General features: G+C 38.1%; 1 protein-coding gene across 2 annotated transcripts; it reads left to right on the top strand.

Moving 5' to 3' along the window:
* Positions 1-15,919: 15,919 nt before the first annotated feature.
* Positions 15,920-59,886, top strand: PKIA (cAMP-dependent protein kinase inhibitor alpha). 2 transcript variants are annotated; one of them, XM_037380450.1, is made up of 3 exons: positions 15,920-16,045; positions 52,093-52,270; positions 57,355-59,886. In XM_037380450.1, exons 2-3 carry the CDS (start codon positions 52,120-52,122, stop codon positions 57,432-57,434), a joined length of 231 nt encoding a protein of 76 aa, XP_037236347.1. In that variant the 5' UTR covers positions 15,920-16,045; positions 52,093-52,119; the 3' UTR covers positions 57,435-59,886. The 2 variants fall into 2 exon arrangements, with proteins under 2 accessions (XP_037236347.1, XP_037236345.1); XM_037380448.1 differs by lacking the exon at positions 15,920-16,045 and adding an exon at positions 16,183-16,408.
* The last annotated feature ends 12,203 nt before the right edge of the window (positions 59,887-72,089 follow it).

Here is a 72,089-nt window from a genome sequence, read left to right as displayed (position 1 = left end):
ATTTATTTTACTTCTCATGAAACTATTAGGATTATTATAGGGCTGAAGCCTGACAAAAGGACTTACTATGGATTTTTTGTGTAAGGAATATTTTAACTGTGATTCAGAAGAGTATGAAAATCAGGAAATGAATAATTGTCTATCTTTAAATAAGATTTTCTCAAGTTCTTAAAAAGTTTAAAATTTACATCTATTCCTACCTCAAATGCAGGGCCAAAAATATTTATTTTCCTAGTCAATAGTCCTGGAAAAATTGCAGAAACTTGCTAAATATTAATTGTGTTAAAGCTGAACATCAAACTGATTTCCACTACATGTGAGTTATTAACTATTTTGAGTTTTTAAAGGTTTGAAATATATTACAACTGGAAACCATTTTAAATAGCAATTTGAGAAGTGTGACTTGTATATATAGGAGGAAGAAAAAAATAGATATAAGATAAAAAGTCTTAATACCCTGGAGGAAATGGTGGATTTTCCATAAGGACCTTTTAAACATAATCTAGTCTTCAAATTTCTTTGTATCTTTTCACTTTTTTCTCATCTCCCTGGAAGTCTCCCTGGGACCTCAGCAAGACCTCAGTATCTCTGACAGCAATTCCTAATCACACAGACACTGATTTTCAGTGTTCTGTGAATTAAGAATCAGTCAATGACTCTTCGTTACTGCTATATTGTAACTTAGCAACATTAATTATAGATCAGGAATCTGATTTTACACCTTTTTTTCTCTTTAATACCAATGTCCATCTGCTTACTTGGTTATAGGTAATAGGGATGAGCGTTTTACCTCAAAGGACATGTTCATTGCTCCTTTCAGCCAATACAAACCAACCAATTCAAGTCCAATTTTTCTCAAAGTGCCATCAGTATCAGCTCCTGACTTTGTCTCAGTTTTTGGCATATGCATAGGCATACATGTTTTAGTACCGCCATTCATTTGATGTCACAACAGAAATACTATGAATATTATATTTTTCAATCTTCAAGAAAGTTACAGGAATAAAATCTCATATACCTCCCTGCAACAGTGTAGGGATCTCCAGGCTTGCTCTTTTCAGTAAAGTTGCGGATAATATAAGGAGCTTAAAATGTCAATATGGGCTGAGACCATGCTGAGTGCTTTTGGGTTTATACCTAAATAGACAGCTTTGTCCTCTTTCTGACATTACCTAGGGAGTGTACTGATTCTTTCATTTTTTCACACTTTCTTTGAATACCAAAGGCAGCAGACATCTATCCATTAGTTTCTGCATTACAAAAAAGGAAAACCTCCTGAGAACATGAACTGAGAAATTGGAGGATTTCATCGGCTACACTCTGGGGAAGCAACATTTTCACAGCAAGTCCACTACTCTGCTCTTGCTGTCCTTTTGCAAAAATTGTAATCAAATAGTAACTAAGGTTTTGAGAGTCCAGCTAAATGTTACTTCCTATTACAGCCATACAAGCATATGGACTATGAACACAATAGCAAACTTACTATGTAAGTATATATTTTACCATTAAAAAAAAAATAATCTTGTTAATGAGCAAATAAAACTAATCAAAGCTATGGTGTATTAGGTTTATAACATTTATAAATGTTTATTCAGCACATTTGTAAGCTAACCACTAAGAAAGTTTTCAAATCAATTTTCCATATTAATGAGGTTTGGCTGTATTTTCTATAATTTTCACAAAGGTATATGTTTGAAAATACCACATGCATATTGACAAAGGAGACATAAAACTGAAGTTTAAGGATTACTAAACATGATGCAAGATATATAACCAGTGACTTTAATTTACAAATATATACATCAATTAATTGCCTTGGAATAAATAGATATTTCAAGGCCTTAGTCAGAGAAGAAGGTGGTTTAAAAAGAGGCATTTCAGGCTACACCTAACCCACCAGAGAAAAATCTTGTGATAGAAGAACCACAAAGGCTTTTGCTTTGTTAGAAAGTTAATTTTAGTATACTAGTAAAATATGTAGTATTTTACAACTTACTTCCTAGAATAACTTAGCAAATTTCCTGAAGCAGTGAATGTTATTAAGAAGCAGCTGGCCTGTTTCTATGCTGTCTTTATATAGCTTTCTAAAGTGTGTCTTGTTAATGAGACCAAAAAGAAATTGTCATATTTTAATTCTAAAAGTTGAGTTTCTCTGCTTCTCCCCACCACTGAACTTCTTCATCATTATTTTTCTTTATATTTTGGATATTATATTTATCCACATATTTCATTTAAATGCTCCAATAATATGTGTAACTCTACTGCAATAACAAGCATACCTTTTCCACAGTAAACTGAAAAAGTATCTGTGTTGTGGGTTTTTGTCTTTTACTGCACACATTATATCTCTCTGAGGTAAATAGGATTCTTCTAGCAACATGGGCCCATTAATTAAATATGATTTTTTTAAAGCTAGTCTAATTGCTTTTTGCTGCACTGGTGCTAATCTTCCCAAGGTATCTTCTGAGCTGGAAGATTCTCTTTTGTCTATGGTATACATACTCTGCTGACTCCTGTAGTTATGCTACCATTTCACAGACACCAATATTGGCTGATCTTATGTTGATCGGTGTGATTTTGTCAACAGAACTTTCTTGGACTCCAAATTTGAGTTTTGCTTCCCTTTTTTATTCCTGATTCTCTTTTCTGCTTGGGGATACTTTTTTTTTTTTTTTTTTTTTTTTTTGTATTCTCTCATATTCATGCTACCCAAGAATTTAACTTTCTTCAGTACATTTTCCTGTGGGTTGACAAATTTCCTTTGCTTGGCAAATTTTAATTACTTCAACAAAAATTGGTTCTTTGTGTTTGAGATCTGGGACAAGTCACAACCTGATCTTTTATAAAACCCCCAGCATTCTTGCATCATTAGGTCAGCTGTATCCCCTTTTTCTATCTTGCTTTTATACAGAGTTTTAAAAGGTTCAATTTTATGTATACCATTCTAGTTTTCCATTACCTGAAAAAAAAAAAAAAAAAAAGAAAAGAAACCCAACCCACCAAAGTGCATATAAACTATTTTTCCATTTTTATATATGGCATTCCTAGAGGAGTCAACAGCTCCATGTATGGCACCTTTGAAGCAGGAACAGATCACAAATGTTACTCTATACCTCCTAACTTTTCTTTGCTGCTGCCTGCTCATTGTGCTCTTTTACACTGCAAGCTGGTGTGAGGGATGCACCCACTCTACGTGAGAGAACAGCGCTGTGGTTCAGTTCATCATCGACACGTAGGCCTGCCTGAAAGCAGCCCTGCTGTGCAAACCAGGAGAACTGTGCTCGGCTGCATCTTCTCAGGAACTAATGAGTCTAGGCCACATCCACCAGGAGCCAAGAGCAGAAGCCTGAACTGGTACTAGACAGAATTTAAACTGCTACAGCTGCACACCTGCACATACACCAACGGGCTGGGTGGGGGGTGCCTACAAGGCAGTCACTTCATGCTACAAAAACCTGCAGCCCCTCCAAGCCCCCTGAGCTCTCCTGTACAGCAGCAGGCTGTACGGTGGCAACCTCCTCCTGAAGCAGGGATACCTCTCAAGGTTACTTCTTGAGGTTGAGAGATCCTGGCATCTGATATCTATAACAAGGTAATCGACATTTTACGTCAGTCCTAGAAGTATATTGTATGCTAGTGACATTTGAATATATACCCAGCTATAGCTTAATTATTAGAAGTCTAGTAAGTAGCAGAGTGTTTGACTGCTGTCTGAATCGTTGTCTCAGTTATCACCTAATCAGTCTAAATTATCATTTAAATCACTGTCAGCTCATTCTCAAAACATTTTTAAATCACTGTTCAACTAACATTATATTATTGCTTAGTGACCATTTCATTACCATTTGATTTTCATTCATTAATCATTGATTAATTACCATTTGATCATCATTCAATCATTAATAAAACCCTTTTCGTTAAAATTGTAACAATGACTTCTCTTAATATTTACCTGCAACAGACATTTTTTTGAAACAGACTGATAATTTAGCTTTTCTTATTTTACTAGATGCCCCAGGCAAAATAAAACCTTTAGCCAAAATATGAATTTATAGTGTGTGTTGCTACCAGACACAAGGTGTTTTTCATGATTATTTTGCTCCTTTCCCTGAGGCTTTTATACAAAGGTTAGCAATAAAATATAGATTCTGATGCATTTTAAACCTTCAGAATAATAAAGCACTGGATCTACAGAGTTCAAGACAGACAAGGCATCCACTGTAAAAATATTCATGCAAAATGTTCAGACAATACATATATTGTAAATCAAACAAGGGAGGAAAGAAATAGAGCTGCCCAGTCCATTCTAAGAGAAAAAACATGCTATTGTTTTCCCATGGCATTGTTAGAGACAAAGAATGCTAAGTGATGAACTTAGCTTTTGTGTGATTAAGTGCACCAGCTGTATTTCCGAATTTCAACAGTCAACTGCATGATTTGCAGAAACATTTGTAATTAAACGTTTGCCTTAATTCTTCGATGATGTTTTCACACAATGTAGATTTGAATAGCCACATAGAGCAGCTACCTATTCTAGAACAAGTGAGAGGTTTTTAATGTTGTGTTGCTTCAAATCAACATCATTTGAGATATCAGGCATCACTGAAATTATGCTTATGGAATATGATACATCATAAATTAATGCAGAACAGCCTAAAAAATATCAGTTTTCTGAGTCTTTTTATTACATGTTACTGGCATTATCAAAATAGGCTAGGACTTTCCTGTATAAAATCAGGAGAAACAGCCCTTCCCAAAGGGCTATTTCTCTGAACAGTAAATAAACAGAGAAATGGAAGAAAACAAACCTGACTACACAGGAGAAATAAAATTGTCAGGGAATGTTCCCCACACAAATAGGGTTCACAAATTATTCACATATACAGGTACACAAATACTGCATAATATTAATTCTATCACAACAATTTTTTTACTTGCTTAGGTTTAGTTTCCTCAGTTGAAGGCATTTCCTGACAAAGGAAAGAAAGAACACCATAAAGCTCCCTGGTAACTTACAGGGAGAAACATCTTTTCTCCAAGGGGAAGAATGGCTACATTTAATTAGCTGAAGGCCTGCTGGTTCCAAGGCTTGTTTTTCATATGCAGAATGAGGATAGAGATCCTTCACTGTAACCCTCTTATATAAATGTTTCCTTCCCTGAGGCAGTATTCAATTTAGAACTGGAATAATGAAAAGCCAATAGAGGTCTGACAGGGACAGGCACACATGGATAAATTTCTGCCCTGACATTATTTTAGTTTTGGTGAAGCTTTGAGAAAGCTTTTGGAAAAGCTTTAAATTCACACCCAGACATCATATCTATTTAGAATAGCAAGCTGAAGCAGACTTTTTCAGCAGATTCCAAACTGCTGAACCCCCATCAAAAACACAGAAGCAATGCGAATGCCAGTTACCTTGTACAAAAATAAGGACTGGTTCAGGCTTGCCTCTGCTTCCTGGGACAGCCTAAATATCTATGCCAATGCCGAAGTGATGCATTTGATGAAAAAAAATCTTTGAATGATGGAAGACACTTTATTAGCAAAAACAACCATTTGGAGGGGTAAAGTGAGGACCTACCTTCTGATTTGCTGTGCCTTGAAATAACACAGTAATATCATGCTTTATCAGAATTACTTCAAATAAAATCAGACACTTATCTAATTCTTAAGATTTACTAACTAAAATTAAAACTCTTCATACACAATTGGATTGCATGAGCTAAATAAAATGAAAGAACTTCCCACATATTCAGGTTTGGTTGCTTTTTCTTTAAAATGAAGTTGATACAAATCTATTCTGCTACTTAGCCATATACTACAAGGGGGGATCTTATTCATAGTAAAAGTCTCACCAATAGAGAAATCTGATATGTGTTGAAAAAAAGTGATTATAGAAGCCTCAAAAGTTGTGTTTTTAGTAGAAGATAACACAGTTCATAATTCTTCCTTCTTTTTGTGAATTGTTAAAAATTTGAGATGAGATTGGTTCAATAAATTATAAATTCCCTCTATAAAAACCACCTCCCAAAGCTATCACCTCTCTCTCAGAACACTGTTTGAACAGCTTTGTATATCATAAGGAACAAGCACTCAACAATCTTTTGATAACTGTTCTCCATCTGGAAATGAAGACCAGCTCCACAATATTGTCTTTCATTGCTGCAAAAACAGCAGCTGTTGAAAAACTCAAATTTAAACAGTAATGCAAATAGAATTTAGGGTGAAGAAGAAAAACAAGTAATCTTTTGACAAGCATGAGAGTGGGGAAAAAAATCACACACTTAACAAAAAATAGAGTGGTTAAGGCACTCAAAACTCTCAGTTAAATTTCCAGCTTCTTCACAGACTTTTTATTTGACCTTGCTCAAATTTCAGTGTGCTCCAGTCCTCTATTTTTGAAGTAGAAAGAAATAATCATTTTTTCCTTTCTTCTACCCTGCTGTGCATGAATGATTCAGACAAGAAGATATTAGAGAGATACATATACACCTGTATATACATCATACATACACTAATCACTTTGTATAGCTGCATGAGGTGGGTACCATGGTCTACTTTTTAGTGATGTCAGTGCTGTCAGCACCAGTTAGCTGTTCTCCAGGGCGTAAGATTGAATTACTTTAGAGCTAAGAGCTTCCCTCTTAGCAAGGAAATCTTTCTCTTGAAACTGAAGTTTCATAATGAATATATGTTTGCTGAGATAAGGTTTGTGGGAGAACTTTGTTTCATATACTGTTGAAAATACAGCTAGCTGAGCATATTTCAGAGTATTTCCTTTCTCTCTTCAGTGGGGGCAAAGGGTTGAAGTGTTCTCTGTGGAAAAGAAACATAATGTACTTTTTTTTTTTTTCCCTCCAGAAGCTCCAGGTGACAAGTCCTTGAAGGATGCAGAAGTAGCTGTGTGCCAGTAGACACAAACTCTAGACTGAGTAGGGCTTAGGCAAAAGCCAAGGATCTCTGAGCTCAGTCAGGGTTTCTCCTAAGTATCTGCAGGCCCTAATTTTAGGTATACAAGGAATTCCAAGGACGGTCAAGGAGGATGAGTAGTCTGTGGAAAGCCACTCCACCTCAGACTTGAGCAAAATTTAGATACTGAGGGTCAAGGTAAGGCAGAATCTAGGTGACATGGATGTCAGTTTTACTATTATGTGTATGTACAACATCCAAGACATTGTGGGGTCCAGACTTCTTTTGAGAACTCCTCACACTGCAAGAAATTAATAGTTCTCACCAACAAAGACTATCAATGTACTTTTACTTTCCGGTGCATATTTTACCTCACATCATGAATATGTGGGGATTTGTAGTTGCACACCAGGAAATTAAATTTATAATTTTGGTTCTATAAATTAAATTGCTTAGACATTGCCTACTCTGAGATTTAGACAATATCTCAAAGTCTGCCCAACACAGTTCTCTCTCAATGAAGATTGCAGCCATAATGTCAAATGTCTACCAATTAGTCTCTTTTTAGATTAAAAGTACAACTAACCATCTATCTTAATGAAGACTGTTGTAGCTACAAAATTAACAAAAGGACATTATCTGTGCAAAACGTTCACATATAACCAGCGTTAAACACTTAAGGTGTAGAAACGTTGCTGTTGCTGTTTGTAAAAGGATTTTTGTAAATGTATTCATTTTCTGATACAGTTCTTTGACATTTCATAATTAAGCATTGTAAAGCCCATACTACAAATATACGCTCCATTTTGGATGTAGTTTTAATTTTGAAAATGTTTTCTACAGTAATTAAGTGGATGATCATAAGTCTCTTAGAGTCATTTGAAATAAAATAAGTGTAAAAATTGAGAGTTTATCCCCATCTAAGGACAACTTTCAGCTGAAAAGCCCTGCACTATACTGGTAATAGATCTGCTAAATCTCTGAAAACTCCAATTTTAGAGCAAGCTTAAAAACGAATGGTATTATCAATGTATGCAGTAGTTGTTAAGAAACCAAAGGCAGGGAATTTTTAGGGGAAAAAAACCCTAGGAAAGACCAAGCTTCTGCTTTGTCCTCTGACCACTCTACCAAAATCTCAAAAACAGTATTTCCTCATCCCCACTGACTTTTAACCTGCTGCCTGTGCAATCATGTCCTTTCTTCATTTTTGTGAAGCAGTGTTCTTGGTCTCTTCCCAACTTTTATAGGATGTTCTTTAAAGTAGATTGCTTAACTCCTGTCTTTACCTTCCTAGAGTTCTGTCCTTACTCTCCTTCTGTTGTCCTTCTATATCTTATTTCAACCATGGCTCCATGGTCTCTCTTCAAAACATTTCTAAAATACTGGGGGGGTTGGTTGGGTTTTTTTCTCTGCTTAGCCATGCAATCAAAAATTTCATTAATGCTCTTATGAATTACCACAACATTCTTTTTTGGCTTTGGCACATGCCCTGCTTGTTCAAAGTCAGAGTATTGTTAAAATAATAAACTTTCTATCCCATCACCTTGATCGCATCATTAATTTCTCTGCAGTCCTGTATTTGTGGTTTCACATGCAAACCTTCTAGACCTGAGATGGGGCATCTTTACAACTCATCTTATTACCATCCACTTTCCCTTTCTTTTTATGAAGTCTTTAAAAAATGAGTATTTAGGCTTTGTCTATGTTACAATTCTTGCATATTGGGGAAGACCAGGACTGAATTACCCAACTGTGTTCTACTGTCCATTGTCTTGATCCTTTGAATGTAAGCTGCACAAGAAAACATCTTGTTCTGCGGCTGTTTTTGTACTGTGCCTAGCCTAATCAGATCCTGATCTAGGATCAAAGCTTTTTCATGCTATTCTAATTCAAATCACATTTTTATTGATATTTCTAGCAAAATTCCAGTTTCAAAAAGGAGGTAGTTTTGATTATGTGTACTGATTATATTCTGTTTAAAGAATGCTGAGAACTGTAGTTGCTTATGAAACCAGAGTGAATAAAACGGTCACTTTGGACATCAGCTTCAAAGGTCTGCTTTAGCAAAAGCAGAAGTAAGACACATTTGGCCTACAAATTGCAAGTTACAAGTCTGTGCTATTCAGCCACTTATCTACTTAATTAAACTTTTATTGCCTTGAGATAGCTAGCATACACTGTCCAAAGGCTCTTTTCAGATGGAGTATGCTCTGCTGCTCCACTGTCATATAATTGCATACCGCCTCTGGAAGGTGGATATTCAAGAGTCATTTTATATAATTTTATCTGTCTGAGTGTTCATATCTCTACAAGTACAATGAAATTCTACACAGCATAAAATGTCAATGTTTAACCTATTGTACAATTTTATTCCCCTGTTTATCACAATAATATCTGAGCTCATTGGAAAAGCAACTAAATCTCTTACAGGTTCTTCTTTGGTAATACTTTCTTTCTTGACTGAAGAAAATGTTTGCAGAAGGATTTTGTGAAAGTTGTACCTTCCATTTAGTTCTTGCCTAAATTTGTGCTGTTTTTGCAGTCTCCTTTTTCTTCCCATCCTACAAAACAATACCCCATTAACCTATGGTTGAGAAAGTCATCCCTGAAAGATTATTGTTTCTTATGTTTTTTGACTGACACAGTTCTCCCTAGGAACATAAACAGACAAAAAAATCCACAGTCACAACAGAAAATTGACCTGAAAGTGGGATTCCTATGGAGGCATTGAGCTTGTGAGTGGGCAGGCACAAGGAACAGTTACAGAATCTTCCAACATACACTCAGAAATAAAACAGCAAAACTAAACAACAACAACAAAAAAATTACTATCAATTACTTCTCATAAAACTAGTTTTTGGAGGAAAAGATTCACTATCATTGATACAGAATCACTAAATTACTTGGTTTAGGAAATAAATATTTTTAAGCAGAAAGCACCAATACCCCAACTGCATTAATCAAAACCACAGACCAGCTTTGGGCACAGCACTTATAAGTAATGAATTTGCTTCTTTTAGACTGTCGGGGAAAAAAAATAATCATCAAATATACACATAGTACAACAATGAAAATATTTCTCAGTAAACAGGCAGCTGACTTAAACTCAAACTCCAAATGTTCAATGTTGCCCTGACTGCACTAGTCAGGAATTACATTCAAACAGGAAAAGGCAGGAGCAGGGACCTAAACAAAAGTTTCAGTAGATGGTATCCAAAGAAAAAACTGAGAACTCTAAATGCCTTGAAAACCAGGAAAACTGCATATGTTTAACTGCCACCTACTCACCAACATTTAAAAAAACTACAAGCAACCCACAAGCTTCTGTTATTTGGAAAACTATAATTAGCCACCATCCAAAATTGAATATTTTTTTTTTAATTCCGAACTGATAATTGTTACCCAAGAATACTGAACAGAAAGAGATACAGAAAGGGAAACAGGAAGTAAAGCTAATATACAGAAACACAACAGGCATTCCTGAGTTTTAGAAATTGCTTTAGAGAAAGTTTTAGAGGTGCTGGCACAATACCGAGAAATCTGCCTAAAACCCAACTCAAGGGTTGTGCTAGATTTGGGATTAGGAAAAGATGTATTTTCTTTGGTTAGACAGACAGGGCTCTTGTGTTTCTTGGCTGGTTAAAACTGCTTTGGCAGTGAAAGATAAAGTACACAGGATGACTGTGGCACATTTTTTCTGTCAAATTCTCTGCATCTGCAAAGGCACCAGGTTTTGGCAACTCTCACAGTCTGCTTCTCTCTTCCCTGCTATACACTGTAAGTTTTGGTAGTAATTTTAGTAAAAAAAAAATAATAAATTAAAGATCTGTGTTGAAAGAAGGTCTCTGCTGCATTGCAGAATGAAGAGCGGAGAGGACAGTTTTTGGACAAATCTCTGCTTAAAGGTTTGTACATAATAGTAAACACCTGGACTTACTGACTCCAGTCTTAGATGGGTTCCACTCAAAGAGGTGTGAAGGAAAAAACCTGAAAGAAAGTCAGGATTAAAACCTTACAAAATTTTAAGTCTGTATCAATGACAGTCAAAGAAATACAGGCCGTACATTAAATACAAAATATGGCTGCAGGCTGAACCCCTGGGAGTATTAGTAAGACAGAAAGGCATCAAACTAAAAATGAAAAGTGGACATTGCACACAGATATATACTGAGAGTAGCCTATCTATTATAGGGGTTACTCACCACTTTGGACAGGACATTTTCAGTCTTGGTTATAACTGCCCATGTTAACCATTTGACCTCTACATTTCAGAATCGTGTGAGCTTCAAAATGTACTTTAATGTCACAAGAAAATTATTTTTTCCAAAAGTTGTCAGGGTAACTCCAACCAGAATAAAAATAAATCTGATGGGATCTCTTTAGTACACATGCTTTGGATGAGGAACTGAACTAGCCACTGAGATTTAAATGTATTCAAAACCTTAAAAGTCTGAAAACTACACATGCTTAGAGAGAACAGGGGAGCTTTAGCAACAACCACTTCTGAGATCTCATTCTCACAAAGCACACTTCAGAGCAGAACCAGTAGGACTTGTCACTAACTACTTAGCTGGTACCAGCCCTGGAAACCCGAAGTTTTCACCTCTTTTGCTCTCTGACAGCCAACTCTATCTGGCACCAGACTGCATGGAAGAGGAAGATGCAAAGTTCAAATGCAAAGGAGACATAAGCAAGGGTAGGGTTCTGCTGAGAGGAGGACATTGGCTCAGGCTGTTCAAAAAGAGATGAAGAGATATGGTGACAAGCCAAAATTACACTTGGCAGTTTTCAAGAGATGAAGTGAGATTGGATTGAGCCTCTGATTTCTTTGTTCCACCATATATTATTAGAAAGCGGCAAATCCCATGATCCAGAGAGGAGCTATGTTGAATACTAGCAGAAAGAATGAAGGACAACTAACATCTGTGGGGACTGCCATGAGAAACGTGAAGACGGGAATTGGGTTGAAGATCCAAGAGGATGAAAAGATGGAGTTAGAAGAGGGCATGAACAACATATGTCAAGATTCTCCAATTTTTGGTTTTCCACTGTTGACAAATAGTTGTGGAATCAAGAGGTAAAATAATATCGTAGTCATAAAGTGGGTTGGGTTGGAATGGCCCTTTATAGATCAACTAGTCCAACCCCTCTGCCATGGGCAGGAACAACTTTCACTAGATCACTAGATATCCATTCACATAAGTAAACACACTGAAGACCTATGTAGGTATCAGAAATGTCACATGACAGTATTTTTTTTTTCTTTAAAATGAACAGATTCCATATACCATAAATAAAAAATGTAAAGAAGCTAAGGCTGACAAGTCAAGCACTCAGAAAAAATTATGGTTAATGCCAGAATTCAAGATGTTAGTGCAATCTTAATTTATTCCCTTATGGCATATGCATTATAATAGCATTATATTATTGCAATCTATTTTTCCTACTTGGAAGGAAGCTTTATATTACAACATTAGTAATGTATTTTTAAGCACAGAAAATGCTACTATGGGACTATTATTCCTACAAAGTTTAGAAAATGTATAAGCAAGCAATGAAGCTGACAGTGGAAAATGAGAAAACCCAAACATGTTGCTATTAAAGCGCTAAGAAAATCAGACTTCTTTGTACTAAGACAATGCTAGAAGCCCCAAGGGAGAAAAAAGGAGAACACATCTGTTCCTATTGACGTCAGGAGGCTAAGGGCCAGGCTCTACCCCTGTACACGCACAACTTCCATTACCTTCAGCTGAAACAACTTGTAACTTAGGGTAGAACTGGGTCTGGCACATAAAAGTCAAAACATCATTGTAGAGACACAAGTGTCATAAATTATTATCAGTGCATTTTGCAAGCACCTAACAACATTGTACAAACTGAAACATTGACAGTTCCTGCCCTGAAAACCTGAGTATCCTAGTCTAAGAAAACAGGCAACTAGCATTAAGAGGAGGATCCTGAGAAGCACTGTCAGAGGCTGTCTGCACCCAGAGTTTGGTTATTCTGAATTGTTTACAACAGGATCATGTTACTTGAAAATGCCTGTTGCTGAATATTAGAAACTAATGTACTGAATGCAGCATGACTTGTTTGCTTTTTAATTCATATTATTTTGACAGTTATCAAGTAATCAATCAGAATTTACTTAAATAAATATTCCCTCCCAAATGGTTTGGAAATGATTGTAGATATATTTTCTTGATGATGGTTTTAGTTATAAGAAAGTCTATTGCAGGGGTCCTCAAACTACGGCCCGTGGGCCAGATACGGCCCCCCAGGGTCCTCAATCCGGCCCCCGGTATTTACAGACACACACCCCCGGGGACTGGGGGGGGAAACCAAGCAGCCGCAGATGACTGCCTGCCACTGGATCCGCGCGCCGGCCCCCTGGTTAAAAAGTTTGAGGACACCTGGTCTATTGGGTATTGTTGACATTGCAGTTCCCCTTGCAATGTTCTTCATCATCACACTGCTTTTGGGTCACTACTTCCACCATACACATTGCACCTTATAAATGCAAACAACTGAAAAATGGTTGAAATGCTTAGATTTCAATCAGTTTGAATTTATATTTGCATTTATTTTAAACTATTGAATCCATGATTAATAAATTTAAGATTATATTCTCTGAGCAAAACAGGGTCTCTGAATGTTGCTAAATGATGCACACCTATATGTTTTTCTACTAAGATAAAATTCTATACGTCTCACCTGTGTCCTTCCTTTTTTTTTTTTAATTATGTATATGGAATAGTGCTAATCAAAATTCTTAGGCCAGGAGCATTTACTTCTCTTAACTCTGGAATTTAGTGCTACCAAAGAAATAATAATAATTTAATAAATTTTTTTTTAAATTTGCACTTTTTGCATAGATCAAGGATTTTCTAGCACATTAATCATTTAATGGATTGTGTTAGGAGTTGCTGAACCATGTAACCCAACAGAAGAGAGGCTGCCATGTCTCCATTTTCCTAGGTCTAGTCAGTAGCAAGTCTGAGCACATATTCGAAAAAGGCACACACACACAGTGTATGTATACACAAATATATATACACATATAAATATGCACATGGCCAACCACACAGATCAACATAGACACAAACCTTCAAGCAAACACAGATGGCATGAATGGTGTAGTCCTGTCCTCCTCTCTGGCATGCATCCCTATGACTTGAGGTGTGACTCTTGCTGCTGGCACTTACTACCCCATACACACACATGCAGTGAGAACAGGGAGTACTCTTACCGAGTAAGTCAGAAACACAGTTTAGGAAGAAGACAGAAGAGACTGTGCTGACCAGGCACAGGGCATAGCCAGACAAGAGTACTGACCAGCAGCCTGTTTACACAGGGCTAGCCCTATTTACCTCCTCATCCCACTGTTTCTCACACTGGCTCGTTCCCATATCACCTTGATCCCTTCCCTTCCTCAACTTTTCTTCCCCCCAATAAGCCTTGTACAATCCCCAAACGCTCTTCCTATTATGCGTTCAACAACATGTCCTGTACCCTTGGGCAGTAACCCCCTCAATCTGTGAGGCGACAGACACACAGAGCTTTTTGGTTGACTGCTGGGTGTGTGGCCCCCGTCCCCTGGGAGGGGCTTCAGGGGGTCCCTTTCTCCTCTGACCTGGTTATTGGAGCTCCCCCACCTGTCCACATGCCCCTGAGCTCCTCTGTGTATGTGGAGATAAGCCTTTCATCACCTAACCTAACACACTGTAAACAGAGATTAAATACCACTGCTGAAATGCTGCCAGTGCTGTGCATCCAGGTCTGCAATGCCAATCAACAGAAGAGGTTCCAGGCAGGGAGTAAACAGGAGCAGCCCAAAATTAGTGCAACTGTAGGACTGCACAGGCAGGAATCAAATCAAAGACACTGGCACAGTTTGAAGCCTTACCATAAACACTACAAAAATAAACACAATGACTTTCCAAAAAGGAACTCAGGCTCTGAGGGTTTATATTTCATCTCAGAGACAGAAACTAAGATCCTTACCTTAACAGACATTACCCTCCCCTTTCCTGCTTTCCTCCAACACTACAGGCGACCTTCCCATCCATGCCCAGGCCACTGTAGCAGCCTTTCTCCCGTTTCAGACCCCATCACCATGGAAAATACCAAAGTTTCCAACTCGGGTCTACTCCAAAATCTTGCTCAGGCACCACTGGCCTACCCAGTCAACAGAGCAGGTGCAACACCTTGGAAACACCTCTGCTCACAGCATCTGAGTTTTCCCAGGTTGTCCAGTAGGATTTTTCTTGAACAGACACAACCCTGCCTTGCCTGTGAAATACGAAGAGCTCTCAGAGGACAACAATTTGGTGACAGGCTTTATCTATCTGATCGGGCCTGCCTGGTGTTATTTATGCAGCAGCATAGCTGTGCTCGTCCTGCACACGGGATGGGTTCATGGGATTGTAAACTGTGACAGGAATCCAGCCTTCTTTATGAGCCTGTCAGTTACCCAGCGCATGCACAGCGCTCTGTGAGTAACAAAAATAGACATGCTGCCTTCTGGTGGACCTTAAAAATATCAGGACGCCCTTGGTAAGGGAAAAGTGTGTCCTGGTGACCTTGAACGCCGTGCCTTTCCCATGGTCTCCCCTCCCAGGCACAGAGCAAGAGCCACCGGCAAAGAAACTCCCCCCCCCCGCCCCAACCCTGGAACAGCTGCATTTTTCAGGGCGACATGCTGCGGAGGGCTTGCCCGCCCCGAGGCCGGGAGGGGAGGGGGAGAGCTGGGCGCCCACACACCAGCACGGAGCTTTACAGCGGATTTTCCTTCATAACAGACCCCCACCCCCGGGGGGAGGCTCTCCTCTGACTCCGGCCTTGCGGCGCTGCGGGACCCGGCCGGCCCCCCCGTTCCTCGCCGCTTAGCCCGGTACGCCCAGGTGGTGCAGGGCGGCCAGGCCTCGGTCCGGGACACCGGGACGGCGGTTGGCGCTGGCCGTACGCCACGGGCCGTTGAGCGGCAGCACCGCGCTGCCCGCTGAGGGGACTCCCGGGAGGGGAAGGCTGGCGCGGGGCGGAGCGGCCCATCACGCTGCTGCGCCCAGGGAGAGACCCCCGGCCCGCAGCCGCGCCGCCGCGGGTCTGTGCCGCCCCTCGCGGCCTCCCGGGCAGCAGGGTACGTGTAGAGCAGCGGGAGCGCCGGTCCCTGCGGCGAGAGCGGAGCGCCAGGGCCCTGCGGGGCTCGGCCGGGCGGGCGGCGGGGCCGTCCCCCCCTCCGCGGCGGGAGCGGAGTGCGGCGGCCCGGGGAGGGGGCGGGGAGGATGACTTCATGCCGCCGGAGCGCCGTGAATTTAGTAGCAGCAGCTGCCGCCGCGGCCGGCGGCGGGATGTGGGGGTGAGGTGACAGCGGGAGCCGCCGCCGGCTGAGGGAGGGGCAGCGCCGGGCATCCCGCTCCGCCGAGCCCAGGGGCTCTGGGCCGCCACAAGCAGCCGCTGCGGGAGGGAGGGAGGAAGATGCGCTGAGCCGGTCACTGGAAAGGTGAGCGGGAGCTGCCGCGGGCGTGTGCGGGGGCAGGCGGCGAGCGCTGCGGTGCTGCCCGGCTGGGGGGCCGCGATGTTGCCGCCTTCAGCCGCCCGCCCCGGCTCGCCCGGCCGCCGGGGCCGCTGCCCGCCCGCTGCGAGCGCGGGCAAGGCCGAGCTGGGGAGGCAGCCGCCGTGCTGCCTGCGCGCAGGCAGGCTCTGGAGCCGTGCTGGGGCATGTAGCTGCCTTCTCCTGCGGTTCCCTCCTAAAGCAGAAGGGCTGCCCTCCAGGAGCGCCACGGCGTTGCGTTTTATCTCATATTGCCAGGATGTGCAGTGGCTCGGCGCCAGCGCTCCGCTCAGGGCCGGGCTGCTGGCTCTGCGCCGGCTGGAGGGGTTCGCCGCCGCGGCGGGGCCGTTCGCCTGTGGCGTAGCGCAGGCCGGGCGCCAGCGCGGGAAGGAGCGCGGCGACAGGTGCGGGACCGCGCTCCCGCGGCCCTCTTGCTCCACCCGGCCCGATGTGCGTCCCTCAGGTGGCGGGGAAGACATCTTAGGGCAGACGGGTTTCGAGGAACGGAAGCAAAAAAGCATGTCGTCTCCTTCGCGTTTCTGGATTTGGAAGTCGCTTCGCAGAAAACTGAAGGGAATGTAGAAGTTGGAGGACCAGCCCTTATACCAGAATGGATTCTGTTGACTTTTTTGGGGGACTTCTGTGTCTGTGTGTTTTCCCTTTTTCCGTTTTTATCATCTAGCACAAGGTTTGGGGCAAACAAAATAGCAGCAAAGTTCAAATGCCTTTTTGTGCTAAATGAAAGAATTAGTAAGTTGCTCTTCCACCATATCACCTGTAGAAGTGGAAAAATTAGTACTTGCAGCATTGTAGCTTGGCCATTGACATTGCACATTGTTTGTGGTATGTACACAGGTCTTAACATTAGAGGAATGGTCTTTTGAAATTGAGTAGAAGGGAAGAATCTGCCTGGCCTATGTCCCTGTCTAATACGCTGGTGATGTTTGGGTCTGTTTTTCTAGAGCAGAACAAAGAAAAAGGTTGTTTTAAAGCAGGCATGTCAATACAGGAGGCTAGGGTTGGCATGCAGAGGCAGATCATTAGAACAAGCACTATTTGCGTGTAGTAATGGTTAACGGCTCTATGTGGTTTGGATTGGAAGCAAAAACTGGTTGTGCCTTTGTAAGAAAAGGATAGGGTATTAATGTGTCTTTAATGAAAAAGGAAGCAGGATATTGGAAGCTGAAGGTTATTTTATTCAGTGTCTTATTTGCTTATATGTTCGTCTTAAAGGATCCTGTTATCCCATACATTCACAGAGCAGCTCATGTAGTTGTGGGATCCCCAGTTGCGGTTGAAGCCTCTGGTCATGGTGCTAGAGCAATAGAAGTAATACTTGAGGAGGTAACTAGCAGCTGTCTGGCCTGTTGTCGTTATTTATGGGAAGATTTTTAATTCATTTATTTGCCTCAGTACTGTTGCTGGGGATACAGAAGGCAAATGATGGCTACAGAGGCAGGAAATGTGTATAAAAGACAACTGAGGCTTCACAAGGCTGAAACAGAGTGAGTGGTGAATTGCAGTGTCAGGAATCAGTTCAACAGACAGATCTTTGCTCATTAACTATGAGCCTATATAAGCTTGTTCCTTTTAAGCGCTCTAGGGCACATCCTATGTATTCATTTCAAGCTAGAAAAAAAATCTCTTCTATCAAACCTGTATCTTTTCTCTACCAAAGATTTACTTTGTTCCTGTAAAACACATGGGAGTGTGAGGTAGGACATCTCTACCACTGTTTTTTCCCTCCTAGAAGAGAGCGTGACTGGATGTCTCCGCAGTTGCAACGTTGTAGTCATTTGCTGATTTCTCCTCCAATTGCCTTTGCCTGGAAAAAGAAACCATGTAGCTGACTTCAGATACTTCTCAAATTAGTCCACCCATTTTATATAAAGTAAATTTCTTCACTGAAGACTGCATCAGGTAATTGTCTCCCATTCTACTGTTGCAAATACAGGGTAGTATCAACAACTAATGTTGATGCAACGTTAGCCCAGTAAAGTTAGCTGTTTGGGCTTCCTGGCAAACCTAAATAATGTTTCAAAAGACTGTTGGTTAACAGTTTTTAAAACAAGGTAGTGGCAGGGGTAAAGGAGGAGTTGACCAAGAGCCATGCATTATCATAGATACGACTGTACCCCTGATCGGTTTGACACTGAAAACTTGAATTGCTTTTGTTTTTATCTTATCTGTCCTCCAAAGATAGATGGTATAGTCATGTAAAATGCAGGACATGTGCACGTGTCCATAGAAAAAAGTATATATCTAATTATCAGTGTGAATTTAATTCAATGGAATAACTGATGTAAATCCACTTCCTGCAGACTTCTCTCTCAGAACTCCTCTTCCTCCTGTTACAGTAACTTCCATACCTCTGCCAGGCAAAGTGTCTTTATTGTGGTTAATCTGGGGCAACAGCCCCGCTGACTGGAGGAACAGCCTAGTTGGCCAGCTGGTTGAAGCCAGACAGACTGGGTAGCAGCTGAGATTTAGTTGCCTTTTCCTCAGAGGGTCTGCTATTTTGGAACTCTTCATCTGGGTTACTACTTCAAATTTGTAAGAGCTTAATTATATTTGAGAATTCTAGACTGCAGTCAGCCTTTGAACCATCAGGTTAATTTGACCAATTTGCGTAAGGCTTGTTTCCTTAGGAGAACAAACTGGAAAACCCAGTAACCTTGAATGCACTTAAAGTTGCAGAGATTTGATTTCACTTGTGGTCCTTTCCAAGGGTTGAAACAAAACAGTTCAGTTAAATATATTTTCTATTATTATGAGAATGTTTAAAGTTGATGTTTCTAAGCGCTGGTTGAACTAGCTGAAACAACCACATTCCAGAGCAAGCATGTAATTTTTCAGTTTTGTTGTTACTAGGTTTTGAGTTGGAGTGTTTTCCCTAAATTAAGAATTCCTTAAAGGAAGGCTTGAGCAGGGTGTGAGTGGATAGATATTATACAGTGAACTTAAAACTATGTACTTCAGCATGTGCAAACAATCAAGAGTATTTTAGCAGTAGTGACACCATTTTTTCCTTCTGAAGAGCAAGTGTATTGACACTTTCCAAATGCATGGCCTTTATGTGCAGTAGCTAATATTTCTAGGTAAGAAAATTTCTGAGAAATAAATGCCAGGCATAAACTTAAATTTCGGCTCCTACTATCAAATGGATTTCATGTTGGACTCTTTCGTTATTGTCACTAGAAGATCTTTGTGTGAGTGGCCAGTCAACTGCAAAGGTAGCAATTGTTAAGGAGAACTAAGGGTTTTATCCATTTATAATGTATTAGTGGTGAGAACAAGACAGGCATTGAGTATCTTTTTATCTTGAATTCAATCTAATCAAGTAAGTCAGCACTACAACCAAAGTAATGAGCCCCTGAGTTGAATACCTGAAGTCTGGAGATAGAAGGGCAGAGTTCAAGTATGCTTCCTGCAAAAGCAAGCTGATTTAAGCCCTCCTCTTGAAGAGGACTGCATGTGACAGCAACACAAGCATGAACCCATTTATATGTATTAGTTTCATGATGCATTGAGAGACTAGTTTCAAGACAGTCATCATATTGTATATTCTTACAAAATGACTGTATTAAAACATGATAAAAGAAAGGATCTGATTCTTCAAGAACTGTAAGCTAATAGTATATTTCCCTGTCTTTAAATATGAACATATCAAAGGAGAAAGTAACACAAAATGGACTGTCTCATAGGAGAATTGCTGCAACTATCCCAGCGAAGTGACAGATCGAATAATTCCATTTTTTTTCCTTTAATTTTTATGGTAGAACCAATAAGATATGATAGTGGGTTTTGTCCTCCCTAACATACTGATGGTACGCTGCATTTCTGCATTGCTGCGGTGGTAAAATAATTCCAGGGTATCTCTGCCCTTCTTCCCTGGGTGAACCAATCACAAAGCGTGAACTCCGCAGAAGAGCTGTAGTGGAAGAATTTCCAGTCAGCCAGGGTGTAGTTCTCTCTAGTATAATATGTTTTGTTTTCTGACCTTTATTAAAATTTTAAAATTGGCTACTTTGCCCATGAGTCCTGTAAAGCCAAAGAACAGCAATTTAACCTGCCTTGTGTTCAGAAGTACTTTAAAGCGACTGGTAGGTCTTTGCACAGTTATGCATCCCTTTATGCACTCATGTCCCAGTGATTCATCAGATGTGATAGGCAAATAGGTCTAATTCCAACATGCAATTTTTGTTTCGCTGACTACTTTTTTTGTCACATCTTTGTTCTAGCAACTATTCCAAAGGTATATCAAAGTTATATTGGCAGCTGTTAACTAGCCTGTAAAATGTGCTGCAGCTTTAATGAGATCATATACATCTTAATATATCTATATAATTATATATATTATATAATATATATATATTTGCTAACTATTCACTCATTTGCCTTCTACCTCCTACAGAATTTCCACTTACACATATGGTGAGCACATAACTGTGGTGAAACGATCTCACCACCTGTTGTTTTAAAATAGCACAGATGCTTATTAATGGTCCTTCCATGATACTGTTTATAGTACATGTTAAACCTCACTGAAAATACTGTGGATCATATTGGTAAGGGATATTATTACTCCAGGAACAGCCTTAAATTGGTTCTTGTTGAGCATCTCTACTTGTTGATTGTTTGTAGATAGGAGAGAGGTAAACTTCATAGGAGAGTCAAAGCTATGATGCTTAGTGAGAAAGCTGTCAGTGAATCCTGTATAAGGTGTTCCGTGAAAATGGCTGCTGCTGTTTGGATAGCTGATCAACCTGAAGAACCTGAAAAAGTATGAGTGCATAGATTCTTTACACTCAGAAGTCTTGAGCTCAGTTGATGTGAACTCCTTGAGGCCAAGGCTCAAAAGCAGTTTTCTCACACTTCAAAGCAAGGGAAAGTAAATAATAGCAGAAATTGAACCTTGATCAAGTGTGCCTCCTAGTACTTTTCTTTTTTTTTTTTTTTTTAATGGAAAACTCAGTTTTAAAATGACTAAACTAAATTTAAGTAAACAAATGTTCTATTAGTTACTGGGGGTTTTTGTCCAATTTAAAGAGTGATTTGGATTCTCAGCTTTGCTTTCGAAGGATTTCTAGAGTTCTGCCTAATATTTCTGGACTGTAACTCTGGATTTGTCTTCAAGTTATTTTTGTTTTTTTTGTCTACCCTGGTCAAAGTAGAAATTAAAAATGTATTTCTACTTTGAAATAGTCTGTCCACAAGTGGACCAAGAAAAACAAAGACAAATTATTGATGTTAAGTGGCAGTTCACTATCATTGTCACTTCACTGACATGTAAATTTAAAAGGGCAATCAGGATAAACAGAGTCCACTACTTCTAAACTTCCCAAGTGCTTCCATGAAGCTGAGAAAGTTCTTGATATCTGCCTGTTGCTATTGAATTCTAAGAAAACGCTATTATACACTGCAAAAAATACATAACAAAAAAAGGAATGAAAGATGTGTCTTATTTAAGTTTTTAAGTTTAGCAAAAGCTCTTAGGAGCATTTTTTTGTGATTTTTTTTTTTTTTTTAATGAAATACGTGTAGAGACTTTATAATTTTTTCCTGTGGTCCATGGAAAGTGTCATTGGTCAGTTTTGTTTAGTGTAGCTAGTAAGTTAAAAAAGTAGTTGCTTGCACTGGAATGATGACTGTCAGATGCCTATTAAAACTGTACAGAATGGACAAAACCCTCTTATTCAGAAAAGATATGTGGCATATTACAGATGTAGCCTGTAAGAATATAATCTGCTATTAAAATAAAACCACTGGTGAAATTCCAGTAAAGGAAGCTTAGAGAAATAATGCATAAATTAAATGGAGTCATCATCTGTTAATAGAGTCTCCCAGTGTTTGGTGCTCTGCATTGCTTAGGAGTTCCCTGAGCATAATGTTTGCGCAATTATGTTTAATTGCAGGGGGCATTGTGTCCTCACTGAATGTGTTCGGTTGATCTTATTTATATTCTCAGCCTCCACTGTACCTTTGGCAGTTATATGATTCAGTGTATGTGGAGCACATGTCTCTTTGTTTTGCCTTAAAATTTGTTGCCTAATGATTTAATTGGGCACCCTTTTAATTGTCATCATGTGAGAAATCTTAAACAACTGTTTCCTTTTCAGTTTCTCACAGGTCATGATTTCACATATGTATCACATTCTCTTTTTCTTCAACAACAGAGTTGTCTTGGTCTACTTACTCTTTCTGTATATATAGACTCTGTTCCATGTCTAATCCATTCTTTGCCACTTTTTTATATACTTCCTACAAATTTTTCTGATGTGCAATGGTCAGAACTTAGGAACTCGGTTTAGTAGTATTATGATTTCTATTTCTCTTCCATTAGTTTCCCAGGTTTCTTACTATGCATGTTTTTTCCAGTTACTAATTACATGTTTCATTTGGGCTGATCTGTTGTGTCCCTGTAAGGTTAATTTTCATTGTAGGATCAGTACAATAATGTGTTTGTATGACTGGAATGAACTGGTGTCATTAGCAGGAGACATAAATGTTGATAGCTGGGTATAAAAAAAATGTGTAATTTAAATAGAAGAAAGACCAAACTATAGTATGTAGCTTTATAGATCAAGAGGGATTCAGTCATAAACCCTTCCTTTGTTTTGTGTTACTCTTGTTTTAAAATAATGGGATGATGGCAGCTTTACTGACTTGGGCTAGTGTTTGTGAGTTCAGACATGGCAAGTAGAAAATAAAAGAGAATAGGATTTGTTAATGTATATAAGAATTGGAGCATGTGAAAAAATTGGAGCATGTGAATAAAAGGCAGGCATAATGTGAAACACTTTGTTTTGTTTTGTTGGGTATTTTTTCTAATAGAAACAACAAAACAAACAAAAACCTCAACCCTAAAAACAGACTGCTGCATTTTGAGTAACTGTTACTTGTAAGGTCTCATGGGGTCAAATCGTGATAAGAGATGTGAGTGGAGCATGCATGAATATAGAAGCTGTGTGACTTGAGAAAGAGGCATAGTTTATCAAAATTGATTACAGCATGCCTTAAAAGCCTAAGGAAACCACAGCTTTTTGTCAGTGAAGTAAGCCCATTTTATCATATATTTGTTTATGTACAGGCTGCTAATGTTTATGTTCAGTTCTTAGAAAAACCTTTCCAAGCAAAATATTTATCCTGAGTGGGGGGTCCTCTAAGTTATCCTGAATAGCTAGAGGTGTTGTTGAACACCGTTTTAGTTTTTCTTTTTCTTTTTTTTTTTTTTAATGTTTATTTGCCTACAGGGAGTTCAGGTGTTTATCTGTTGAATAGCAAAGGTAGTAAAGAATTGTATAATAGCACTGTCATTCACTCTTGAATGACAATGTGCAAAAATAATGCCACCACTGCTGCGTGTCCTTTTAGAGTGTAATTTTTGTAACTATACCTAATGTGGTACTACTAGGACCTGACTGGGGCAATGACAATGTTCTCTTTAATTTTACAAAAGCAAACCCACTCATAAATGGTGAAAAACAGATGCAAAGCCTTCACCCGTCCCCAACACACACACAAAGCATCTCCAGAACAAATGAAGTCTGCATGGGTATTTATAGAATATGAACATGATAACCACGCACTCAAAGGAACACAGATACTGTATAAAAAATTTAAGCATGTCACATCACTTCCTCACTGATACTTCGGTATTCATTATATGTTCGTGTAACAATAGATTTTTAATACATAGAAAGCTAATCATGAGGAATGATTTCATTAGCACATAAGGAAGGAATTGCATGAGAGTATTTTGCATGGTATGATACATTACCTAATTGTCACTCTAGAAAAAGATACTTTTCAATTGTACACTCTGCACATTTATACAATTGCCGTACAGCCCAAAGAGCAAGAAGCAGCATTTCTGTTACCCTCTTTTTCTCAGATACTGGGGAAATTTATTATTTACGTAGCACCTTCCATCATGGAAGACCTCAAAACACTTTAAAGCACTTCCATATTCATTGACAACATTTGCAAGTAAGGATGAAAGCTGTTATTTTTGTGTAGCTGATAAGACTGCAGATAAGGGAGTTACTTGTTTATGCTAATCTCTAGAAAAAGTTACTGGTTTCTGATCACTGCTGCAGCACACTGAACCATGCTGTTCCCTTCCAAGCAGAAAATTCCATTTCCTGTCACTTTTGTGCCTCATAGAAGCAATTTTTGAAGGCTGTTCATCCGTTACAGACTGCAGCCCTGCTTCTTAAGCAGTGTTTCTAGTGGGACAACACACTGTGCTGTAAGTCCACTCTTTGTTAGCATTTCTGTTCTTCCATCCTCCTCTAGCCATCTTGGTCTAATTAAGCCATGCATTTTGCAAGTTTTGCAAGTGTATTTTTTTTTTTTTTACTGAATTTTGTCGGTTTATAGTTTGATGTCTCTTGGTAGCACAGTATTTTATAAATATGTGTTCTTAAATACTGTCATATGTTTATTTGTAGACTTAACAGGTTGCATACCTTAAACAAATGCATGTGACTTCTTAAGCAAAGTACAAGTCAGAATCTAGAAAGAAAATTTTAGCACTGTTCAGGGTTCAGCATCCACATGACAGTCTGTCTTCTTGTGGTGGTATGTTGCATTGATTTCCTACTGCAATGGGAGGAAAAAGTGTCAAAAACATTCCAGTTCTCCCCTGCTTTCCAAGCAGTGTAATATGAGCCAATTACTGAACATGGTGTGTTCTTTGAGCCTTAGGCAGCACTTGAGCACCTTGTTTTGGTGTCTAGGCATACTTTGGGCAAGTATGCTCTTATATCCAGCTCCTCCTGAGAGGAGCAGTTGCATGTGTCTCTGCACTTAGTAGTGACGCGTTACATTTTCCTCTCAGGGCTGCTTTTCAGCATCTTCTTTAATAATTCTATTCTTGTATGAATTTTGTTGACAAGTGTGGGGGATTTGGGGGTTTTTTGTTTCTATGGAATGGGTATCGGCAGGATCAAACTTGCAGTCTTCGCTTTAAGGTAAAACAGTGTCTGTGAATACTACTGAGCACTGGAACAGTTTCATATACAACTTGTTAAACCATTGCCAAGGATTTTGGCACATTTTTGGCTTGTGTCAACTCATTCTTCTGACCAAGTCCAAAACTTGGTCTGGGAATTGGTATGGGTTAGGTGCTACTTCCTGGGGGGTAATTTGACTGTTGTTTAGAAAATAAATTCTTCTATTGGAAGGTTTTTAGTTTACCTGACTTTCCCTTGATGTAATTGCCATTGAGGTAGGCCAGATTTTCAGTGAATTTATCTGGCTTTTCTCTGTTCAAAGTGATGGAAACAGTGGAAGCTTTCTATGTGTCCTGTGAGAGATGTTCCTTCTGTGACGCTCTTCTTGAACATGTACTAATCACATCTGCTGTTTGTTCTGTTGAAGAAATTTCGGTTTCCCATCCCCCTTTCTGAAGTATTCCTGTCCTGCTCAGAGAGCAGTAATTCTAGTGAAGTGTTCTAATTTATCTCTAATCTCTGAGCACATTTGAAGGCCTTGTCAAAGAAGGCAGATATACAGAAATAATTTGGAGTATCGTGGCTTTCATAGTAACCATTGTAGAGGCTTTCAATAGTTTTACTGTCTACACATGTTAGTTTTATGTTAAGGATGATGGGAAAATCCAAGAGAAGTCATAGTTTAGCACCTCGGTTTTGTTGATTCTCCCTTTGTAGTGGTAATTTATAAAAGTAATTAACATTCTGATAACAGTGGCCAGAATATACTAGGCTTTTATTTTCACCAAGGGTTGTCTCAAGAGATTCATGTCTAAGTAAGGACATAGATATGGACAAGTTGGAAAGGATAACACAAATAGGAGTTAACTGCTACCACAAGAATGGGAGGGTGGATCTAGTGAGGGTCTTTCTTGGTAAGTCAAATACAGAACTTACCAATATTAGTATGGATATACAAATAAGATGGTTTTATGTCAGTTGTTTGTTCAGTGGATAAGTTTTTCCCTCTTCCACACAAAGTGCCTTCTGTGTGGAGCTAATGACTGTGAGACCAGTATAAGGGAGTAGTAGTTCCTTTTATAAAGATTAGTAATAGCAAAATTCCAGTAACCAAAAGTAAAGGTAGCTGTGATCTCTACTCTGAACTTTTCTTCTCCTTTTTCTTTTCTGCATGTGCATGTACTTGGGTAATAGTCAGGTTCTTCTATCTTACAGTTTAAGGATTTCTTTACAAACTAAGGAACAAAGGCTTCTGTGTTGGACTTTGTTTTGTTTTGTTTTTTTCTTTTAGTTTCCCACTTTCCTCCCCAACTAGCCAGCTCATTTAAAGCTAAAGTCTTACACTTGGCATGGAGGCTGTTTATATTCAACTCAGCTGATGTATTGCTAAATCAAAAAGTATTCAGGGAAGCATGAAAATATTCAGTAGGATTAAATAGAAAAGCATAAGTGTTTATTCCGTGCAGGAGCAGCCTTTGAAAGCTAAAAAGTAAGCTAAAGAAAGGCATTAATTGTGAGAGGTTAACATGTAAAATGGGAATCAGAAGAGAAGATTCTTCAAATCCTTTCAGCTACTGAAAGCATTGAACCGGAGGTCTTCAGTTTACAAGTGATCAAGTGTAAAGAGAGACAGAAAAGAAGCCTAATAAGGGTAGAGCAAAGAGAAATTGCTGAAGTCGCTATTAGGTACCTCCCCATAATCATTTGTCTGTGAAAAGGGTCTCTTCTTTCTTACCCTGTGGTGTGGTTTTAGACATATTTGATGAAAATTGTTTGTTATTTAAGGTGGTATGGATGACAACTGAGAGTGAGACACAGATGAAGTCAGTATCCATGTGCTTCTATAAATAAAGATTGCATGCAAGGCCTTGCTGAAGGCTGTCTTGTCTGTCAACTGAAAGGGCTAACTAATCACAAGTTTGATCCAAGTCTTCTTCCTTCAAGTGCTTTTGGTTGTTCAAAACCTAACCAAAGCAGAACATAGGTCACTTTCTCTTTGTTTCTCTCCTTCTGTATTTACTGACTGCTTTGAGACCTTCACATAGAACTTAATGAAAACACATTCTGTTTTTTGTAGTCATGCACACAACTATATCTGATAAGAACCAGTTACTCCTGAAGGATCCTTTTTTGTCCTCTAGAAATCCTTTTGTCTCTGAACACAAGAGCAATAACCCAAGACTGGAATAGGCTGTAAAATGCCAAGCAGAGTGCCTCACCATCTGCACTTGAATCGTCCACAGCACACCTACTTGGACTGCACAAGTAAATTTCCTTTCCATGGAAACTGGAATGGTGATGCAGAGAATGGGAATATCTAGGGCTCATCCTGACATTTAATCATGACAAATCTGCAAAGTACTTGTGAAACATACAACTTCAGTGTAACTAGGATCTCTTTTTTTGGTTTCGCTAACTGGCATGTTTTGCTGCTTTTTCTACGGGCAAGGTTTTTTTTAGTTTCTTCTCATCTCAAAATGACAGGAGCTACTCTACTACCTGCACCGAGCAATTAGCCCTTTTATTTGCAGGAGCAGCTGCAGCAGGATCTATCAGACAGTATGGCTTAGCCCTAGCCTTCTGATGAAAATACCTGTTTTGGCAAGTGTTTTCTATTTCTGCAGTTGCTTGGAAGAGGATGTGCTTGGTGTTTTCTCATCTGTCTAAAGCAGAAGGAAAAGTACATACACATGTGAGGCTTGTCTCAACATGCAAATGTTCTGCCAAGTGCTTTGAGGGAGCTAAAATAGCTTTACTTCAGATAACTGATTTTGGAAAGAAACTGGTTTACCAACTTGTCATTTATAGTCATCACTATTTGAAGTGCCTTTCTGACAAGATACTTCATGTAATAACTGAAATAATTTTGACTCCCTCATTAAGCTTCTTAGGAGAAGGCATAGGCAAGAAAGAATTTTTATCTCCAAGGGGGACTTTTCTACAAGCCTTTGATGAAGTCCATTTATTTTTGTGGAACTTCTATGGCATCCTTCTTATTTTCTAATGACAATCTGCTAGTCTATTTCTGTTAACTATGCTTGTATAAGCTACCAAAAGAGTGGAATTAGTTTGTCCCACATTGTTGGGTACAACTTGTTCCAAAACAGCCAACAATGCCACTCAAATTTAAATTAAACCTTTCAGCATTCCTTCTTCCATGTTCCTGTACTCTTCGCTCAAATATTTTGGAATAGCAGGGGAATTACAGCAGTCAAAAGAAAGCTAATATATATCCTTTAATAAAAAGGATAAATATAGTGACTTAGTTACTGAGGTCTATTGATCTGTTATGAGTCCCAGGCAAAACAGTTGAAAGTGTGATATACTTTTCACTTATAGCTTTGAAGGACAGGATTATAATTAATGCAAACCACTGATGATTAATGGAAAAGAAAGGTCCTGTCAGAGACTCTGACATGCTGGATTTATATAGTTTGGAGGTTACAAGTTTTGCTAAAGGAAATAGGCTTAATAGTGTGTTTGACTCAATGAAAACTGAAGTTAATGAGATTTCATGCCTGCCAACTGAAACACCTTTTGTATGTTACCTGCCAGGTTTGCTAGTCAGTTCCAAATGCCAAGCAACATGGTCATAGATAGTCACAGCAGAACATATGTGTTGAGTTCATACCTACATCTTACCCACTGGAACTGTTTTGTACCTGTCATATAGATAGGTGTGATGAATGTTTTTCCCAACAAAATCATGGTAGTGTTTAGATCAGTACTGGCCCAGACTGTAAGCAGCTGCTTCTGAGTTCGCTGTGAAAAGGTTTCTAAAAGATGGAGTAGTTACAAGAGTTTTACCTGCTCAGAAAATGCCAAAAATCTTGTGACAAGTATCTATCTGACAAAGAGTATCTGGTATTCCCTTTCTTGCTCAATCTCTGCAATGGTCTGCAATACTTGTGGGTGTTCTCTTACCTTCCTCTGTCCTCCCTGACCTCCCCACACACCAAGAAAGGCAAGGGTGAAGTTTTTCCTATAGTTGAAAGTAGAAATGGAATCCAGAAGTGCTCTAAAGAGCTGTGAGTTTCTGGAAAACTACATGATTTCATGCAGTTTCCATATTTTGCCAATGGAAAAATTTGTTTTCCTATTGATAACTTACCTTGACACATAAACATTCAGTCTTTCTCCTAAAATAAAACTTTGAAACCAAAGAAATGCAAATTAAATTTACTTGTTCAAAAGAATTGGTAGTCAGAACGTTGTTTATATGTAGCAAATTTGTTAACAGTACCCTGGAATACCTCTTCATAAGGCTCTTAGATTAATTCAAAGACAGGACAAAGAGGATTAAGGGTTCTACCATGCCATCTTAAAGACCTTTCTGACTAGTGCTTTTTTGGCTGTTTATATGCAAGGCATCTGTCTTCATGTTCACTGCAAATTTATGTGTGAAATCCACTGAAATGATCACTTTCTTGCTGGAAGACTATGAAACTGTTGAAACACTGAAACTGGGCATTCCTGTTTCTTTCCGTATGACTCATCACTTTTGTTTGCCTCATTTAAATGAGGCAAAACCTCATTCATTCCTTGTGATTACATTGTGTGTCTTGGTTCTTTCTACTTTGTTTGTATTGGACAATATGAACTTTGTCTTTTTGCATTTTGAACTTTGGTACATACTGTTCTCCGTTACAGCTCCTTTTTCCATCTACAACAGGGTAAGGTTCTTCCAGAAATCAGCATGTTGCCTGATAATCGAGAAGGGAGGTTTAATGTGACATTTTCTTCCCTACTTCTCTTGTGGTAGATATAATGAAGACTTGACTGCTGTGAAAACAGAAGACTGCCAGCTGTGCCATGTGCATGTTACCTAGTAGCATTAAAAGAATATCTTGTATAAGTTTCAGTCAGAGGATGCTTTCAAGTTAATGTCTTTCAAGTTAATTATTGAAAATGACATGAGAAACACAAGGTGAAGAAATGCAAAAAGAGGCCACCTACTGTAATGAGTAAGATCTTTTGAGGAGTCTCTGAGAAGCAGCTTTTAAATATAAAACAACAACAAAAAAACCCACTCTAATTTATAAACCACTTGTTTTTCAATGCTGTGGCAAGAACTCCATGTGTGACTTGCCTTTGTAGTATCCTTTGTCTTCAGCCTCTAGCAGTTCCATCTCACTCTGTTCTTGTACCACTCCCCTTTCTTTTTGTTTTCTCTCAAAGGACAGATGTGAAAGTCAGCTCTGTGCTCTGGACCATATGTCTGAGTGGTTGCTTCATACTATACATCTGTTGGGTTTTTTCCTAGTTTATTTACAAATTCATGGTTTAAAAACAAACTCAGAGGCTTTAAAAGTTCATAATTGCAATATATTGATGAGGAAACATCACTGCGAAAATGCATTATGATATCACTTTTTCCAGATGCTGCTAACAGATAGAATTTCTTACTGCTTTTTTATTTTACTACTTCAAAAATTGATTTAAAACTAAGATCTTATCTCAATGACTGCCTGCCCTGTGTATTCCTAAGGCTTTCTCCTGTGTGCCCATTTATAATGGAAATCATCATTCTGCCTCCTGTAGTATGGTACCCAGCTTCTAGATAAGGTATGCATATAAGACTTTATTAGATACAATATGTATATGTGTTAGTAGCAAAGTACATAGCAGTGTTTCTCTTTCGGCTGTCATCAAGCTCAAGGCCAAAGAATGTGTGTTCTTGCAAATCTAGAAGTTAAATATGCAAATCTTCATTTTCTCTTGAGAAATTAAGTATTTTTGACTGTATGGATAGAATCTGATGAGAATTCAACCAGTGAAAATTCTCCAGTAAAGTTAATTAAAGCTGGTATCCTGAGAATGCTCTGCATTAATTTTGTATCAGATTATACTTCTACTTTCTGCAACATTAATTAATCAAATCTTATTGGTTACTTAATCTGTAGCACTATTTTGAGCTTAAAAAATATCAAGGGACGTGTTCCTAATTGAATATTCGTATCTGGGGATGGGAGGAGTAGATATTGGTCCCCGTCTCCAAAGGGGAAATAGACTGAAGTCTGAGCAGGGGGGAGAGAAAGAAGGAAAGGGTGGCTTGTCCCTCAGGACAAGAAATAGCAGCAGAAGGCAGGCAGGAAAGTAATTAACAGGTCTTTCTCCAGAAGAAAAGGTGATCTTTACTGTGCCCAATTACAAAGACTTTAATTTAAAACACGCTGTCTCAATTGCACAGATGGATCTTTCAGTGCCTGGTTCATGCAAGGTTTAGGCCTGTGAGCAGCTATCTAGGTAGTCTTTACCTGAGATCACAAGCTGAGAGGACAGATTGCCTTGTGAAGAGTCAGAACTCTCATCCTTTGGATTAGTGTTGTGAATTAATCCTTTGTAGATTAATGGCTTTGGCCTGTAATGTTAACATCTTGATTTGTACCAGGATACGAAGGAGTATCAACTTTAGACTAAACCTGAACTGTTTTCCTCCAGCAATTAGAGCTAAAATCTGATTTTATAAGCTCTGTGCAGATGTGTGATTAAAAGGAAAATATTTGGTTACTTGTATTATATATGTTGGGAACAAGCAAGTCTAGAGTAGGCTAAACTAATGTCAGGGAATCATCTTGGCAAGACTCCGCTGTGTAAGTTGAGGACTGTATTTCACCTACGACATGGTGATAGTGACAACTTTTTAAACTCACTCATCATGGATTAGACAATGTTTCTGTCAACCAGTACCCTCTGTTTCTACAGTGCTTTTAATGAGACTGGGCTCTTGAGCCAAGAAAATATCTGGGAACTACACATACCTTTTAGGAGACTGAATTCAAGACTCTAATCTTTCCAGTTACTTAAAAGCTATAAGCATCTAGAACTGCTGGCCAGACTTTTTATGCACGTACTGTCTGTCACCTAAGACTGTTTATGGTATGGTAACTAGAACTCTCTGATCCTAAACTCACTGACAATGAGGCAGCAATGTGCCATTGCAATCATTTGAACCACTGGGTATGAAAGGGGTATTGACACACCAGCTCAGGTTTAGTGGAGGCTACCAAAGCCAATATGAGGCTGGAGCACATGATGTATGAGCAGGGACTGGGGGAAATGTATTTGTTGAGTATGGAGAAGATGCTACAAGGAGATAAAACGGTACTCCGTAAGGAGGAGTTATGGAGATGATGTAGACTTTTTCTTGGAGGTGTACAATAAAAGGGTAGGTGGCAATGGTCACTAGTTGCAATGAGAGAAATTCTGACTACATGAAAGGGAAATCTTTCACTGCGAGAATGGTTTAGCACTGGTACAGGTTCTCCAAAGTGCCTGGGGAACCTCCGTCCTTGTGAAAGATTAAAAATTTATCTGGAGTCCCTGAGTAACCAGACTGAAGTTTGAAGTTAGCCTAGCTTTGAGCAGGTGGTTGTTGGACTTGATGGCCTCCAGATGTCACTTCCAGCCAAAGTTTTTTCTATGATTCAGTGGGATTTGTTGACTTACTAGCTGTGCCTATACAGACCTATCAGTCCTGACTCAAGTCCTGAGTTGAGCTTAATACCTTCTGTGTAGAGCTAGGGAAGAAGAGAATCTCATTGCTCATCTTCCACATAATAGTCTCATGTCAAGGAAGGAGGAGACCTTGACTGCAGACTTTCCTGAACCTCAGAAAACCTGAACCCCTGTCCAAGCAGAGGACAGAACCACAGTATTAAAAGTATGTTGAAACTGGTTCATTGTGTACAAGCACAACTTCTTTCCTTCTGGTCCTGTGCCGTTTTGCAGAGAAGAGGATGCCCAACTCTGTAGTCTTATGATTTGTATGCTAAAAAATAGGAAGCCTCCATTTCTGGATCACGAGCCTGGATTACTTCTCTTGGTTTTAATTGAGTCTGGAGTGAAATATGTGAGCGGTTCTGAAAGTCCTTCTAGCTCTCGGTGTTATGTACAAGACAAGCTTCTCTGTCACTGAGTGCTTATTTCACCAGAATAAGCTAATCTAAGATCATGCAAGAGACAGAGCTTCAGTTAGACCTGCCCCACAGAAAGTGTCCAAATTCAGCAGAACAATACTCAGGTGCCTAGACAATATGGTTCTCAAACTTCCACTTGAGGAACTGAGCTATGCCAAGCTGGTATTCCACTGAACCTGTAAGACATGAGCACAGTGTTCTTTGTGAAGAAGTGTCTTCTGTTTTCCTTATGCCGCTACGTGAAATGAAATTCTAACTAAGACAATGAGATGCAAACAAAATAAGCAATTCCATATTTAGGTGTTAATGATTTTGTCATTGTTTAATGTACCTTACTCTGGTGCAGAAAAACACAGATATGTGGCAACAGGCACTGAAAACTAAACTTACCCTTCTATCAAATCCACCCACGTAGAAGGTATTCAAGGAAAACTCCTATCACATGGTGCAATCTGAAGCAAACCTGGGAAGTAAATTTATTTAAATTAATAACTGTATATCATTCAAACTGTACTGGTGTGGGACAAGAAACTACAGAAATCAAGCGGAATGTAGAAGTTCACAGCTTTTGCTGGCTTTGGTGTTGGATGTTTTAAAAATGTCAGTGTTGCAAACACTGTACTCTAGGAGACTTTGTAGCTTCCTCTTCTGAAACATATTCATTTTCAACAACTGCCAAGTCTTTCTGCGCAGGCTTGTTAAGGAAAGCTGGTGAAAAATATTTGCTCTGGAGAGGAAAAATAACTTTTTTTTCCTGAGAATCAGAAAAGAAGGTATATTTGCCAGTATTGTTCCTAGTGTCACAACATGAAGTAATCACTTTATATAAAGCACAGTCTGTCTAATCATCCTGCACTATAATAGTTTATACTTTGCTTATAAATATTTAAAATTCTTACTTTCTTGTAACAAAACTAGCATAGGATTGTAGCTGCTAAATTCTATGCCAATCTGTTTGGTGTTAACTGTGATCAATACAATATTTTTAAGATTTCTTCACAGCCAATAGAAATAGCCTTGCAACATAGCATTTTTTTGCTGTTTTAAGGAAAAAGATGTTTAGCCTTGTAGTATACGGAGAGTAATTTTCCTAGTGAAGCGTGTGAGTTGACTTAAAGCTACTTATTCTTCTAGATGTACCTCATCAGCCTTTTGTTTCTAAGAAAAAAACTTCTCTTTATGCAGTATCAGGCATGGTTCTGCCTCTGGAGCTCCTTTGCCCTGTCACTGTTTCTTGGAGTGCCAAAGATCAATAGGAAAAATGCAGAAGAAAGAACCTAGTACGAAGCTGAATGGAGGCAAAATTGTCTGAGTCATAAAGTTTAGCTCTGAAATTATTGATGTGTCCAAACAACTGAAAAATGTAATGCTGTGGACCTTCAGAAAAACTTTATATGGTTAACATTAGAGCTCACTGGAGTATTTGATTTCATGCTTAATAATCAGACTAAAACAGTTTACCTTTGTTGACAACATTATCACCGTCTGTACTTCATCAAATTAGAGTGGTAGTTTGTTTTGCTTAACTTATCTGGGTTGTTGGGGGTTTTTTTGTGTGGTGATCTTTTTGTTTCTTTAAGTTATTTGACTGGAAAGTTGAAACTTTCAGATAAGCTTCATTGGATAAGAAGCTTTGGTGTGTGTGTGAGTGGGAGAGGTGTGCTTGTGTTTTTACGGGGAGTGTGGGAGTTTTGTTTGTTTGTTTTTAAAAAACAAACCAACCCCCTTCTTTCTGCTTATATTCCTAAGGCGAATATGTTGTCTGCCTTTTTCTATACTACTATTATTCACATGAGGATGGTATGGCTCTTCATTTTAATCCTGTCTTCAAACAATATCCTCTTTGAATTGTCAGACTTGGAGAACCTGCACAGCATTCGATATATGTTCTCTGCAGTCCAGTTGTATGTTTTTCAAGAAAAAAAAATATCTTCTCTATCTTTTTGTGGGGGAAATTTGATTAAGTTTGGTTTTACTCACTGTTGAACCCATTAGCTTTGGTAGTCCTTTAAATGGCATACTGAGGTATGCCAAACAGGAGAACAATTTACTTTAAAATAGCTTTAAATGTGATGTATGTGGAGTTTCAGGCAAATAGCCAAATTCCCATTGACTTTACAGATAAGTTTGCCTCGTTTGGCATACAAGTCAAATGGCTAAAAAATCTGTAGTGATTCCCAGAAAACATCTTGGCACATGTAGATCATTGCCGTCTGGATACAAATGTGCTATTGCAATAATGACATCGTGCAAAATAGCTCTGTGGAAATGAGGGAACACATGTCAAGACATGGATTCAGCAGTGCTTCACACAGAGTTGAAGTGCCTAGCATGTGTGAGTTTTCAACCAAAGGTCAGCTCTTGGGGAAATAGTTTTCTATTTCAATTAGCCCTCCAGATTTTTGATTATTCTTTTCCTTTCAGTGTTTCCCATGTTTAAACTTTTTTAAAAGTTTGTATTTAACAGTTAATAATAGAATTAAATATTTTAAGTCTTGATTTATCTTTATATATGAATAATCTCTGTAGGGGGTTGAGCAAGAAGAGTGGCAAAATACAAAAGGGGGGGAATATCGCTTGATTCTGAAAATCATGCTTAAAGATGTTCCTGACAAAGCGTTAACAAGCACATTGCTTAGGAGGAGGAGCTTTTTAGAAAGCCTTAGAACAGAAAGACACTGAGGCTGAGCAGGGTATAGTTAAGATCTCTCTCATCTGAATGTTATTTCACTCAGACTGTGCTGAAAAGCTTTTCTGAAATGAAGATACCTCTTCTCTTTCTGTTTTTAGTTCAGCTGTGACTTCATTGGAGTCTGTGGTGAAAACAAATATAGAATATTATCTGTTATGCAATTATCAGTACTGTTTGAAAATACTGGTGCTGTTTTTGTTGGCTCATGATGAGGAGGCTGTAGGTATAAGGTATGTAGTAGCAATGGAAAATTTTAAGGGAAGGATAGAAAAGATAATTTTTGGTGGTTGGGATGGCAAATCTAAAAGATATTGCAATAAAAGTTAAAATTTACTTACAAAGATTGGCTATGAAGCACATGTTCAGTGAAGATTTTAATCCAATGTAAACAGTCATATTGGAGAATGTAGGCATTAACTGCTGAGTATTAGAAAGAAAAATGTCTTTGTCTTTCCCCCCCAACCTTTCTTCCCTTAATGTTCTTTACGGTATGGGTAGATTTCTGACTCTGCTGAAATAAACGTGTTTTTTTCATCAACTTCAGGTCTTGAAGTTTGCGCTGCATCCTCAAATTTCTAGTGTCTTACATTTCAATAATGCATTAAGTAAAATTTTCAGAAGTGATAAGAGGCTTGGGTTTGCTGGTTTCTTTCTGTACTTATCCCAAGATACTTTTTAAAAAGGTTGGTTCTTACTAATTTCTGAAGCATGATGTCCTTTGTGGTATCTCAGGTTGGTCAACTGAAGCTGAAAATGAGTGTCTACTTGGTATGTCACTTGCATATGAGCACATCTTTTTGCCTGTGGTTCTTCTCTGTTACTTTTTAAACAAGCTAATCCATGCTTAGGGTAAATCCACAAACAAACATGTCACCTCTTGCAACATGCTTGCATCCTTACTATTTGCTCTTCTGGAAGGCATTAATTCAACTGAATAATGCGGTGTGATCTTGAAAAAAATTCATTATTTTCTTTATAAGGCAAATGCTTTCTTGGAAGTAGTCTATAGGCTTGAAATGCTGGTATATACTCCTCTTCTACCTTTCTTGGTACAGAAACCTAAAAATGCCAAAGCTAATCTCATGTTTAATTATTTAAAATAACAGAGAAAAGATTCCTTGTCCTGTGTTATGGAAAAGAAGGGCTTCAGTCTTGGGGAAAAGCACATTGCTTCTGCTGTCTAAAAGTCATGGCTAAGTGATCGTGATCTTTGAGAGCACTGAGATTTTCTTGGTCTGTGATGTGAAGAATGGTGGGTAGAGAATAGTGCCTATTATCCATCTCTCACGGTATTAACATACTTGACATATATAGCCTTTGCTTGGAAGGAGACTGCCTCATATCAGCTGTGGATATCAGAGATGGGTAATGGAGGAGATCATCACATGCCTGCAACTTCCCAGTCTTAAGTGAAAAAGGGCAGTCTCAGCAATTAAAAAGTTTAAGGAAGACACTGGAAAGCATAGTAAGTGCTTCACCTTGCCATTTATGTCCACCTAGTACATTTGATGAATGTGAATTTTATTGGTGGGTATATCAGATGTTGGTGTCCAAGTGTTGGCAGCGGGGGCTGCAGGGCAGTCTCTGTGAGGGGCTACAGGGGCTGCCCCGTGCTGGGAACTGCCAGCACCAACAGACTTATCACAGGGCACAGCTGAGCCCCTCAGCCGGGATGGTGGTGGTGCCTCTGGGAAAACATACTTAAGCAAGTGGAAAAAACCCACCACAAAGGTAGAGGAGGAGGAAACAGAGTGAGAACCAGTAGAGGGAACACAAAGGTTGAAGGAGGAGGAAGAGGAGGCGGTGCTCCAGGCACCGGAGCATAGATTCCCCTGCACCCTGTGGAGAAGACAGCAGTGGAATGCCTGCCAGTATGTGCACACCAGAGCTGCCTGCTATTTCCTGAAGGACCTGCAGCCTGGGGAGAGCCCACATTGAAGCATGTGGGAAGAGCCCATGGGAAAGGACCATGCTGGAGCAGGGGAAAAGTGGCAGTGAGGAAGAAGGAGCAGCAGAGAGAAACTGTTATGGACTGACCTGACTGCACCCTCCCATTCCCCATCCCTCTGGGCTGCTGGGTGGTGGGGAGGAGGTAAAGCAGTAAGGAACTGAAGGAGTGAAGTTGAGCCTGGGAAAAAGACAGGGTGGCAGGAAGGTGCTGTTTTAACTTGTCTTTGTATCTCGCTATACAAACTTAATTTAACTGGCAGTAAATTAATTTTCCCTAAATCAGTTCTGTTTTGCCACTTCTGGTAATTGGTAACAGGTCTCCCTGTCTTTAGCTTGATCCACTGGCTCTTTCATCTTATTTATTCCTTCTGTCCTGTTGAGGGGTAGTGAGAGAGCAGCTGGGTGGGCATGTGGTAGCCAGCCACATTCAACACACTACAGGTGTTCTTTGAAACTCATTATTTTGGGTACCAAAAGATTTTTTTTATATATATATTTTTTTAATAGACAAACATTTGGAATATAAGGCAGTTCTTGTACAGCTTACAGAAAATCTACTAAGCTCACAGACTCTACTAGTAAGTATGTCTACATGCAAGTTGTTATGCAGATGGAATGAATATTTAATGGTACCCATCTTGGCAGGTATATTTTCCATGGATAGATGAAGTAATTTTCAAAGTTCCCTGACCAGTCACTGTTGTACAGGAAACCTTCCTGGTATCTACTAATTTTCTCTGGTGTTATGGTCATTCTCATGTTGATCTAAGTCCAAGGATGGGCAGTTTTAGTTGGGATGAGGTAAGGCTTACAGCTAGCTGTCAGCATCCTAAGGTCTTTGCCAGGAGGAATAGCAGTTATAAAGGTTTCTTTCTCTTCTTTGCCAGGAGGCACTTAACTGATTGTTTGTTTCTTCCTGCTCAGTCTTAAGAGTCCACTTGAGTTTATTTTTATGCACTTTCTTACCATGGTCTGCCTATATGTCTTTTCTCTTCATTGGTTTTCAATTACGTAATTTTTTTCTTCTATTTCCAAACTTTAGATTTTTTTTGAACAAGGCACTTCTGTAGTGACTATGAGATGTATGTGTGTTTTTCTGTTGCTTTAGATTTGGAGCAACATCTTTTATATACTTCTTCCTCTTTGAGGTTATACCTGCAGCTTGCTTTTTATGGAAAAAGTGCTATCTAGAAACCTCACATCTGTGGGTGATTCTTGAGAGATTTTTTTTCCTTTTGCCAGGATTTCAGAATTGGAAGACAGGAAATATTTTGTCCATGAATACATTCTACCTGTAAGCAGACAGCTGCTACTTCCTTTCATTATCCATAACACACCAGCAGATAGAAAGAAGGAAGGATTCTATGCTTTGCACAGCCTCTGAAGGATCAGGTAAGGTATTCAAGCCAAGTATGGAAGTACTCAGGTAGTCTGACAACATGGAATTCTTCTCAGTAACTTTGTTACAGGAGTAAGGGTTTCTGTAATTTCTTATGTTTCTGCTCATACCTGTGTGTTTATGCTCATATCCAGAAAACATGGCTTGTACTTTATTCCATTTTGTTGTTTTTATGCATGTATGAAGAAAGAACTGTATATTCAGCATCTTCTTAGGCTCTTCTAACATTTCTTAGTACTCAGCAACTGCTGTGAAAGGGAGAGTTATGAGCTAGATTTAAGAGTTTGAGCTGCAGAAAATATGTGTTTGGTTGGATAACTTTTCTTGGCATGATTATAAAATGTCTACTGTATGCTTTTTTAATAGGCCATCACTTAAAGTGATTGAGCAATTTGTTATGGTTGGCTGAAATCAATGAGCTCTGTGTGAGAGCCAAGGAATTTCTGCTTTATGTGCTTCCACCACCCCCTCTTGTAAGTTACCCACCTGTTACTTTCCTCCATTTGGCCCCTTCTTCTCTTAGATGAAGAATTGGGACATTAGAGAGGTAAGAATTAAGTATTTGAGCTTTAGTTTGGCTTGAAATTGGGGACAAAAGCAGTATTTGACCCTCAGATTCAAAGCTGTAACTAGCACTGATTTTAAGTAGCTTTGGTTTGCAGAGCCTGTATCTTCCTCAGTTGCTGTTGGGTATCATATTCATCAGGGTACCTGCGTTTGCATCTAGAAATTAATCTTAAATCTGAGTGTCATGGACAGATTTTGTAATGCAGCACAATTGCTAATTAAATATTATTATATGCAAGCCATTTTTTAGTTTCCATCTGGTACCAGCACATGGAAACTTGTCAGCATTGTTAAGGACAGCTCTTTGAAGTTCACGTTTTTCAGTCCCGAGTGTTCAAAATGATCCTAAGTCACAAACGATTATTCAGGAAGAAGGGTTGTTTCCTGTTTTGCTTTTTTCCTCTTTGGTTAATTAGATTATTTTTTAAATGAGGACATGCAAAAGAGGTTGGTAAGGTTCCAGTCTTCGAACTTATGGCAAATGTGAGGGCTTTCTTTTTGTCTTTCTGTGTTATAAATTATTTGACCTGTCTTTTAAATGTCCATAAATACTGCAAAGTATAAAATGCAAACCGAACATACTAAAGGATCTCCTCATAAAAATTCCCTTATTAATGCTTTTCTCTCCTCTAGCTGATAATGCATCAGTTTCAGCTTTCAGACTGTTTGCTTACCATAAAGGAGATTATTCCAAATGTTGCTGTTATCCAGGTCTTGACCTCTTTGCTTTCAAAACAGTATTGATACTGATTTGAGTCTGAGCTGTACTTTTTATGTGGTTTTAAAGAGTAGAGACTTGAAATGCATCACTCCGGGAAAGTCATACTCATTAAACCTTGCTGAATCATATTCTTGGATAGCTTGGCTACTATGCATGTATGTGGCTACACATACGGATATGGAAAACAACCCCTTTACACCACCTCATGCATTTGTTTTTGAGAAGCCCATTCCTGTGTCCACCACAGTCTACTCGGTTTAAGAAAAAGTCATCTTTAAGATTTAGGATCTTAACAATATAAAATTGCTGCTCTCTTCCTGCTCTGCCTTTAAAAGACTGCAGGTGGACTTGCCTCTGCAAAGGCCTTAATTCAAACCTTGTTCCTATTTTTTCTGAGTCTGGGAAGCATCCTTCCTCTCTCTACCTCAATTCTGGCCTGACACACAACTCTCCATATACACAGCTGCTGCTGAGCATGCTAAGGTAGACAAGGAAAAGAAAAAAGCATGAGGTAAAATACTTCCCTTCATTAAAATCTCTTTTGTACTATTAGATCTCCTTTCTTTGATCCCTCATCCTGGCTGCATAGAGGCCATTTGGCCCTCTACTGTTGATGAATGCTTTAACAAGAGCCTTGTTGTTTATATTGCTATACATATTGTTACAGAAATGAATTAAGATTCTCAAATAAGTCAGAAATAAGAAAACACACATTGGTCCATCCTTGTAGCAGCAGCACTACAAGGTTGTTAGAACAAGAATGCTGTCTGAGGCTGGAAAGACTGAATGTTTCACAGAATAGTTTCTCAAGGGCTGCTCGAAGGTATCTCAAAAAGCAAATGCAGCCTCAGTTCATGGCATCTGTAATATGATTTTAAAAATGTGGAACGTTGTCCTAAAGAGTTCTGAAATCAACTTATTTTATACTGAATTGCAGCATAGAATATTTGCATATAAGTTCCTTCTGTTGAGCTGATTAAATTTATGATAGACTTTCTATAAAGAGGGTTTGTTTTTTCCTGACTGGCGGCATATTCTACATCAGATAGATAACTTTTTTCTTTTTTTTTTTTTTTCTTTTCCCCTTAAATCAAGTTGAGTAAGACAAATAACAATTAAGATATTTGTTCCTTATAAATACATGGCAAACATGTAGCAATATTTGAGATATTTACCTCTCTGTGCTAGTGCAGGAGCTATGTCCTTAAATGTGCAAGCAGTAACGTCGTTTTTTGCCATCTTAGGTAGCTACCAAAACTTCCCAGGTGAACACTGTCTAATATTGTGGTAAGATCATCTGTGGTCCATTATAAAGAAACAGCGAAGTATTCCTTCTGGAAGCAAGTCTAAAAAAAGCACGTTTGAGACAATTATTTCAGGAAGCCCTAAGTAGGCTATGCTGTTGCATAGCAACGCAGCCAGGCAGTCCTTAGGCTTTAAAGTAGTCAGTGTACACATGGGAACAGAATGCAAAAATGGTGGAAACCTTGAAAAATGTGAGGCTGAGACTAAGAGAATCTGAAGTGAAATGGTATGCAATATAAAATGTGAATTTATCATATGAGGTATAATGTATTGAACTGCTTTTAAGTTACAAAACCTGAAAGGTGTCAGCCAAATTGTGCCTTTTTTGTAGCTTCTAGATTATAATCAGAAGAAAGGCAGAATGTCTGGTAGCTGGAAAAACAAATTCAAATGTAAAGTAGATGTTAAATACCTACCACAGGAAAAAATTTGCATGGAAAATTAATTTATTATTTATGAGGCAAAAAGCTGACCATGAATGAAAAGCTGATTAATGTATTGTGACACAGTTTCAAATACTTACATTATTTAAAAGCTGCTTGTCTTATATTTATGGGTCTCCAGGCTGGCCCAGTGGTATTTATCTTTGTAAACAGTGAGAGGTATGGTGTGATTTGGTCTATTATTGGCGAACTCCAAGTTTGCACATGAAATGTGAGATCTTAACAGAAGCATATTATACTATAGCAGCTTTTTTTTTGCAAGAGGTAATTGATTTTATTAGAAGCAAACACAGGAACCAATATTTGGTAATACACAGTTGTGGATGATCTTGCTATCAAAAAAGGCAAATCCCTTCCTTCCAGTACTGTTTTTGCCACTGCCAAAGAAGAAACAGTAATAAGCTCAAGCTCTTCTGTTCTGGATGCTGCAACACATGATGAGTCATGACTGCATGATTTTAAAAGGTAGTCACATGCAGACAGTTGAGCTATTCCACCAGAACTGCTGAAAAGATACGTAATACAATAAATATTGTGTCTGTCCAGTACCTTACAACGTCTTAAAGATTTGAGGAAGGTATCCTGGAGGGGACTTTTTTTTATTAAATACTAAGGAATAGTTTAAGGCTAGCTAAACTGTGGAGATACCTTGAATACTTGATAGATAGACTACATGTTGCACTGAAATATTGAACAGTCCTGGCACATAGGTCCGGAAGAAACCTCGTGAAAATGCTGCTGCATCCTCCTGTCCACACAGAATAATGTATAACCTGAGTTTTAAATGTTCTCATGATACTGTTATCTAGACACTTTCTTTTTGCTGTTCTAACTGCATGCTTTCCCTTTGAAATGCCTTTGTTACCTACAAACTGCTGTTGTAGATGCTGTAAACATATCAATCAAATTGTCAGCATGCAGAACATTACAAAATACAAACTTTAGTTAACTTGGTAATGGGAACAGTGTAATAGCAAGGATAAGTCTATTAAGCCAAATCTCTTGCAGTGAGATAAGAAGAAAGGAGGTCTTCTAAGACAGCCTCATGCATTGCAATTTCAGAGGAAAATGAGTAATGTAGTGGGAGGAGTATTGCCTGGAAACAAAGTATGCACCATAATTGTGTTACATATTGGTTCAGCAGCAAGTGGTGGAAATACTTGCTGTTCCAAGGATAGAGAATTAAAATGTTTAAGATGGAATCCTTCAGGAGGAGTAAAGTGATACCTGTTTTCTTAGTAAATAAGCTCCACAAAAGCAGTGTTTTTAGTGACTAGTAAATACAAAGATGCCACACAAAGAATTAGTATACTATATTTTTGAGCTGACCAAGTTATCTTTCCATTGTAAGATGTCTGAGGCTTTCATCTCCTTCCCATAAAATGTCTTTTCAGTGAGCCAAACCCCTCATTCAGATCAATGGCCCTGTGTGAAGTCATTGAGTTCAAGTTAGCCCACCTCTTGGTAGAGCAGCTCCACCACAGTGGAAGCTGCCTTTCCGTTTGTACAGGCTTAACTGGTTTCTGTAACTGAACTGAGTTCTCTAAGGCAATTGCTGCTTCCTCCACGTCTCCATCTGCTTCTTTTCTTCCTGGTCTTGTCTTTCAGACAGAGTACCCTTTTTGGATGATATCTCCCCACCTGAAATCTGATTCTTCATGCCCATATTGTGGTTTTGTAATTCCATCATATTCCCCCAACCCACCACATGCATAGATAAGTCTTGGCAGCGCTAGCTAATACCTTCTTGCTAACATTACCTTTACTCACATTTTAAAACAATGAAGAGCAAGGCTTACATTAGTTCTTATCCTAGCATAAAAAAGCCAACGTATTTTATCAGATTGGGCATGTATTAACATGGAAGAGCTGGTGTCTATGTTTCTTGGCTTGTAGCTGGCTAAAGATCATGAATCTTCACGTTAGTTTCGTAGTTTGCTGTTAAGAATTGCAGCAACTATAATAAATTACTTAAGGACGCTTAGCCATTGAAATCTATAGTTCAGTTGAGTATTTCATCCCTTTTACATGAGTGGAGGTTGCCTTGCACCATGGAGCTATTTCTTAAAGACACAGCTGGTTCCCATTTAACTGGAAAAGTATACGACAATGTACTGCATACTGTCAGTGTGCCATTTCTTGTTTGATTTTTTTTCTTTTGAGAATGAAGTCTTACTTTGCTCTGACCTTGAAAGCATTAGTACTACTAAAGTAGTATCTATGAAGATGTTTACCTGCAGGGAAAAAAATAATGCTGAGGGGAATAGGTCTTACATGGATAAGAATTTTATATATGCTGAATTTAAAAATTCATTGGGCCAGAATCCTTTTAGGTCATCTAGAGTAGGATTAATGTCACCTAACTTAATGTATGTATAATTAAGATCTCTGCTCACCTTCTAGACTTTTCTTTCCTATTCAGTAGGAAGAGATAAACACATTGAAGTTGCTAGTTGTGTTCATTCTAAAACAAATCCCTAATGTGGATTGGATGATTCATCTCATATAGTTACCTACCTACATATGTGTACACAGGGATTTAAAATTACTCCAATGAATCTCATTCTTAGTCCCTTCCATAGCATTAAGCTTCTGCCAAAAATTGGAAATCTGTCTTTATCCAAGTGGCTTCCACAATTATTGCCTTTGTACCACTTAATTGTTTAGAAGGCTCATACTGGTATGCAGGTAGTTGACAGAACTATTCTGGTATCACGCCTTAAAAGTTGACTAAATCTATAATTTTTTTCAGTTGAAAGTTTTCTATGAAGATTACAGTGGCTTACAGCAGTTTGGCCCAAAACTTTTTCAGACTATTGATTGTGACTGTTCAGTTTTTTGTTCTTTTTTTTGCCGTTAAGCCATATACATGCTGTTGTACGTAGCAGTGAATAGACATGGTTGTTACAAAAAATCACTACAGTGCTTATAACAAGTTCTCTAAAGAATAGACATCAGAGGCCCAGCTGTATTTTCTAATAAGTACTGTGTTGATCAGTACCTTTAAAGCACTAGCTGTGCAGGCTGGTGCTTGTTGACGGAAGTGTCTGAGAGAAGAAACTTGCTTATAGCATGAACCCTGAAAAGGGCAAGGCTAGGAACATAGAGATGCTTTGTGAACAAAGCCCACATAGCTTCCCCCCCACCACACACCCCTACTAAATGTCCTGATGCTTAAGCAAACATCTACTCAACATTTCTGCAGAAGGCTTCTCATTTTTGCGCTACACATTTCCAAACTGCTAGTCCATTGTGAATCCTCAATAGACTGGGCTTTTCCAGTAATTCAACATTTGAGGAAGAACTCCTCTTTCCTGTTGAGGGGTGTATTTTGTGTCTTCATCCCCTTCTATGGACTTGCCTCTCATGTCATCTCTCTGTTCTGAAAGGAGTGAACAAATGTATTTGTTCAGTGTTGTATTAACCCTGCTCCTTCATTCAGAGCACCACACCATCCTAACCAATTAAATTACAATGCTGCATACCTAGCCTCATCCTCCCAGAACCCTATAACATTAGTCACCCCACAGCTCAGATGGATGTGGGAATGCTCAGCTGGTTGCCAGATGTGTGTCACATGAGGAGCTTGACAGCTCCCATCTCGCTTGAGGCCCTTCTCCGTCTTTATGGTTACAAGGTGCTATAGCAATAGATTTTATCGTTCATAGAGAGTATCAGTGCATCCTGAAAAGTGATGACTTGACTCCCTCCTTTCCTTCAGAAGCCAAGAGGTCCATTCACCAACTGCAAATGAAAAAGTCACACAGCATTAGGTACCTCTTTTCTCAAACACATTTTGTCTGCTATTCAGTATTCTCTTTAGGTTGAGCGGTGACTAGTGATGGTATGTGGTAGCTCACCCTCTTCCATTCCCTAACATAGAGTCCCCATGTGGACACTTGCAATGTTGTGATTTGTTTCCTCCATAGGGTGTTAATTTCGAAATAACAGAACGTTTATTGTTACTTACAATTAATTCCAATAACCTCAATAGTTGTCTGGGAATGACAACTTCTGTACTGTATCTTTTCAAAGAACCAAGGTCTCTGTAGTATTGGTTCATTGATTATGTTTGCTTTTTTTTTTATTGTTTGCTACTGTAATTTCACTGCTCATTTTTATGCAATAATGGAAGATAAAACTGAATTATTGAACTGAAATTAAGTAGTAGATGAGATAACAAATCCTTATGGTCATGGGCATAATGAAATTTGCCTGAGCAAGGACTTGGTAAGAATTTAACTATTTGGCTTTTGGTTCTTTAGATCTCTTTAGGTAAAATATAATTTAGATAATGCAGAAAAAACATATTAACTGTCTTAGTGAATGATCTCTTTGTATAGGTTATGAGCTGAAGGATAGCCAACTTTATAGTGCCTTTTTTAATGCATATTTAAAGCAGCTGCTTAATTTTTTTTCTAGTTAAAAAAAATCTTAGGTTGTTATTTTCTTTGTTCTGCTTCATTGTTAAACCAGTTGAATTTCTCACTAATTTCCATTAAGATCTTACTGGTACTAGGGGTACTACATATACTGTGTTCACAGTAAAAATATATTAACTGTCAGAAGGTGCCCTGTTCTACATAATTATTTTATAGAGCTGGTCACTTCAAAACATCAGACAGACAAAAGTACATAAGGGATTTTCAAAGTGCAGATTGAAATACTGTTCAACTTGCTAGCTGGCATGAACATTTATATTTCCTTTAATTGGCTTTCAAGAGTTAACGCTATTTTTTTGCTCATCTGTGTCTGTGCAAAAGCAATACTGTTGAATAGCACAACAGACATATTCTCCTGTGGAAGAATACATTGTAAAAATGATTCCTCTGTTTCTGCTTTCAACATAGCAGACCATGCATAAGGTGGGAATTTTAGGTACAGGTTGCTGTGGAATAGAGCAATCTCCTCACTGGAAAGAGCCCTCCCTCTAAGCTAAGCCTAGATTTGGAACTGAAATTTATTTTAACAGCATAATTATACACCTTCTCTAAAATAGACATGCTATTAAATGGCAAGTTCTCTTTTTTTTTTTCTTCCTCTTTTGTTCCCTTATGAAAGCTGAATATAGATAATTATATTTAAATAATGTGCTGATCGTGATACAACATTTAGCAGCCAAAGCCTGGGAGAGTTTTATTTGAAAATCCCTTGTTCAATGTCACCATTAAGCACATATGGAGAAAAAGGGGGAGTAAACATTGAAGGATCATGCCTCTTAGTTTTACACTGCAGGTCTGCCAAGAAAATGGCAGCTCTCCTGTACTAGCCAGCAACATATGCCAAATCCCATAGACCAGTCATGCATCAAGTGCCCATTCTTATTCTGTCTTCCTTTTAAAATTGTAATAAATTCCAATTAGTGAAAGTACTTTAAATGTGTTTGGGCTTCTTTTAGGTAGCTAGACCCTTAAATAAGGTAAATGCAATAACCCTAGGTACCTTTAGCCCCTAAACTATGTGTAGACACTGATTTTTAATTCATGCTGGTATGCCACATAATTTCTGTACTTTCACTTCCAAACTCCTAAGAATTATGGCACTGTGTAACGCTTGGTTTCACTGAATGACTATGGAACGCTGTCTAATTGGGATTTTATTTGTGAAGCCATCACTAACTTTTTAGGTTTTTTGAAGAGTTCTTTCAATAAAACAGAAGTACGTAGAAGGAAAACAGAGAAATTTGACAGTTACCTTCAGGAACTTGGGGGATAGGATTTTTTATATACATCATGGAAATGGAAAATTTAACACAGAAATTGGATTGTGGAGACCAAGGAGTATTCCAGGAATTCTGATTCTTTTTGTACGTATTACATTATACTGTTCTTGTCATCCTTATTTTCTCTTGTATTCTCTGGGTACTAATTTACTCCTTATGATGCTTACCTGTAAAACTTATTCAGTTGCATTAGATACAGAAGTAGGCCTTTTGTAGGTGTAGCAGTATATGTTATCCAGAATATTCATTAATAATACAGATATCTTGTTAGACTCGATAAAATCCAAGATAGCAACTGTGCCTACCAACCTTCCTCATCCGTGCTTTCAACAAATTTTCAGCACAACTTTCTTTGGGAAGAAGGAGTTGGGAGGGGGAAGAGACAGGAATATAAGATACCCACATTTCTAGAGGTTTCATGAAACTTTAGAAGCTGAGGAAAGGAAAGGTGCCGTATGAGAATCCCCAGGGCTGTATTGCAAACTCTAACCCATTATCAGGCAGAGTGACTCTACATGGGGGGAAAAGACAAAGCACAGCTGGGGGAGACTTCAGATGGGATAGTATCTTACCAGTTACCAAGGAATCCAATCCTGCAACAGCAGGTTTCATTAGTTCTTATGGTCACAGTACTTCTTTCTTGAGTTGGCTGATTAAGTTGGCAGAAGCAGTAAGGTTTGCAGCTGCCTTATTTCAGTTTAATACCATGTAGCAGAGTACTGGTTTTGCAATTAAAAAGAAGAAAAATAAATTAGTAGAACTAGAGGGACTGCAACCACAGCCTTGAATGCAGGAATATCCTTTGATGCAATTAGTTAAGAAATTCAAATTCTCTTTCACAGAATTATTAGCAAATTCCACTCCTTCCACAGAGACTGAAGGAAAAAAGGTTTTTTGGAGTGAATGGTAATTTCTTAATGACTGGTTCAGTGAATAAGTACAGACTGCTGGGCACTGAGCCATTCATTGGAAGGGGAGCTCTCGGGTGATGTCAGTGGAGTTCCATATTTATGTAGTAATGTCTCAAGATAATGCCAATACAAAACAGAATGGTGTTTGATATTTAGGAGAAGACGCAGAGAGGAAAACTTGGAAGTGTTAATAAATGGATGTTTGGTAACATTCTTTTTTGATCAAAAAGTTGTTAGTAATGCCATATTGAGCCTATAGAAAATGAACATTTAAAGTTCAACACAAACTCACATTCCTGTGGCTTTATAGGTTGTTTCATAGCTAAAATTAAATAAGCTTGAGAATTTCCCCTGGTGCTGTCCGTGTTTTGTGGAATGTTTCAAGAACAATATAATGTTACAGAGGAGTATTCTGTGGAGTGCAGTTTGTACAGTCCAGGAAATTGCTCATGGAGTACAACATTGCTCATTTTGCCAGTCTTACAGCCCTGTAGCAGTTCCACCTTGGTGATAGTCTTCTCTGCTTATTCTGTTCCTGATGCACTGATATATAGCTTCCAAAGTAGCAAAAGAATATTTTTTTTCTCCGTGGTGTTTTTTCTATGCTAAGATGAAATTAATGTCTCTGTAGGAGTGATAGCTATAATGACTTTGGAGTGGTGCTACACTAATGAAAAAATCCAAGCCTGTACATTGATGACTTTCAGGTTTTGCACTTCCTTTTCTACAGGCCCATTGCAATAACAGGCATGAACAAATTTAACTCATTGAAGTTTCACTTAAAATCTTTTTTCTTCTGATCTTGCTGTGAACAGATCAGATAAGAAAACAGCACAAGTTTCCAGACTTACCTTATAACATATGTGTGTGTGTGTGTGTGTATATATATATACACACACCTTATAACTGTCCTCATTGTTACCTTTGCAAGTTATGCGTCATTACTACATGGTTGATACACTTGGCCTTGTGATGTCTGCACCTTGGGCAAAGAACAAATGGTTGACTTCTCATTTGCTTCAGTAGTCTTGCAGCGTTTCAACAAGAGGGCAGGCATTTCATGGGAAGAAGTGCACGTGCTCTTATGTAACATTTGTTAATTGAGAGGCAATGTACCATTTCATGTGTCAGGCAGGCTTTCTGACCTCTTTCCATTCCCTAGGTGGTTTTTGTTAGGTTCTGTGGGTTGTTTTTTGGGTTATGTTTTGGTTGGGTGTTTTTTTTATTTTGGGTGTATTTTTGGGGTGGGTTGTTTGTTTGTTGTTGTTTTTTTGAAGTAGTTTCCTGTTTCATAGTGGTTGTTCATAGGAGTCAAATTATCCTGTCATCTATTCAGCATTTGGCATGGACACCGCAGTTTGATAGTAGTGAACTTACCTTAAGTTAGTCATTCTTGTAATGATACTTGATATAGTTATATTTAGACTAAATAAAATATGGTGTAGAACCCTTTTCTTGGCTTCTCAGATATATTATACAAACACCCTCATATAGCTGACTGAAGATGGGAAGGTGAGGACTAGAATGAAAATGGACAGGATTTCTGAAGTTATTCAGAACTGAGGGTGGGGAAGGGTTAGCTGTTGTCTAACCGAGTATGTATCTACTTTTAAAATAAAAAGTGTTTATTAAAGGTGTGGTGGTTTTATTTTTATTTAAAGAGAGAAAGCTGAATCTCTTGCTGCTTTTAAGTGTTTGTGATGACTTCAGCAGTTTCCTCGGTGTCCAGCAACTGCAGTAGGAACTGATTAAAAGATGTGTACGCTATACAAATGTGAAGGTTCAGCTACTTTAGCAATGATAGCTAAAGCTTCTCACTGGATGCTGCTGTGCAATGTCACCCTTATGGCCACGTCCTCTCTTTGCAGTGTGCAAACCCACAGAAATACTGCTTAGAAAAATGAAAGAATGGAAGCAGCATACAACAGGGGGGTGCTGGCTTTGTTTAGTGGTTCCCTAGTGCTGCTTTTTGTTGTAGTACTGCCCTAGCAGAAAGCTTCCCAGATTCCCCTACTACATCCAAATGTAAAAACATAAGGGAAGCTGCATTGGAAGGATGGTAGCCTAGCTTTCTGCAGGAAATCTTAGATGAGTACAAATAGAACTACAATAAAAGCAGTGAGATCAGCAGGAGAAAGTGTGCCCTGCCCCCCACCCTGCCCTGTTTACAGTTCTATAAATTAAGAAAAAGAAAACAAAATCCAAATGAGGTAAGATCTATAGCAGATACAGCAGATCTTCAGCAGGGATCTTTCCCTTACTGAGGTCAAAATAGGAGTTTCCTTGTATCATTGGCAGATCTTACATTAATGTATTTTATCACGTTCTTCCATCATAGCATGAGAAATATTTTTTTTCTAATGAAAAAAAAATTCTGAGTTTATATCTAGCTTACCAAGCACTGCTTTTCTAAACTCTGCATTACAGTTTAGCCGTTCTGCTTGCTGTGTTTAGCATGTCACTCATTTCAGTGACTATGGTAATGCATTTGCTTTGGTGCAACAGCCATACCAAAATAAATTAGTTGAGTCTGAAGAGGGCTATATACAATACCAAAACTAATCATACTAACAGAAACATAGCTGTGCCTGTGTATGAGCACGGTGCTCTGCATGCAAAGCATTATCAATTTGTACTTTCTTACTCCTTATGCTGTGGTTTTTGTGCAGAACTTTGTTCCACCCCCTACCTACCTCCTACTTCCTAGCTAATATTAAAAGCAGAGATGGCTCTATAAAGAAATTATGTTGCTGAGGTCATTGCTTTTATGAAGTACTCACTAGTGCTTTATGAAGTATGAAAAATGAAGTTGTTTAAAATACTGTTGAATACAGATTGCATAAAATCCATATACCTTTTTTTACTCTCTACTCTGTTTCTTCTCTACTTTCTCCAAATTTTGAGACTGAGGCATCTTTTGCTGCTTACTGCTATCTACTCCACAAGAACTTTTAATTTATATTCCTGTTCTATAATGTCATCTGTTTTTCTAGTGGTCTAAGTGTTGTTGTTGGTTTTGTGTTTTTCTCTCCCCCCACCCCATCCAGGTACTGCTATGTGGATATTTGTTAGCAATGACTGATGTGGAATCTACATATGCAGACTTTATTGCTTCAGGAAGAACAGGTAGAAGAAATGCGTTACATGACATACTTGTGTCCTCTCCGGGTGGGAACTCTAGTGAACTAGCCTTAAAGTTATCAGAGCTTGATATAAACAAAGCAGGTGAGTATGTTTTGGTCTTTTATTATACTTATTTAAAATTAAAAGTATAGTACACAAAACATGGTTATATGCACACATTATTCCCTTGTCCCTCAACAACAATAATACTTTTTTCTGATCAGCAGGGGCTGCCTGCAATAAGCAGCCCAGACTTCATAAATGGCAAGGGTGGTTATTTGCAAGTAGAACATACATACTACTGAAAAAAGAAAAGTCATTCTGCAGTGAGTGCCTAGTGGCAGGATCTATATCAGGATAAATTTTATGGAAAATCAAGTATAAGGAAGAAAATAAGGAAGTTTTTATTAAAATCCAGCTCTTTGTAATATCCTCTTATGGAAGCTCTGGTTTGAAGCCTGTAGGAGAAGCCATGTGTCTGCTTGAAAGCTTATTGTGGAGATGAATTTTGTTTTCAGCTGCCACAGGACAAAGCAATAGCAATTAACTGTTGTTTGTTTTACTTGGATCTTTTTTTCTGGGCAGATTGTCTCTTTCCCCTTTCTGCTGATACTTCGTCCTTCTTTTGAGGTGACTAGCACTAATGCAATCATAAATCTTACTTCATCTCTAATATTACTAAAATTTTAGCTAGTTGTGCACCTTCAGTTGAGAGGAAGGAAGGACATTGTATGATAAAGAGCCGTACGTTAAATAAAAACAGTAATATGACTATGTAATTATTTTCATGTTATGTGGGTGGGGATTTAATAAATGGATGTTAGAGATATTTGAAAGCCCTTTTCAGATCTTAGGAAAGAGGTCTTATGCTTATTTTAATAATAGCAGAAGAAAACAAATGCAGCAAAGAGCAAACTTTGTGCCCTGATTGTCCACAGATTTTTCTCAGAAACGAGTTCTGAGAGGCAGTCTCATCACTGGACAATTGGATGGGAGCAGTGTGATGTTTGGGTGGTTGTAGTGCTGTTTGGAGGGGATGATTCTTTTTTTGGCTTTCAAACTAATGTACATCCTAAGCCTTTCCTTCTGCAGTTGCCAGTTTGGGGCCTATAGCTTCTAGATGTGTGCAGTTCTAGCTGTGCAGGATCTTAATTTTTTTTTCTATTTAAAAATAAAAGCTTTATTAGTATGTGTGTAGATGTGTCTATTTTAATGTGGATATACATGTAAAATGTTGCAAAAATATAAAGTAGATGGCATTTGAAATGCATAATGCCAGCCTTCCTTCTTACTTTAATTTTCTTCAGTCTCAGATTTACACTTATCAAAATTATCTTTGATCTTGTCCATTTAGAAGATATAAACAATCCCTATTTTTAAGTTAAGTTGTGGTGTGACTGTAAGCCAGAACTGTTATCTTTTGTAAGCTATAAAAAGAATGTGACTTTGTGCTTGTGATATATGTTGGTATACATTTTATATGTGCAGTTAGTTCTGCAGCAATGAGAATAGTTTAAATTATCGTTAGCCTAGTTTTTAATACATAATTCAGGAGTTTTACTTGGTTTTTCTTGAAGACCTCTTTTGCAGCTTGGTAGATTAATCATTGCAGAAAAATGTACAGAGTTGCTTACCTTAGGTAGTAGATACATAAAAATGCCTGCATAGTTCGTCAGGAGATTATGCAGTTTGAATTAGATATACTGAAAATATATTTAAATTTTGTATTATTAGTACACCTAGGTGCCAGATAAAAGCCTCCAAACCACAACTACTGGAAAACGCATTGTGTTATCATTCATTTATTAGTGTTGGTGTATTATCCTGTCACATCTTTCCAAACCAAAGAGAGGCTAAAAAATATTTTGCATTCCAAATTCCAGTTGAGAATATACTAGTGCTTGTGGGATGCATATATGCATCACACCTGATGGGATTAAGAGGAGAACACATGTTTGGAGTTTATATGGTATTTCTTGCAAGGTGCATGTCAAATAATTTATGCTAAGTACTACATAATTATACAAATATGACATCACATTTCAATTATTTTTTTTTCCTCCTCGTTACAGCTATATGCATTTTCTTGCAAAAGTACAAATACATTTGCTTTCAACTGCTTGGTGTAATGACACAGTGAGATAATGCAGATTAAAAAAAAGTTTTTTATAAAACGTGTAAATTAAGCTACCCAAGCATATTTAGTATTTTGATTTTGAAAATCTGCAGATACATTTCCTGTAAAGAACAGGAACAGCTTGGAACAGCACTAGGCAGTGAGACCTTGTTCAAAGACCATATATTTTCTGTCATGCACTATTTGATACCTGAAGTGAGTGCTGGTTAATCCCCTCGTTGATGAGCCAAAGACAGATAATCAAGAGTTTACTGCAATGTTATGTATAATACGTATAATTACTGTATAACACTCTCCCGTAAAAATAACTGCTCAGAGTTTTTGTTTTTGGGTTGTTTTTTTTGTCCATAATAAACTAATAACTTGCTAATATCTATGGAATGGATATATTCACCAAACTTGAAAATACAGGTTCCAAGTACTCTGTGGCAACTCATTTTATCTAAATTTAGTAAAAGCAACACTGTGTACATCAGATAAGTAGAAAACTTCAACAGAAATTGTAAGACAAGAAAGCAAAAGAAAGATTTTTAGTACAAAAACCCGCAGGTGTATCACCTGCTCAACCTTCTCAAGGTAACCAATGCAATTCCAAGAAACTTTATATTCAGATCATCTTTCAGGTGATTGTAGCTAAATAAAGTAGTAAGGAAAAAGGATGATGAAGAACGAGGACCAGTCTCCTCTGCAAGTCTAGTTTCTAAAACAAAATGCTGCTTTCCTAGGTGTCTGTAGATACGCCACAGATTCAGTGCTGAGTGGAAAGGAGACTTCTCTGTCAAAGTTGTAACGGTCCAACCATCTACAAAAACCTGGGGATAGGAGAATCATGGGAGTCATACAGAACTGGAATGAAAGACTGATTATAGAAATTTTTGATTAAAAGTTATTTTAATTCATAGAAATGTTTTAGGTGTAAGTATTGGGAACAGTGATAGACAACAGTCAGTGATGTTACAGGAAGAATAATGAGAATAAAAGATGCATGTTAGCAGAACATGTAACTGTTGCTACCTTACCAACTCACACAACTGTATGCTATGTAAGAATCACAGCTCTTAAGAGCTTTTAGCCATCATGTTTTGAAAGAAGAATAGTTCTTGAGTGTGCGTAGGCAATTTTAGGAGTCTCAGAGCTTAGAAGAAAAGTTATTTCCGTAAACATATTTTAAGGCCTTTGGTAGGAAAGCTCTGCCAGCAGAAAGACAAAGTCTGTAGTAACAAGACAGGGTGTTATAGATTAAATGGGTTTAGGCTGGCGAGTTTTTTTCAGTGAGTTGAGAATTCTTTTAAGAAGTAGTATTAGAACTTCAGTGTGCTTTCTCTGAATCTTTGTGTGCTGTATTTAACATTTAAGTAGTGAAATGTTTGGGCTTCATGTCCAGGGTGATTTTTCTTTTAAACGCAAATACCTTGCAAGGTTTTTCTCATCAGTTCTGTCCTTTTTTTGTCTCTCTCTTTGTTTGTTTGTTTGTTTGTTTGGTAAGAATTATTTCAGGAAAACTTGACTTGCCCTGGTAGTATGAGGGGATATTAAAGACTTTCTAGTAGTCAGAATAAATGGAGTGCAGAGCAGGCAAAAAAGGAATAAAAAAAATCAGATTCTACTCATGTGGATTTTTGCAGCATCAGAACAAATGTAGGAGGCTTTGAGGAAAGCGTTTGGATGACTTGGGGCTTCTGTTCAATAGGAAATAACTGCATGTAGATCCATCCTGATAGCATCCTTCATAATGTGGGAGATAAAACTGAGAAATAAAGAGTTTTCTGAGAAAGTGCCTTGCAAAACAAATTTTTATTTATTCTTCAACCCATAATGAACAGAACAAACCTCACTGTTTAGTATGTTAATCAACCTTTCGTACAAATTTTATCAGGTTGAATTTGGTAATTACCAATACCCTCGGAGGCATTTTGCTGCCTAAATACTCAGTGCTTGCACAAAACACAGCTATCACGTCTGAGCTTTTTGCAGTATTCATTGCAATGCAAAGAACTTTTTTTCATTAGCAATGTGCCATTTCTTCTAGATAGAGAAGAGAAGGTGTTTATGGTGCTTATTTCTATAAACAGAAATAAAGCTGCAGATGTATGGTGTCATCTGAAATGGGGGAACAATAAATATCTGTATTGAGAACCCTTTATTCTTAACATCTGTAGATTAAAGTTAAGAGGCACTCCATCTGCTTAGACCTTTACAACTTAGTACATGGAATTTTCTTTTCTTTACTGTGTCAAGCCACAAGTTCAATACAAGTTACTCAGAAGGCTTGCAAGTTACAAGAAGCAACTCTATGTTTTAACATTATTCCTTACCTAACGTTATTGCTTATTATGTACCTATAGCTAATTAGTCAGTGTTCAGGGACTTCTGTCTTCCTTGCCCTTAGCTTCCAGCTGTCTGAACCTGTTAGCTCTGTAATCGTTAGGTGAAGTACAATACTTTGCATATAGTTACTAACAGACCATTGTCAGTGAGCTTCTTGGCCTTCTTTAAACAGGCTTTATGAGTTGTTTACTCACTGTGCCACTGCAACATGTTTTCTATTCCTCTGATGGTTCTGTGGTTTGCAGTGAGACAGCTGGACTTAATACCATGGGGCATGGTACTGAAAATGGATGTACAGAACAAACACAGCTTTAACAAACTATTGCTTTTATTGGAGTTGCACCTCTTTATAGTAAACTCTGTTCAGGCTTGGTGTAATGAGCTTTTTTTTCTTATATTGTCATAGTGAATAAATTGTAAAAAATACTGTACCATTTTTGTTAAATTCTTAAATTTTAATTTAAGAATTAACTTTTATCTTAACTTTTGTTAAATACTTAAAATGATAGTGAAGATTGCATCTAGGAATTTGTTTTTGAAGATGTCTTTTGAGATGCCAGGTCTGGCTAACAGTAGTAAAAGTTTTCATATTTAATGTAAGATTTCAGTTTCAATTTCTTTTTACTTTGTTTTTGAGACTGGTAGATGAACAGTTGGGATTCTGGGAGTAAAACCTCTTTGTTTTAGGGTACATCACTCATCGTTTTCTTGTATGTTATAGAAGGAGAAGGAGATGCACAACGAAATCCAAGTGAGCAAACTGGGGAGGCCCAAGGGGAGGCAGCAAAGCAAGAAAGCTGACATCCGACTTTGACCGACTGAAGCAGCTGCTGGATGTTTTCAGACTACGAGAGCATGCTGGAACAAATCTGTTTCCATGAGCAGGCTGGTGGAAAAGAAAGTGCATGTGTCTTCACTGCTGGAACTCACTCAACACAATGCTAAAAATGGGGGTACAAGCTGTGGCAGAAGACAGAATTTTCTCTACCTCTGTCATTAGCAATGGTTGAACATGTATTGATTTTTTTGGGATAGTGTCATCAGATGGATCCCTTCGTAATGACTACTTGATGGGAACACTTCTAGAAAGTAGAACAGGTAAATCTTGTAGCAAATGGCCTTTGAATTGTCAGAGGATCTAATTGTGTATCTTAAGCAAAGGCTTGTGTGATCCTCAGAGTTTAGAATTCTGTGGCCAAAGTGTTCACCCATTAAAAGAACTGTAAAGAAAGCACTGTTTTTAGAACTTTGCGTCTGTTTTACAGCTCTGTTATTTACAGTGTTTTTTGTATTGTACAACTTAAATGCTCCACACTGCCCCTTCTCAACTGCTTATGAAGAATATTTCTGTTACTGTGAATTTTTCTACCACACGTTTTGAAAGGGCTGGTTTTTTGCATAATGTGGTGATGTGCACATGATGGATTTAAAACGTCAACTGCTAAATTGATTATGCCTAAACCTAAATGACTCAGCAACACTCTAATTTGTTACTAGATGAGCCTTCAAAACGATTTGTTAATGTGAATATTTCAGCGTGTTTTGTGTCCTTGGTACAGTTTTGCCACTTGCCTGTAGTTAGTTGCATATCAGAGACTCAAATTGAATCTTTTATGTTACTCTTCCCCATTTTTCTAATTTTGCTCCCAATTTCTTAATCTTTCTCCAAGATATTTTTTAAAAATGTTAGTCCAAGTATTTTATTGTTATGGTAGTTTTAAGAATACATTTATAACCTTATATGGGTTAAAATTCAAACAAATTCCATGGTGCTAGAGATTTTCCTGGTTCACATTGTTAAAGATGGGCCTTGTTTACACACGGGAAAACAACTGGCATAACTTATTGCCAGTTATGTGTTCTGGAATGAGTTTGAGATTGCAGGATAGTCCAACTAGTGGATCATGGACTGGATCCAGCCAGGGGGCCTATTTTTTCTATTCCTTGCCTTTGCCTCAGTTGATCAGGCTGTTGACTGCACGTAGCCAGTAGCTTGTTACAGATGCACCAGGTACATCCAAGTGCTAGAAGCTGCTACAGCAGCCTTTTGGCTAGGAGGTGGAAAGGGAAGTGAGACTTGGCATCTAGCACCCAAAAGACTGAATTTTTCCTATTTCAACTATTTCAAAATGACAGTGCAAACTGAACCTTCATCAAAATACCAGGATAGCTTGTCCATCCAGGAGATTACTTAAAATATCTACAAGTTAATAAGCTATTCTGCAGTAGCTATGCTGATTGATTTCCTTGCCCCAATAGACAAGGCCACACGTAAGGCGGAACACTGCAAAACGGGGCAGCCACATCTCTGTGTGACTAAGGTGAGTAAAGAGAGTGACTGACTAGTAAACCATGGCAATCACATAAATACCAATCACAAAGTCAGAATATTTGTTTTCTTTTATTAACAGGAGGTGATGCCACTTTATATATAGTATATATATTATATATATTTTTGTGTTGTTGTTGGTTTCAAATGTTATGCACTTTTTAATGTTTGTAAACTTTTATTAATGAATAGTGTGATTGCTTCCTGAATATATTAATCATCAGTTAACAAAACATCTTTGTGGCTGCAGCTGTTTGTTTCTACCATATGTACCATAGTACTTGTCACCTGAAATTCTTTTGTGAGATGTGTGGAGAAAAAACCCCAAACACTTCTGATCAGTATTATGAGCTCATTTATTAGTGTTAATAAAAAACAAGCCAGCAGTATGCTTGTGGCTCATTAGTGTAATATTAGCCCTCACCTTTTATTGTTTGGAAGCTGAATGCCTCGCTGTCTTATTAGCTGTCAAATGCCCTATCTTCTTGGTAACAGTAGTCCGTTTGCTTTGAAAATACTGTTACCCTTAAACTAATTATTTATTCATTTGTTTCACTTTGTGTTCCTTTCAAAGTTAACACATTATTATTGATCTTTTTTTAATTATTCCCCTGGCCCCGCTCTTGCTCTTGCATCAGGTCTTCAAGCTGAACTGATTGCCCATTTGTCATGGACTAGTTACTGTCAATCTGGCATAAACAGCAGAAGGAAATAAGATTCTAAGGCTTTTTGTAGTCTTACTATATTGATGATCCATGAAACATCAGTAAAAAGTTGTGGGAAAAGGCAATGGTGGAATAAGTAATTACAGTACATTAATATGTTGGTTTTCCTTGTTTTCCTTCAGTGCTTTTCTTTATTTCAATATTTTCCTTCTTAATTCTTCTGTGTTGTGAAATAAAATTCATTTCAGCCTTTCCTCTCTATTTTGTACCCGTTTCTTCTATTCCTCCTCCTCTTTTCTTTTGATTTAAAGGAATTATGAAGGCCTCTACTGGTTTATTGAAACACATCTCTCTGTGATTAAAAAATAGTACTGTTAATTATAGTAGAGTAAAAGGCTGTTTATGTTCCTCATCCCCCCAGAAGTGGGAGTGCTTGCTTTATCACTTGAATTTTGCTTTCTATCTTTATTTGGGATATTTCTGTAGCATCTGTAGCTAGGTGTGGTTAGTCTGTGCCAAATCACAGCACTGTATCTTGAGCACTGTTATTACCCAAGCAATTACAAAAAAGCTAGTTCAATTACACCTTCATGTCTGTGTAATTGCATCATGTAAGAGGGACACTGATGCCAAAGTTGGACTTTGTCTGGGTTATTTTTCATTTGCTAGTTACATTTTTCAGTAAGCCTGCCACTGGCGTGTGTTCCAGTATTTTATTTACATTTTGTTGTCATGATAAGTAAAATATTTAAGTGTTTGTTTAATCCAGGATTATCTTAGAAAGAGCTTTCCAAAAGCTATATAAATTCAATAAAGTTAGGTCTGGACTATCAGCTCAAGGTTTGGCTTTATGGGGGGGGGGGGGGGGGGGGGGGCGGGGAAGGGGGGTAGTGGTGGCATTTTGTCTCTCTTACTTTTTAGTTGTATGCTTTCAGTGCTTCCTTCAGCCTGCCAGTCCTGTCACTTCAAAAAATAGTCCCTTTACTTACGTTCTTGTCGCCCATAATAAAGTCTGTGACTGTGTTCGCAAGCATTGGACTTGCAGGGTTTAGATTCTCCATCCACTTGAAACACAAAGAATTAGAACTAGAATTGAACAGATATATTGGCATTTCTTTCTTCTGCTCATTTCCATTAATTGTTGTCTGTGTGCTTCAATAAGCTACTAAAAGACAACAGTAAGCACACATATACCATTATTTCATCAAACTATCATTTTAAGCCAAAACTTCACCATGGCCTTCCATACAGCCATTATTATATAAACATGAAAAAAAAAAAAGTCATTGTACCTGCTACTTGTCCCTGCTGTTTCCTTTGCCATGTCTTTTCTACAATTTTAAAGTGGGAAAAAGTGTATCTTGGTATGAAAGACAGGTCCTAAGGAGTTAGATTTCATGCAAATGGATAATGAAATTGTCTGGTGCCCAGGAGGAAAACTACCAAAGAGGTTAAGCTGGAACTTGTACAGTATGAATGCCTTCCTCAGCTACGCAGTGAAGAATTCCAGGTGTGCTTAATATTTGCATTTTATGTTTCAGAAACATCAATTAATTTTGTACAAAGAAAGAAAGACTGAGAGCTGCTGTTGAGACTGAGCACAGTAACGTAACCTCAACTGACAAAGTTTGCCTTACCTCAGCGTTATCCCTATGTTAAACTGTTATTTTTACTCTGACTTGTTTGTTTTGCTCTGTCTCTCTTCCTGCTGGTTTATTTTCTGTGCTGTGCTTCCCTCCTGTAAAGTCATACCCTAGAAATACATGGATATGGAGTGCTGTATTGGATTTTTTTTATATTTAACTGACTAAAACCTTGTAGTGGGAAGGTTGTTTCTCCTCATCTTTTTGATCAATGCACAAAGGGGGATCTGCTTCAAAGTTCTCAGGGCAAGAGAAGCAGTAGAGCTAGGAAGGAAGTGTGAGTTTAAGGTGGTAAGCTAGCAATGTAAGGAGGATATGTTTTCTTACTATTAAGGCAGGTAGAGCCCAATGCAGAAAATAGCTTCCTCATTTGATGGACAGTCAGGATGTATTGATCTTAGTTAAAAAGAAGTTCAACTTAGGCGGTATTTTGACCTCAGAACCAACTTCAGGTTTTCAACAGTGATCTAGGACAGAAGCATGCATAGATCTGTGGCACTTACCCTTGAGACAAATGGGAATCACCAGGGTTTAATAAATGAGAATGAGAGATTTCTTAGATCGCTTAGAACACAGGATACCCTGAAAAGCAGAAACCTCTAACAGCTATGAGGAAACGATAGAAATCAAGGTAGGAACAGGCTCAGGCTGAGCTCTTAGTCTTTCCTGCAAGAGAAGACACAGAGGTGGTCAATATGGAAGTTTGGTCCATTTCCACTATTATTTTATTTATGTAACATACTGTCAATAACTGTCAGAGAAAAAGTAATAGTCAAAGAAAGGTCTGGATAAGTAGGTTAACAGGGTATTGAATGGGTTCCTATTGTGTGTAACTAATAAATATAATACTGAGTTAACAAAATATAAGCAAATCTTAAAAGCAGAGAGTAAAGCTAAACACATACATCCCCATCATCTGAAAGCAGCAGGACTTCACATTCTACCCTTTTACATTGATTCTTACATTATGGCTTGGAGCTGCTGATGTTTTAAGATGGAGGGCAGGAGAGGCTGGTCAACTCATGACATGTGTGTACAAATGGTTTCTTGATATTTTCAGGCAACACATGTTTCAGTACCCTGAAACCAAGTGTTCATAAAAGAAACCAGTGCTAGGGATGACTTGCTTATGAGTTCTTAAGTAAGCTTTTAGCAAATAAGCCATCAGTATACATTTCCAATCCTCTTTGCTATTAAGAAATTCTTTGGTGCTGATCCATGAATGTAATGTAATAATAGGTGATAGCCTGATACAGGCTTGACCAAGGCAGATCCTCTTGAGTGCTCCCATAATGTCTGAAACAAAAATGTTTGCAAAAACTCCGCGCTACTTTCTTGAACTAACGAAGACAGGTGATAACAGGGTTTTGTATTTGTTAAATAAGAAACCTATTGTATCAATGATTAATCAGATAATGCTTAGATCTACTTCCATGAAAAAGAACCACCACCTTTTGATCCTAAAAATTAGTCAGTTTTTAACATAAAAAAGGATGACAGATGAATTATTTTTTTTAAAAAAAAGTAACTCAGCAGTAAATTATAGGAAGTAGTGATATATCATCTGAGAGTACTCGTAGGGAGATCAAATCTTGATCAGCTCTGCAAACCACTATTGAGGGAATTAAAGCTATCTGTCATTCAATCAGTACTAGTGTGATCCAAATAACGCATGTGTGAGTCGATCTATTCTGCATCTTTTTTGTTGCATTAGCATTTAAATTGTCTCATTGTGTTCATCAAACATGGACATTGCAAACATACACAGAAGCAGTTTTTAAGTATGAACACATGAACAGTGGCTTCCAAGGCAGTAAAGGAGAAAACTGTTTTTTACCATGTAGCATTCTGACAGATCTATTTCATTTACTACTATGCTTCCATTTGTAAGTCCCATCTTCATTAAAAAAGAGCAGCGCAGGTGTGATTGTGCAAAGAAATTCAGCATTGCAATATGCACATCAGCAAAACCATGCATTTGTCTTAGAGTTCAGTTATTCAGACTTCAAATGGCAAATACCTAGCCAATGTATTAGCCATGTCATCCATTTTCAGTGGCATTTCACTGTGTTTCCTACTAGTTCAGTCAACTCACCTATGAAATTATTTCTATTGTCCATGTTCTTTGCAGTTCAGTGATTTAGCTGGCTATTCATGTAAGAACGCTTACTGTGAAAGTTAAAAACTCATGTACAGTAATAATACCTATCTACTGCTTTAATATTTCTCTTTATCAATACCACAGGATGTATATGAGTCACTGGGGTCAGGAGCTACTCAGAAACATCCTGGGATGGCCATCACTGGTGAGAATCCAATAACTACTGGAAGAGGCCATGCTAGGTTTTTGGTGGAATAGCATTATAGTTACAGATGCATCTAAAAGATCAAGGCTAAGAGTAAATATGGGGAGGGAGGTGTTTGGGCCAGGGGTGGGGTTTTTTGCAGTTTTACACAGGTAGCTTGAAAACCATACCCTCAGTGAAATGTGACTACTAAATTTAATTTGGCAAATTTATAAATCTCTTGGCATTTAAATGAGTTTGGCCATAACCCATACAACATGCCATTGCATTTGGAAATCTTATTCAGGCTAATGATTTCTTCTCAACAAGGTTGGCATGCACTTTGTTAAAACACACGTTGATTGCAAGATGCAATAGAAATCAGAAATAGTCAGCCTGACTGTACAGCCATGAAAAAAGCGTCACTCCTGCACACTGCCCTCCCTCACATACAGCATCTGCAGGTAGTGCTTGTGACTGTTGCGACACACTGATTTGTAATTAGGTTGGAACAAGATTTTCAAGAGACCCTGTGGAATACATCCGAACCATACTTTGTACCACCAGGCAGGGCTGATCACATTTTATCTGCTAATTATTTCTTCCTGTCCGATGTTCAAATGAAATCAGATTTATTATTCATTCTAATGTATGCTTCTGAATATCCATGTGGTGATAAGTGTGGCACTGTTTTACACTGTAGTGTAATAGGATGTCTTCTAGTCATTTGTAATGTCCTATGGATCGCTATGGATCTGTACATTTTATGCCTGTATTTCCACTGAAAATTCACTAGATAATTTCCAATTAAATATCACAGACCAAATGGGAATATGCAACATAAAAATACTGTATGATATTTAGCTTTCTGTAGTATACACTCATCTCTTCTTGCTAATCCTGGAAGTTACACACAAGCACAAATAGGACACAATTTACGTGTTTCAGTAAAAGATCTTCGTTTCCACAGCCTCATCTTTGATCCTGCAATGCGGTGAAAATGTAGACTGTGTAACATCTGATTATAGTCATCATTTCCCTAGCAACAGACTGATATCCTCAATAAGTTACACAGTATACTTCAGAGAACAGGGCATGCTGTAAGGGAAGAAGATGGATGACTTAACAGGTCTTTTTAATCTATAATCATTCTCATCGAGAGAAAGAATTAAGAATTCTCTCTGGACACAAAACACAATATCGTCATTTGTATGGAAGTGCAGACACCAACGTTATATAATAATAAAAACGATCCTATAGAAAATGCTACCACTGTGGCGTTGTTATGGAGCCCTCCCCCCAAAGAAAAAAAAAATGCAAGCACCCCAGAAAGTAACCGTTAACTAGCACACGGACACCTCCTGGTGGCACTAGGTAGTATTTTAAATAGAAGGGTAAGAAATTAAACCAACTTACAGAAACAAAGGTCCAAACAGCCACGGTGGGCCTGGGATGATTAAGGTGTTGAGACAATTCTTTGGAAATCATGAGAGCAAAATATTGTAAATGCATCTTTTTCATGGTTGAATTACAGACTTGTTTTTTTCCTTGATCTCTTAAAATGCATATTATTTTTCAGAGCTTCCCCAGGATCTGCATCCATATCCCACAGATAGGATCTCCATAACTACTGGAAATCAAACTGGGGTTTTAAAGTAGGCATTGCAACGATTCCAGTAGATGAACTCAAATCAGAAAAGTATTATTCTTTGTCTTCATACAAACTCTGATTGCTTAGAGGACAAGCCATAGAATCCCAGTCTGCATTCAGCAGTCTGACAGCACAGTCAAAACAGTGACCTTCCTGGTGACCTTTACTATCAGGAAATTAAGAACCTGAGAATATCAAATAGGCTTTAAATTAAAGTAAATCCTCATAGCAAAACCAAAATATATTTCTTTGATACTTGTGGGAAGTTTATGCTTACTGAAATTCCTGGGGGAAAAAAAAACCAAAACAAAACAAAATCAGGAATGTTATCAAGGCAAATTTAGAAGAACAAGAAGGGATATTCCAAAGCATTACAGGGTGCTTATGATAGAACTCTCTTTCCTGGTGCTAATCCCATGATCGGGGCCAAGCAACTAGATGTTAATGAGATGAATAATCAAGAGATTTGGTGGCTATTACCATAAGTAGCCCAAGATGTTTCAAAGAGAAAAGAAACACAAGAAAGCAGGTTTTTAGCGCAGAAAAGATCATATGAGAAGGTGGACAAGAAGCTACTTCATTTTAGTAACATTTTAAACAAGCCTGTCTGCTGTTTCTTTACAGAGAGTTTTAGTGTTAGAGGATATGAAAGGACACAATGTGCTCTTAAACTGTATCACCAATACCAGGCATGACACCAGGAAAAGCTGGTAAAACATACTTAGTGTGCAGAAGTGCAGAAACCTCAGAAAGCTTCTTTTTGGAAGATTAAGAATACCATGCAGCAATTTGAGGCCTACCACCTCTTCTACCTCACCGGCCAAATTGTTGCTGACAGTCTCACATCTAGGCCTGAGTTTTTTCTTTCTTCAAAGAACATGTTTTTACAAAAGACCAGAAAAGTCCTGAGATAGGATGTCAATCTCAAATGCCTAAACCAGACCAGACACTCAAAAAATCTCAGGGAGAACCTTCTTCACTCCACCAACATTGGTGCATGTTTATATACATATAGCTAAGAAGATAAAAGCCTTCTCCTGCCTCCAGTCCAAAACAGCTCTCTAGGGGATCACTCTTAATGCATGCTTCTCTCTTTGTTTCAGTGTTAATTCCACCACATTTCAAGAAGGTTTGGCAGGTGTTAGAAGCTCTGGAAAATACATATTTTCCACAACACTTGCCTTTCTAACCACAGTACTAGCCAAAATAAAGGATTGTCCATTCACCTCAACCACATAATGTTTTCTTAAAATAACACATAATCAGCATTGCCACATACCTGGTAAGTAAAGTTAGTTTCTACCTTCTTTCCCGATGTCTAAAAAGTGACCTCGTGCTGCAGTGGTTTCCATTTTACATCAACAAAATTCTCATTGCACTATCTATAATATGTTCCTTCTTCAAAATCAATCCTTTAGCCAGTCATTTTGGGGATTATGAAACAGTTCTGCATGAGACAACGCCACACAGAGAAATTACATTCCCTTGAAAGTAGCCTATCTATGCTTTCACAAATTCAGGGTCCAAAAAATACTGTAATATTAAGAATTATGACAGTGATGGTAAGTTCTTGTGCAATGGTACTCCCAAACATAGCAAAAATGGGATGCTTGGATCACTCAAAAAATAGAAATTGCTATTTAACTACACCAAACACGGTTCTGCCATATGTGCAGCTTTCTTCAATGGAGCTATTGGTCTACTTAGAATTCTATTTCTTTTGTTTGGGAACACATTCTTCCCTAAAACTTCCTTGGTTTTGAAAGGTGAAAGTTATAAATCTCCCTGATGAATACTATATACTATCCTGATATATATGTGTGTGTGTGAATAATATTCAAGGACTGGAAAAAATAAGCAGACATTCCTTACTGTGGTGTGCTTTGTACTAGTTACTGGCCTATGAAAGTCAAAACAAAACAAGTTCCCATATTTATCATTACAGAAAGACCCACACCATTTACTAAATGGAATTCTTCTACCAGATTTTGTCCATAAAATATCTAATGTTAATGTCAGCTCTTTGTCACTGTATTGGCCTGGAGACAGTGTTGTTTCAAAAGATGAAATTCCTTATTTATGCTACCATCTTGGTTTTACCATCAATTATGTTGATGTAAAGCTTGTACACAGATGCATCAACACAGTATTTTTTATCAGTGTTTCCCCTGCAGGAGACCTGCTTTCATATCAGCTACCTGCAAGGCCACTCAACGTCTTCCAGAGAGCTCACAACCTCTTTTTGGTCCCTCCATGCTGTCTCCCTCTGTTCTCTGAAGAATTATTCTGTTTCCCTAAAATACGTCAGTGTTTGTATTTGTCTGTTGTGAAGTCAAAAGACATTTAGAACTTACTACTTTTATCTCCATATTAAAATGAATTGGGTTTTTTTCCCTACTGTTTTTATTTATTTGGGATGAGTGAGACTATTCAGTAGATACTCCAGTTTTCTAAACATTTTCACAGTAATGCTGAATATAAGTGAATGTAAAGAGCTGAGCAGTTAATTTCAAGCTAGAAAAGAAGCAATTAACTACTTTGATTTTTACACCACACTATACAGACACAAATAACAAGTAGACTGCTCAGTACATTCTACAGAAATAACACAGTTTTTAAAAAGGGGGATCTGATTTATATCAATTATAGAGCAATCTCATTAAAACTCCCTTCACTGAAGACAACAGACTTGGACTAGTATAAAACTCATGTGGAGGTACACTTTGACTACCAGAAGCAGATTTGGCTGATAAATTTTTAGTAAGGGTTTCAATCACAAGGAGAACTGATGGGGACTTTTTTGCCCTGAGGTTTCACTAAATTAATCTCTCCAAATTAGAAACAATGAATCTATCCTTCATCTAACCAAGTGTACTGGTTTGGGATGAGATAGAGTTAATTTTCTATATGCACAGTCAATAGAGAGAGAAGCTTCTCCAGGAGATGATCAAGAAGCACAGTCTAGTTTAGGTCCTTTGAATCGCCCCCTACAAAAAACATTTGGGGGGACCACCTGGCTTAGTTAGACAATTCCCATCAGCTACTGTCATGAATATTTCCTCACACCTATACACTGAAGAATCAGGACTCACAAATTTGTCTTTTCATCTTTTCTATTCCTTTTGTTCTTTCGCGTGAAATGAGATAGCAAGGGCTCATATCCAAAGTGGAACAGCTATTCCAGAAATACGTACCAGTTTCAACAGACTCAGCATTATGATGTGATCATCATGGGTGAATGAGGCTTTGCAGATTTAGACACAGGATTATTCACGAGGCTGCAGTTCATAAACACGCTGATACTACTACTCAACATGCAATAACCTACTGAGCTGAAAGAAACCCTTGGAAATCATAATCAAAGCATTACCCCAAAAGACACTAATTTGGCCAGCCATGCAAGGTTCTAAAGAAAGGGTATTAATAACCCTGGTAACAGGCACCCAGAGTTTGTTCACTTTAGCGACCATATCGCATATAAAAGTACATGACCAAGCTGAAAGTTAAGTGCCTTCAGTGGTAACAGACATCTACAAGTCTCCACTTTCAAACCTTCAGGGATATTGGATATGAATTTGCAAATTGTTCTTACATTAAAACTTCAAAACTTTTATATGAAAAAGCTGTTTTGTTGATTGGGTTGTGCCAGTGACTTTTTTTTAAAGGAACAGGATGACACTACCGGATTTCATATTCCCATACATCTTTCCACTTACATGATAGAAGGAGGAGGGAGATATATGTCACCTTGAAACATATTTCCTTTCCATCTACTACCATGTTCTTTTCTCTTAATATTTGAACAGTGCTGCAAAGTGAATATAACAGGAGAACTATCATAATGAATTAGACCAATGGTGATGTGTGGAACTGAACATGATATTTAGTAGAATTCAATGTAATTTTATATAATCTATTACTTTTTTACCAATGTATGTTTTGTAGATATTAGTAAACTGATTTCCTTTTTCATTGTTTATGTACCATATGCTGACATTTCTCTTGGTACTTCATTTTGCCACTTTTTGAAGACTGAATACAGTGCTTGTTTAAGCCCGAGACATCTAATTTTAATACTTCAAAGATTAGCCCCTTTTGGCTTCTTTAATTAAAATAAAAGGTAATTTTGAACATTTTTACATAGGAAATGGGCAGCTTCAGAGAAGCACGTGCACTCCGTAACTAACAGCTTTGAGGTGAAAATTCAGGTTGTTCTTTTGCTGTTTTGTCTACAGCCCAAAGAACACTTAGGAAGTGTTTCAGAAAGATCCTGATGATTTTTTTTAATAATATGAAGGCTTACTAACTAAGAAAATGGATCTATTACACTAGTCACCCAGGAGTAATAGGTTTTGCTCACTTAATATTTGAATGAGTCCAGACCAGTGAAAGGCTGCCTTTCTTACTACTTCTTTCTTGAACTATGCAGTTTATCAATAAAAATACCTGTATCTATATTTGTACCTATATATCTTTATATCTACATCTAATTATATGGATTAGATATAGCTATATGGAGATATGTTAACTACATGTATACAGATATAATCATATAGATATATCTAGATATTATAGATATATATTACATTATACATGTCTATAATCTATAATAAGTGGAACAGTACAATTTTGCCAAGCAGAAAAATCACTTGACTTGCCAACTACAACCACATGGCGATTCAGTCATTACTTTTTCCAGCTTCAGCAATAGGAAAAGCAGAACACATTTTTCATGAGCATTATAATACCTAACTAGTCCAGGCAGGCTGAGAGTATTTTTTACTTTGTTCAAGTAGACAAACCATTTAATTCAAAGCTGTATGCTTGATCACATGTACATTATGGAGATGTAATGGCACGTCAGCATTTATATTCCGGTAGTATAGTACACCAAGCATTTTGCAGATACACTACAGGACAAGCAATTTTATCTTAAAAGCTTTCATGCTGTGGTTTGACAGCTTGGGCTTTGAAATCTGTGATTTCTATGAACCAGTCTGTCAGGCTGCATCACAAGGAAGTACAAGTGCATCACACATGAAGTGAAGGTGCAGCATATAACCTCGAAGCTTCACACACAAAAAAGGTTAGCCCTTTCTTTCAGTTATCATCTTGTAGCCATTAGCTGATAAGCTCACTCACCCTTACCAGAAAGGTGACATTCCTTCTTGTTGGAGGGAAGGGTTCTCCTGTAGAGCTTGTTTCTGACTAAGCTCATTTGGTGGCTCTGAGTATGACAGCCACCGAGTATGAGACTATCAAGGCTAAAACTGCCTCATAAAACCTTCATTCTTCCAACAAGCTGGATTCCTTCTCTTTTATACAACTATTTGTCACTTTTGCCAGCTGATCTTCTAAAGTCAAAACTCAAAACCTTAAATAAGGAGCCAAAACAGAGCTCAAGGTCTAGACGCTGTGTCCTGTTGTGATTGAAGGTGAGATCTCTTCCCCTTTCTAGCTGAAAGCCACAGAAACTTTGGGAAATTTTATTCTTTAAAGAAAGTACCTCAAGCGTACACGAAACAAAACAAGGGCCAGATGATCATGACAGTACACTGTGTCTTAGTCTAACATTCAGTCTTCCTAGAACACCACTTCATCAAAGGATGTAGCAACAGTGCCTGTTTCCACAAAAAAGATTAAGGCTTTGATCCATGACATCAAAGGTTCAGAATAAATCCCATCCTTTGTCTAGGCTTTCAATCTCCAACATCTACCTTCTAAGCAAGAAAGTACTCTGGTGCTGAGACTTTCAAGCCTGCCTTTTAAAGTATTTCCCTGCTGTGTAAAAATAAATGAAATGTCTTACCTTCTCCCAGGTGAATGCCCTAACCACTAGACTACTTGACAATGGATCCAAAACTTTCCTGATTGTTTTCTTTAAGGAAAAAGAGTAGAATTGATAAACTCATCTTCAAAGGAAACTACTCAAAGGGATTTACATGCTTAATAAGAGCAGTCAAGCCAAAGAAGCACCCCCAAGCCCAAAGGGAGAGATTTACATCCTTGACAAGCAGGTCTTAAACACCATCTTGTGCTATTCTTTACAGACTTATGTGCAGGCACATGACTTCTGTAGATCTTATTTCTATGCCCATAACCCAGAGTCAGTCTAGGCATCCTCAAAAGACAGAGAATTGCAACAGTTGCATCCTCCTTATGAATGCATTTTAACATCTATTTGCTCTCTTCAGCTCTCACAGGAGAAATCACAAACCATGACTGATCTAAAATCTAGATGTAACCAACATTTTCCCTCCAACAAGGAGAACTGATTATTCCTATTCAACCCACCAGTGGTATCTAGGAGCAGATTTTATTCTGGCATTAATATTCCAGGCTACTTTTGGGAGAGGCTAGTGATAAACAGCTGCTTTTGAAGCTGTCTGTTAACCACTGCTTCCCCATCCTCGGGTCTTTGCCTTGGTAACACAACCTTCCTTCTTCACGTATGATGCTGCTCATTTATAAAAAGTCCCCAAACATGCTTTATCAAGAGAAACATATTGCTGAACACAGCTTGGGGGCAGAGGAAGAAATCTACAAAATCATTGGAGTTAGTTCTTTCCTGACCCGAGGAGTTGCTTTTACAGTATTCTGAACAAATGTTTTCACAAGACTTTTAAAAATAAAGACCTATTCTTCACTAAGAAATATACTTCAAACACATAGGAAAACCAACAGAGCTTATACAACTGTGTTTAACAAAGGTATATCTGGTGTGCATAGGAATATATATGACAGAAAAGTGTATCATAAATCTGTAACTATGACTAGAGAAATTTATGAAGTCAGACACTGAAATTGAGTAGTCATCTGAAAAAAAAAATTACAAATAGGTGTTTTCCCCTGACTGTCTCTTTATAATTGTCCCTGAATAAAT

This window comes from Falco rusticolus, chromosome 3, assembly GCF_015220075.1.
Source record: "Falco rusticolus isolate bFalRus1 chromosome 3, bFalRus1.pri, whole genome shotgun sequence".
NCBI lineage: Eukaryota > Metazoa > Chordata > Aves > Falconiformes > Falconidae > Falco > Falco rusticolus.
Note: the sequence above shows the minus strand (reverse complement) of the source record. Positions and strands in the feature narration are given on the sequence as shown.

Bases quoted from the DNA above. Each gene is read 5' to 3' on its own strand.
- PKIA (XM_037380450.1), top strand. From the start codon at position 52,120: ATGACTGATGTGGAATCTACATATGCAGACTTTATTGCTTCAGGAAGA. The intron at 52,271-57,354 runs GTGAGTATGTTT...TGTATGTTATAG, and splicing joins GCTTGATATAAACAAAGCAG to AAGGAGAAGGAGATGCACAA.